General features: G+C 34.5%; 2 protein-coding genes and 1 long non-coding RNA gene across 11 annotated transcripts; 2 read left to right on the top strand and 1 right to left on the bottom strand.

Moving 5' to 3' along the window:
• The first annotated feature begins 478 nt into the window (after positions 1–478).
• On the top strand, positions 479–7,113 carry LOC140815295 (uncharacterized). Its single transcript, XR_012114330.1, has 2 exons — positions 479–597; positions 6,714–7,113. It is a non-coding gene; the product is annotated as an uncharacterized lncRNA (long non-coding RNA).
• Positions 7,114–9,092: 1,979 nt separating this feature from the next.
• LOC140813861 (uncharacterized) lies at positions 9,093–20,422 on the bottom strand. 4 transcript variants are annotated; one of them, XM_073172642.1, is made up of 10 exons: positions 19,922–20,422; positions 17,858–17,958; positions 17,403–17,772; positions 14,982–15,339; positions 14,521–14,870; positions 14,344–14,398; positions 13,970–14,031; positions 13,762–13,868; positions 13,586–13,673; positions 9,093–9,803 (listed from the first exon to the last, which is right to left on the bottom strand). In XM_073172642.1, the coding sequence occupies exons 1-10, from the start codon at positions 20,042–20,044 to the stop codon at positions 9,495–9,497; spliced, it is 1,923 nt and encodes a 640-aa protein (XP_073028743.1). In that variant the 5' UTR covers positions 20,045–20,422; the 3' UTR covers positions 9,093–9,494. The 4 variants fall into 4 exon arrangements, 3 of the variants coding, with proteins under 3 accessions (XP_073028743.1, XP_073028742.1, XP_073028744.1); XM_073172641.1 differs by having other exon boundaries at positions 14,521–15,339; XM_073172643.1 differs by having other exon boundaries at positions 9,568–9,803; positions 13,586–13,668; positions 14,521–15,339.
• A 12,203-nt stretch (positions 20,423–32,625) lies between these two features.
• On the top strand, positions 32,626–40,645 carry LOC140814690 (SURP and G-patch domain-containing protein 1-like protein). 6 transcript variants are annotated; one of them, XM_073173752.1, is made up of 9 exons: positions 32,626–32,760; positions 33,768–34,240; positions 34,848–34,974; positions 37,472–37,629; positions 38,490–38,633; positions 38,957–39,091; positions 39,239–39,418; positions 40,100–40,278; positions 40,410–40,645. In XM_073173752.1, the coding sequence occupies exons 2-9, from the start codon at positions 33,835–33,837 to the stop codon at positions 40,434–40,436; spliced, it is 1,356 nt and encodes a 451-aa protein (XP_073029853.1). In that variant the 5' UTR covers positions 32,626–32,760; positions 33,768–33,834; the 3' UTR covers positions 40,437–40,645. The 6 variants fall into 6 exon arrangements, with proteins under 6 accessions (XP_073029853.1, XP_073029852.1, XP_073029854.1 ...); XM_073173751.1 differs by having other exon boundaries at positions 33,789–34,240; XM_073173753.1 differs by having other exon boundaries at positions 33,792–34,240.
• The last annotated feature ends 31,444 nt before the right edge of the window (positions 40,646–72,089 follow it).

Below are 72,089 nucleotides of genomic sequence, written 5' to 3' on the forward strand. Positions count from 1 at the left end.
ATGCACCACAACTGAATCATACTCAATACACACACCACCAATAATATATAAAATTTCGTCCTCATCTGAAATGGGATGACCACAAGCAGCAAGTACAGTTGTAGTTTGTAATGCATAACTCGAGCCTTTGAGCGCATAGCAAAAATGGTGGATACCCGAGTCGATAAACTGGATAGATGTCTCACATCCAATCATTTGATTCTGGACACTTTCAATCATAGATGCCAAAAAGAAATAAACAAAAGTTGATCTTGAAAGCACCAGGCGATAAATGTCGGATTGACAATCTCCGAAGCTCCATCACCGAAGATGACTTGAGGAGGAACATGGGGGTGAGCTGAAATGAAACTTTCGAGTCCAAGTCCTCGGAGGCCAGCTAAAACCTGTAGATTCCGTAGAAGAAAATTTTCATCGATTAGTTAACAGAGTTGACTAATTGGCCGAATTTACGAGTAAAATGTTTGGATTAGTGATAGAAGCAACATTCGACGATGAGATGGATCCAGGATCAAGAGAGGTGTCAGCCATTTCTTGATGACTATTTGGTTTATATTTGATTGTATTATTGTTGTCAAGAATTGTTGACTTCCTCGATAGGTCCTGTTAGGATTATTTTGTCCGACATATATTAATAAATAATGAGAATATCAGAATATGATGTAAAAAAGAGAATTTGTGTTTTGTCAGAATTAAATGTTGTGCCAGATGTTACAACATCTCGGACAACATCTAAATGCAGCGGAAAATTAACTTTTATAACACAAATTGACTTGAAACAAATAGATGGACACTATTAAATATGCACAAGTATAAATACTTGTGCGGTGCCTTATGACAAAAATTAATCACTAGAAAACTTAACTGTTCACAAAAACCTATCACTAGTGATTTTTACAAAAATCAATTTCCTCAACACTTTGAGAAAATAAAGCTTTCTAAAAACAACCAACAATATTAAAACGTTAACAAGAAAGCAAAACTTGATCCCGAAAAACACCATCAATTTAGATGTAATCTTCAGTCAACATCGTTACGGATGTTGTCTGTAGATGTTGGCAACACTCAAAGTAACACGGGATCAACACTCTTCAAAACGCAGCACGTCTCTTGAATAGGATTTTCTCTGAAATTCTGAACGTGCACAAGTGAGTGAATATTAACCGAGGAAGAGAGAGCACCACGAAAACTTTCCCACGAAAAGACTCCTCCACTAAAACTCTATGAATCTCTCTTAGTCTCTCTCTACAATCTTCTCTCTATTTTCCCACCACCACTTCACGTTGATCACATCATATATATAGCTTTCATATCTCCTAGAGTTTATCTTCCATAAAGAAATCTACAAGATATGGTAAACAAGAATTCTATTAGAAACAAATCAATAATACCATATAATGTAAATCATTATCATAAATATTATATCTAGAAGATATTTATCCCAAAGATAATATCTAGAAAGATAAAACCCAATATTCCACATAATCTTATCAATAGGAAATTAAATTCAAGTAAGAAATCATATCACAATAAAATCTTAACATAATTATCTAGAAAGGCAAAACCATAATTAAATATTATACACAATCAAATCAACAAGTAAAACATAATATTAGGGAAATATATTCAACAAAATATATCAATTAAAATCGGAAATATTATTTCCCTTCAATCTCCCCCTTTTTGCCTTTCTGGACAAAATCAAATCAAACTTAGCTTCTCAGTTAAACTCCAATTAACTCCCCCTTAATATGAGAATTTTTCTCCCCCTGAATAAAATCAAGTTAGTACGGGTGTTGTTCGTCGTGTTGACAACACCTGAGAAAACACCTGCAAAAATCATTAACAGTTCATTAAACAGAATCACATAAGGGAAGCAGAACTTTAACAGAGCAGAATATTAAAAATGAAATCAAGTAAAGATATCAGATCGATGGTATCATGTGATCCTTTCAATTCACAGTCCCTTGAGTTTGAGTCGCATCTTCTCCCCCTTTTTGTCCAGAATGGACATCCACCTCCATAGCCAGACAATAGTCAGAAACTAAGTTCTCATAAGAGACAAAATCAGCTTTAGCGAGTAATCACTATCCAAAATTACTGAATAATTGCGTCAAGAATCATTTCAAAAAATTCCAGAATTGAAGCACACATCGAATTAACACCACCGAACCATAAAAAATCACAAATATTGGATTTCTAGCAAAATCCGGATTTTCATCAAATTTTCTCTATTGAAATACGCATACCCTCTTGACCAACAATATTCACAATGTTATGTTTATGCATGACTTATTTATGCCTAATAACAGAATGTAACAGAATAGAAACATGAAAACAAATATGAGATATGTTCAGAAAAGAAATGTTGGCACAAATGTTGGCAACATCTTCTGACAACACGCACAATTCCAGAAAAACAATTTTGATTTTTTTTTTCTTCACACTTAAAGACTTGTCAACTTTCTGATCATAGAAGTGGTAGCTCCCACACTAGAAGAACGGTCTTCTTTAGGACTCCTCTAGGTAGCTTTTTCCATTTTCTTCTATTTTTGCCCTTTGTATTAAATTCAGAAGAGGTAGCTCTCACACTAAAAGCACAGTCTTCATTGGACTCTTTTAGGTAGCTTTTTCCCATCTTTTCTTCTGATACAGAGCATATGCATAATTGATTTTTCTTTTTATTCAATCTTTTCAAGTCACTTTTCGTATGGGACAATGTCATGGAGTACATGATCATCCTTCAACTATTTTGTGATTTAATCAGATTGTTAAGCATCTTCAAGTGTGCTAAGTTTAGATAGAACAAGAAATTGTAAGTGCACCAGAAGATTTATGCAACATTGTGATAACACATCATATAACAGTATGAATGCAAATGCAGTATGTCTAAGTCCTAGAAATGCACATGCATGTTGGGTGTTGTCCGAGATGTTGTAACATCTGAGACAACATCTATGAATGATCAGGCAGAAAACATGCTGAAAGATTTCCTAAGGTTGGAGAACCCCTTAAAAGTCTAATGCTTTTGTGAATATATTGGTCAATTGGTTATTTGTATCAACAAATTCCATCCGAATCAATCCTTTCTCTACTAGATCTCGAATAAAGTGATGAAGAATGTCAATGTGTTTGGTTCGAGAGTGTTGTACTGGGTTTTTGAAATGTTTATTGCACTAGAATTATCACAGTATACAACTAAAGTTTCACTTGAATGTCCATAGTATTCAATCATTTGATTCATCAACAAAAGATGAGTCCAACCACTTCCTGCTGCCACATATTTGGATTCAGCAGTTGAAAGAGACACAAAAAGATGTCATCATGCATTTGTTTTATTTTTAAATCAAGAAAGAAACTTAATTAACCAACCATGCTCATTTCAAATGTAGATGACATGCACTTATCAGCATGCTTTTGAGATGAGGAACCAAAGATTATATCAACAACACAGACTTGAAAAATAAGAATCTCACCTTTGGACTTTTTGAATAAAAAGAGTTTTGTCTACCTCACCTCGTTTGAAGCCAATTTCCATTAGATATTACTCAATATATCATACCAAACATGTGGTGCTTGCTCTGAGTATATGGAGCTCATGCAAATAAGTCCAGCCATCTTTCGGTAATCCACTTTTTCTTTCTTTCGAGTTTGGACACCTTCATGCATACTTCCAATTATTTGAGATGATGGATGGTTTTTCTGAATTTTACTTGGAATATTATGTCCATCATCTACTGCGTCATCATTGTTATTCGTTTCGTCCTCAGCTTCATTGACTGCGTCAAGTGTTGTGCTAGGTGTTGCAACATCTGGAGCAACATCTGGAGCAACATCTGCATTTTTCAGTATGATTGGAATTTCCAGTAGGTCTTCCACATTATTTGCAGTTGTTTTCTTTTTCAAATCATGGTCAGTCCTTATCTTTCTCACCTTCAATTTATGAATGTTTGTAATCCTTGTGACCAATTTTTTAAAGACATTGAAAGTGTCTGATTTCTCCCTAATAAAACTTATCCATGAAAACTGTGAGAAATCATCAACACAAACAAATGAATACTTCTTACCTCCAAAACTTTCCACTTCCACGGGACCCATAAGATTCATGTGTAGCAATTCGAGGCAACGTGTTGTCCCAAAGTGGGGCAACATGTGATGAGACACGCGAGTTTTCTTACCCTTTTGACAGTCTCCACAAAGATATGGTGTACTAAATGATAGGTTAGGCATACCTCGTACAGCATCGTACTTACTCAAATTCTTCAGGGTTTTGAAACTAGCATGTCCAAGTTTTTGATGCCATAGGTCGAGTTCACTAACTTCTGCATGTTCGCATGAAAGTTCTTCACCTATTTGGTAAAAATTGTCCGAAGACCTTGTACCTGTCATAATGCACAAGTTAGTTTCATCAAAAACTTCACAAGTATGTTTATCAAACTTGACATGCAAATTATCATCACACAATTGGCTTATGCTTATCAAATTTGAATTTAATCCTTCAACATGAAGCACATTGTAGAGCTTTGGTAGTCCTTCAACATTCAAAGTACCCTTTCCAACAATTTTTCCTTTAGCTCCCCCTCCATATGTCACTCTACCACATTTTTGCTCAACATAATCGGTGAGATATTCTCGTAATCCCGTCATGTGGCTTGAGCTTCCACTATCAAAGTACCAATGACCTGCAGTATTAGTTTTCAACGAAGTATAGACAACTTTACAGTGAGTTTTTACCTTTGGTACCCAAATTGTTCTTACTGTAGATCGATGGTGGGAGGTGTTGCAGAAAGTGTTGGACAACATTTGGGGCAACATCTAGCTCGACTTTTGATTCATGCGATCATCCCTGAGTTTAAAACAGTAGGGCCTGATATGACCAAACTTAAAGCAGTAATGACATACATACCTTCGTTTTCTTCTCTTAGGGACATGTGTAGTATGTTGTCTTTTTGATGGAGAGATTTTCATTGAAGGCATAGGCTGTGATGGTGTGAGTGTTTCAGTCTTTCCCTTCACAAAAACAGTGGATTTTGAAGATTCATTAGTTTTATGTACACTGTCTTTGAAGCCTAAGTCTTTTTTGTCATCTCTTCCCATCAAAAGTATGGAATCAAGCTTGGATGTGCTTGAATTGAACTTGGACAAGGTTTCAGTTGCCTTTTGAAGTTCTTCTCTGGTCTTACCAAGTTCAAAATCCTTTTTGCTCAAAATTACCTCAAGTTTGGCAACTACGGCTTTTAGATCAGTGTTCTCCTTCACAAGACTTGAGTTCAACTTGTTTCTTTTGGTCCAATCTTCAAATAACTCTTCATAAAGCGTTTGTACACCCTCAAGAGTGAGTTCTTCATAATCAGCCTCTGATCCATCATCTCCACTCAAATTTCCAGAAGTTGTGGAGTTCAAACGTACTGAATTTTTGCAGATGTTGCGGCCAGGAGTGGCAACACCTAGGGCAACACCTAAAGGATTCACTTGCAACCAGCGTTTTTCTTCATTCATTGGTCGAAACTGTTGTTGGACAGGAGGTTTAGGAGCTGGTGGTCGAAGTGCTCCGTTTGCAAGTGATGTGTCCATTAAATATTTCTGTCAAAACAAAATAAAAACCAGAATCAACACTTAGTATATCAAGAGTTGGCTCTGATACCACTTGTTAGGATTATTTTGTCCGACATATATTAATAAATAATGAGAATATCAGAATATGATGTAAAAAAGAGAATTTGTGTTTTGTCAGAATTAAATGTTGTGCCAGATGTTACAACATCTCGGACAACATCTACATGCAGCGGAAAATTAACTTTTATAACACAAATTGACTTGAAACAAATAGATGGACACTATTAAATATGCACAAGTATAAATACTTGTGCGGTGCCTTATGGCAAAAATTAATCACTAGAAAACTTAACTGTTCACAAAAACATTTCACTAGTGATTTTTACAAAAATCAATTTCCTCAACACTTTGAGAAAATAAAGCTTTCTAAAAACAACCAACAATATTAAAACGTTAACAAGAAAGCAAAACTTGATCCCGAAAAACACGATCAATTTAGATGTAATCTTCAGTCAACATCGTTACGGATGTTGTCTGTAGATGTTGGCAACACTCAAAGTAACACGGGATCAACACTCTTCAAAACGCAGCACGTCTCTTGAATAGGATTTTCTCTGAAATTCTGAACGTGCACAAGTGAGTGAATATTAACCGAGGAAGAGAGAGCACCACGAAAACTTTCCCACGAAAAAACTCCTCCACTAAAACTCTATGAATCTCTCTTAGTCTCTCTCTACAATCTTCTCTCTATTTTCCCACCACCACTTCACGTTGATCACATCATATATATAGCTTTCATATCTCCTAGAGTTTATCTTCCATAAAGAAATCTACAAGATATGGTAAACAAGAATTCTATTAGAAACAAATCAATAATACCATATCATGTAAATCATTATCATAAATATTATATCTAGAAGATATTTATCCCAAAGATAATATCTAGAAAGATAAAACCCAATATTCCACATAATCTTATCAATAGGAAATTAAATTCAAGTAAGAAATCATATCACAATAAAATCTTAACATAATTATCTAGAAAGGCAAAACCATAATTAAATATTATACACAATCAAATCAACAAGGAAAACATAATATTAGGGAAATATATTCAACAAAATATATCAATTAAAATCGGAAATATTATTTCCCTTCAGGTCCTATTTATGGGGAGGTCATACCGTAATTTCGGTATCTCTGGAAGCAAATTTTTAACTCGTTTTTCGCTGTTCACGCTAATTATTCATGATTTCATGCTAATTAAATATTAATCAAGAACGAGCTCTCACATTTGTTGTCACTGTACAATGAGATACGCTCGAATTATTGTCTACAACACTCTAGTTGGACACAAATATTGCGTGTGTGTTTGATTGCCTGTTATTATGTGTATTTGTTTTGCTTTACTTGAATTTTTTGAGTTAGATCTAGCAGTCACTAGTCTTTGATTTTTAGTTCAAGCTAGTACGATCATAATTTACTTATGTGTCAAATGTACTATATTTTTTTCTGTGGTTTGAATTATAGTTTTTTGTAGAATGACACTTGGAGGTGGAGGCAGAAAGGAGAAAGAATTATTACACGAATCACGAGTTCAGAATGATGGCGCTGATGACAGAGTTGTCCGAGGTAGATGTGACTGTCCTGCAAGAGGGGGAGACCACAATGCTAATGTTGAAGTGGAACAATGGATCAATCGATTCAATGACATGGAACTTGTGGTGGCTAGATTCCAGAATCTGAGCCCTCCTATTTCCGTGGCATAGAAGGTAATAAAAAAAATGAGAGTTGGTTAAGGCCCATGAATCATCTGTTTGATTTGGTGGTGTATGATTCATACCGAACAGTGAAAATGATAGTCATCCAACCGAGAGACATTGCTCAGCGTTTATGAGAGTCTACTGCTGGAGCTTTACGGGATGCTAGTACTGCTCTTACTTGGGAATTTTTTTGTATTAAATTCAAGCATGAGTACTCTTCACTCTCTTATTATGCAGCCAACGTATCAAAATTCAATAACTTGGTTCAGGGTAATTTAGATGTGACAAAGTATGCTCGGTAGTTGTCTTTTTTGTTTACTTATGCACCACATGTGGCTGGGAGAGAGGATGCAAAACTTGGCAAATTTATGGAAGGATTGGGTTCTCGATTGTATTCCTTGGTGTTGATTAATAATCATACTGACTACACCGATGCAGTGGACAACGAAATAAGGCAAGAGGAAGGAATGCGAAGGGATGTACCACAATATACTCTGCATACACCCACTGAAGGTGCACAGTTTCCTATGAAAACACACTCTTACATACCTCAACAATCTTTCAAGCAACCAAAACAGAAGAGTTTCAAGCTCAGGGGAAAGCGGTTTAAGTAGAAGTCCTATAGAAATTCTGCAGCTCTCGTGGTTCGTCCGAGAGTCATGTTATAAGTGTGGGGGCAGGCATTCATCTGCTCAGTGTACATGAGTTCAGGGTACTTGTCCTACGTGTGGTCAGCAGAGACATTATGTCAGAGTTTGTCCTAATGCGGGAGACAACAGTTCCAGTCACCTCGGTTTAGTCTGTTTCCCCGGGCTTAAATTGCTAGACCATTTACTCCTCATTACACACCACAACCAAGTTTCCCGCACAGAATCCTAGCAGACCAAAGTTCATGTAGTGACTCAAGACCATGCTCACGAGGCACTTGAAGGGGTTATTGCAGGTTCGCATGCATATTAATAAAAAAAAGAGCATCTCATTCATTTATATATGTTGTTGTTTAGTACGAGATAGAGATTACCTTGTTGATTGACACAATGTTGTGTCAACCCTTGTTGGTGTGTTTTTTAGGTCTCGTGAAATAGATTTGAATTGCGCGATCTACTTCGGTAAAAGTATCATGATAACCAATTTCATTAAATTGTCTATGTCTGAATTTGACAGCAATTATCAGAATGGATATTTTGACAAATAATCGAGCTATCGTCGACTGTTTCCATGAATTTGTGAGATTCCAACCATGTTTTGGCAATAAATAAAATTTTTATGACAATGATTCACAATCTTGCATTCCGTTAATATCAGAAATGCAGATGTTTCGATTGTTATTAACAAATAATCAAGATATTTGATTTATTCGATTGATGCCACTCAAGAAAAGGGATAATTTGTTTCTGACATTCCAGTGGTTGAGGAATTTCTAGATCTTTCTTTTAAAAAGTTGTTCATGAACCGATCACCATTAGTTTCACTACATTCATAATGTGTAACAAATTAATTTTGATTGCCAAAACAGGGTAATTCAAATCATCGATCGAACTTCCTCTCAACAGCACTCGGCATAGAACAAAATGAATCAAACTTAAATTCAAACACACAAAATCACATTTTTTTACTTCGAATCGAGCTCCGAGCCTGCTTAAAAAATTAAACTCGAATTCAAATACGAATCGCTCTCTATCATCAACCTTATTCAGTTGGTGATCATCCCTATGGTAAATTGGGTGCGCACAACTATTTCAGGAGGTACAAAGCACATAACCAGTAACCACTTGATGTCTTTTAATCTTCCTTTTTTTTTTTTACATCTTTTCACATAGATAAGAAAAAAAAAAGTTGTAAAAAAATAGCGCCTGGGTTGATTCCATCTCGTATTCACAGAGTAAAATCTAGGCAACAATTGTTTTAATTAATGCTACTGCATAAAAGACTAAATTGTACCGCATGTTAACCCTTCAAGATCATGCAGATCACCTGGAAAACTTTACTAAACAGAGCAAAAATTATGGAAAACCACCCCCATCATCTCTGAGCGTGGCCATGTATCCATCCCATGATTCCAGGTGCAGCCTTTTATCTCACGACTGAAGAAAACACGGTACGAAAATAAATCCAGTTCAACATTTATCCTGAAGTTCAAAAATTGCACTTCGTTGAATTGGACGCCCCATCAAAATATTAAGCAGTGCCAGAACTTCCATTTGCCTTAGGTTCTGTTCGAACATACGTTAGGCTACGGGTAGTCGAAGGTGGAACAATACTGTTGGAGGCCTGATTTGAGGTCTCAGTCAAGGTGGCCCCTCTCTTCCACTGAAAACTCCTAGCAACGGGTATACTAGGTATACGAGACCTGTATAAAGCGGGTATACCTCTAGCAAAAGGACCTCTGCTAAATCTTGGAACAGTAAATGGAGATGCTCGAGCAACTCGAGGCCATGTAGTAAGAAAGGCAGCTTTAGGTTGAACAGAAGAACTTTTTCTCACAATCTGTGGATGATCAGACATTATACAGGTTAGATTCATTTAGAACAAATGTTAAATGGGAAGACGAGAAGAAAAGACCATCAGCGCATGTAAAGGGGTAACAAAGTTGTTAACATTCAGTGAAATCAGTTTAACAGATGAATTTTTATAATCCAGTTTTTTGGAAAAACATTTCAATAAATGTTTTGCTTCCAATCTGGCATTTGGAATAAACAATTTTTAAAAACTTCTATAAAAGTTAAGATCTTCTCTTTCAAAATCTGGATTCAACATAATATTTCAATTTTAATTTTAATTCATCACACTTTCAGTCTTAGATGAACACTCCATTCTTAGAGATGATATGAATTCAAGAACTGGCTGGTGATCATTGCCTGAGGTTCATATGACCATCTTTCTATATTTTTGCACCTTAGCTTAGCTGATTGCCGTCCATGGAGTTGCACAAAATTTCTGTATCTGACTTAATGCAGTAGTCCTACTAGGTTAGGGTACCTTTTCTTGATTCTGGATTTCCAATTTCAACTAAACAATTAGGAAAATGATTGATCCAGGTGAACAAAATAAAGCTCCATACCTACTACAGCCTACGGTTCAGATTCCTTAATTTCCCGCCGCATATTATGAGAGAGCAATTCGGGACTCCAAATCCGATTTTTTTATAGGAAACGATATTATATTAGTAGAAGCTATTAATAACAAAAAAAGGGACAAGTGGTCCATGTTAACAACAAATAAGACTACAATCCCGAAACTTAATATTGTCTCAGTATTCTTCATGCGATTCTTCTAGATTGTCAAAAATAATCATATTATTCCCCAATAAAAACCAACCAACAAATATAATGAACTATCACAATCCAAAAAATTTTACAGCTCGTGTCAAGGTCGCGACTAAGATCTGTTGCAAATAAATCCCTCGTTGATCTCGAAGCTACCCAAACCAGACCCAACTCCTCCAATGCTTTGAAGTAAAGATAGCTCGTAAAAAGACAATGAATAAAAATGTGGTCTGGGGTCTCCACCTCTTGCAGTCATAACACACACCGACTCGAACAAACAGAGTAAGTGGGCCACCTTTTTTGCATCGCAAGTTGGTAATTTTCCTAGCATTGGAATCCAAGAGAACACTTGAACCTTGGATGGGATCGACGCTTTCCAAACGACATGATAAAGAGGAAAATAGGGAAAACAATTGTCTGGAAAAAAAGACTAGTATAAAGATTTAACTGAAAATAGCTTGAGGAATCCCAAACCCATTTTTTCTAATGTTGGCAGCTCCTTCAACCAAACTAACCCTCTCTAAGGACCCTAGCAGTTCACTCAAAATGCTCGTTTCCTCATCCCTCAAATCCCAACGAAAGTGCAAATCCCAAGGAAGGAAGAAATAGATGAAGTGTCAGAATGAATAAAATGGGAAAGTGTCATTATGAGCCTTAGAGATCTGAAATAAATATAGATGGATAAAGATCCTGAAAAGATGAATCTCCCTCCACCAACTATCGTCCTATCCTCCGAAAACCTGATCTTATTGACCCTTTTTTTACCACAGCCCTCACTGACTGATGAAAAACTGGATGAATCCTAGAAACAAACTTCTATGGACTCTGACTCTGACATTCCTCGCTAGGCCCGCATCCCACCCATTATACTGTAAGCCATATTTGCTGGTGATAATCTTCTTCCATAACAGCTCTCTCTCACAAGCAAATCTCCACCATTTTCCTAGATGGGCCATATCTCTCTCACAAGCAAATCTCCACCATTTTCCTAGATGGGCCATATTACTCGGACAAGTTTCCAATACCCAGGCCCCCTCTTTCCTTCGGTGCAAACCTGATCCCAACCGACCAAGTAACAATGTAGATCCCCATCACCTTCATCCCACAAAAAATCCCTAATAATCTTCTCCATGGCCTCCGCTATGCCCCGTAGAATCCTAAAAAGAGATACGAAGTACGCTGACAAAGCATTCAGCACTACTAAGATCAAAGTCAATCTCCCCCCTGTAGAAAAAAACGCTTGCTTCCAACTCGCTAACTTATTGGACATCTTGGAAAAGACAGGCTCCCAAAACGAGACTTTTTAATGGATTTCCACCTAATGGAACCGCCAAATATCTAATGGGCCAAAACTCCCTCCGACACCCAACCTCACTTGCTAACCCTTCCACTTATTCTTCTTCATACTTAAGGCCCAATAAGGCGCTTTTTTCCATATTAATCTTTAATACTAACAAATTACAAAATGAATACAAAATCTCCACCAAAAATCTCAAATGGCCATCATTCTTCACAAAGAACAAAATATCGTCTGCAAATTGAACATGAGAGATCTCTACCTACTTCCAAACCGTGGATGAGGTTCATGGGCTTTGTCTTGTCGATCAATCTGCCCAACGCATCTACTACCAAGTTAAAAAGGAACGGGGAAAACAGATCTCCATTTCTAAATCCTTTTTCTCCCTTAAATTTACCCCCTAGGCCTTTCATTAATAAGTAATGAGGACACAGTTGAAAAGAAACCCTCTATCCATTTTCTCCAACACTCTCCGAAAACTTTTGTGAATAAGACAAAATCCAAAAACTCCGATTCACGTTGTCATAAGCCTTATCGAAATCAACTTTAAAAACCCAACACTTCTTTTTCTTCAGCCTCAGGTCCTCCACCAACTCATTTGCTATGAGACAACAATCTAAAATCTGCCTACCTTCGATGAAAGCAGTTCTTAGTTTCTGCTATTGTAACGGGGTTGCCTTCTTCAATCTCAAAGACAAGACTTTAGCAATAATCTTATAGATGCTGGTTACCAAACTGATAGGCCGAAAATCTCTTATCCGAACAAACTCTTGTTTTCTAGGGATCAAACATATGTAAGTTTCATTGGTGATACCATTGATAATACCTCTAAAATACCTCTAAAAAATACGATATTAGTGAATTTTAGAAAGAAAAGATACAAAGGTAATTTCAGAAGTCACCTCTTAGAATTATTTTTTGATAACAAAACCTACACCGAAAAACTAACCTCGATCTCAGCTTTCTAAAGAAAAGCATGCAAAGGATATTCCCAGAAATCAGCGTATTTCACTAATTAATTCTACTTATAAAGATGAAATTTTTCTTAAAACTAAACTTGCATGGAGCTCCAAATATAAACTTTAAGAAAATAAGTTGACTTGAATAATATGTGAAACTTGAAAAAACAAAGAAGACAGAAACTGTGCTACTATAATAGCAAGTAACTTCTTGCACCGTGTATGTGTATGTCTTCTCTTTTTCAAAATAATACAAATAAAGAAGTATTATTACTATAATTATTTCAGCAACATTTATTTCACGTCTTACATTTAAATATTTATTTCACATCGTTACATTTTACACGGCAAGGGTTTTATTCAATAGTTTTTTTTTAAGAAAAAATAATCTATTGAAAATTCCAACTCATTGGATCAACAAAGAAGTTTTCATTATAAGTTTTAGATGATTAGAGTGCACATGCAACTAATCAAAACATCATCATCAGGCAACAAATGAAATTTCAGCCTCAACAAGTTTCTTTTTTCCCTGTAGGAAAGTAGGAGTAACAGGATTTTCACAAAAACAAACAAATAAGGGAAAAACCCAAAATTAGCCAGTAAAAAAAGGCAACCAAACAAACCTGTGACAGTATAAAGCGAAATAACAGAGACCAAACAAACAATCCATCATGCAGCCACAGAAAACAAAAAAGGCTGGACATTCATCAACTAAATAATTCACATTAGCATCCTTCAATCACTTACCTTGAGAAACCGAGACATAAAAGAGGTACCATCCAAAGACAGAGCATGCTCAGCAGCTTCTTTTCTCATGAATTCTATATAAGCTGATCTGAATAAGCAATACACTTCAGGATCTCCTTTATAAAAATGGGGTAAAAATATTAATAAATGGCAATGATGCATCTAAGAAACCTTACCCTTTCGGTTGCCCAGTGGCAGGATCAGTTAAAATAATTACTTTCAGGACTTCTCCAAACTTGTTGAAATGTCGTGAAAGACTGTCCTTGGTGGCAGCAAAATGAACCTAATGCAGGGGATAATATGTCAATGACAAAGAAAAGCAATAGAAATAAAGAACAGAGTCCTTATAAATCAGAATGTTTAGAATCAGATTCGGGTAATTACATTGCTAAGAAAAATGGTTCGAGAATCAGCATCTTCTGTAGGCCCACTTGTAGAATATAATCCTGCATACGTATGTTCAGATAAAAGGATCAATATCGTAGGATCTTAAAGATCCAATTATTTTACTGGTGGCATGGAGAATCAGTTGTGCATCTTGATTTAAACTTTGAATATCAAACCAGGACGAAAAACCCAAAATGACATAAGTTGGAAGCAACCATCAGTTTTAACAAGTAAAAACATGACTACAATGCCAAAACCACATAAGTTGGAAGCAACCATCAGTTTAAACAAATAAAAAAATTGATGCATATGCTCTCACATCAGTTCTGCAAATTAAAGATGCACTAGGATGGGGAAAAAAGAAGGCTTACCAAGTGGTGCCGGAGCCATTTGTAGTTCATGTTTAGGATCAATACCTGGTTGTGCCTACAGAAGAGCAAGCAAGAAGACATAGGTGAACAAATGCATAATGGCTATAAAACAGCTCATTATGACAAACAAGCAAAGGACACAAAAACATAAGACATTATTTCACTCGGATATCTTACGTGTCCATTGAAACCTACTAAGGAGTCGTTCTCCTTTGTCAACCACACTTCAGATTTAGCAACCAAAGTATCGGTCCCTATGAATTCTTCAAGATTATGCATCTTAGATTCCTCCCTAGCCTCCTGATATTGCGGAAGTCTCAAGGTGTTCATGTTTACAGATGAAGAAATCTTGAAGGATTTACTAGGCATATCCACAAGACGATCTTGTTGTGGCCTATGTGCTCTTCCTTCAGAATTATTAGTTGCACCATACTGAAACTGTAAGGTGTTCTCTGCCAATTTTCCTCTGGATAAGCCTAACGCATTAGTCACTCTTTGCCCCATCACATCATCATAATCATCATAACCTACACCAAAATCCAAAGCCACAACAGGGTTGTCATCAAAGGATGAAGTACTCCCATCTTGTTGCAACATGCCATCACTCTGTGGATAATAAGTAGAACGAAAATCCTCACTTTCATTAACAAAATCAGCTTCATCAACAATATCTCTGAATTCATCTTGATTGATGATGTTTGAAGGAATAGTAGGATGATCAAGCCTATCAAACACATTACGCGATGGTCTATCTTTGCTCAGATCTTTCACCGCATCTGTTACAGCCTTAATAGCAGCTGACATGTCAGCACGCAATCCAGCCACTTGTCTAGTTCTCCGTTGATGTTCTTTCGGGGAAACATCCTCTGTCGAAGTGGAAATAACAGAACGAAGGCGTTTGAGGGAAGGTTCTGCCGGCCTAGAAGTACCAACAGCTTCTCGTACTGCAAACTGCAACAACCTTTTTGGGGCACTGATGGTTTCTGAAATTTTCCTCTGCAAATGTCAAACAAGTGAGAAAAATGGAAATAAACAAGGGACTCCATATCTTTTGGCATATTGAGCAAGGAATATTTGACAGAACTACTGCTACATGAAGCATGAAAAGAAAAAGGAATGAATAGCAGCCACCGATTGAACTTTTTATAGGTCTAGGACAATTTCAATAAACAATAAAGAAAAAAATATGTCAGAGCCCATGTAGAAGTTTTCCATCCGAACTTAAGAAAAGGCATGACATAACTAATGAAATAAATTATAATGAGGTCATACCTCAGGACAATAAAAGATGAAAAAGAACCGTAAACAATACCAATGGAAGTTATATTGCGATGCATAAAGAAGAATCTTGAATGAAGCCAGTTTCGCACATAGGAAAAACATCTATTATGGTGAAGATCTGCACCCAAGCACTTTATTACCAAAAACTCGGACCAACCAATTCAAAGGTACAGTGGAATAAACATTATTATGGATCCATGAAGTAGCATAAAATAAAACAAGAGAATTCATACAATATCACCCCTTCCTAGTACAACGGTTCCAGGTATCCTAATATCAAATGAAGACTATATACTCAATGTGCTATGTTGGTTTCTCATTTCTATCATTGTAAAAATTTTCAAGAAAATTAAAAAGGCGAAAGAAGAAAAGGGACAAACATTTGCACAGGTGTTAATCTATTATGTTTTCAGAGTCAATGTGTTAAGAAAAGATTAATGTTGGGTAATTATTATTTGCAAAAATAAATAGAAAACAGAGTGGTTCAGTAAATATTGAGAGAACGTCAGGGTGGTGGGTCTGATATCAATAATGAAGTGTTCAAAATATTTGGAGGATATTCTTGAAAAAGAATGCTAATTTTTTCCATAAAACAACGGAAGAAGAGTGGAAAGAGGAGAGAATCAGCCATACATTTTTCCACGAGAAAACTTGAACCTTAAATGGGATCGGCACTTTTCAAATTACATGAAAAAGAGAGAAGGAAAACCACTGACAGAAAAACTCATAGAAAGAATTGACAGAAAAAATCCCTCAAGGATCCCAAACCGAAATTCTAGTATCTGCAACCCCTTCAACCAACCTGATATCCTAATGTATTTATTTTATTGGTGTGCCTTTTTTAACTCTGCTTGAAATATCTTTGTATCAAATTAAAAAAAAATTATTCTAGACACTATGGGAACTGAATAGAAGATAAAGAAGTTTCTCAAACAACATGAGATATACTTTATTTCATCTCCAATTAGTCAGTTTTCCAATAGTTAGGTACAAATGATCTCTTTTTACTTATTGCATAATTTACATATGAGCCATACAAAAGATAATGCTGCCACAGGAGGCATAATTTTTTCACTCTACTCCCTATATGAATCAAAATTCCACTTCGTTTAAATACATTCAACTGTTTCACCTACTTCCTGTTTCAATTCTTGATGAATGAATAAACAAAATCTCAGCAAAAAAAAGAGAAAATAACAAGTCATGTCATTTAACTGTCAGGAATCATCTTGTTTCACATTTAAACAATATCAATAGGCCATACAATACGAATCATCAGAATATTTCAAAACATGTAATCATGCCAATTTTGTGCAGACCACCACAGAGTTCGCCAAAGAAACAATGATACCAACAAAAGGAAACAGAACTGAGAACTTGGAGACTATAAATTCATTTCTATATATTGACATCAAGAAAAATGCATTTATTGGCTTCCAAAAAGGATACATCTCTATAACTACCTTCCCACATGGCTCCATCACAGGGCATTTACACACAACCACCATCCACCACATGATAGCAGTTATAAAATTAAGATTTAGCAAATTATCACAGTGAACTCTATAGCTACTAGTCAATTGGTAAAGTGAAACTAGATCACAAAAGGGGGGATGCAACATATGATGGAAACTCTCAGAAAACCCCAGTCCAAAATATCATATATAAAATCCTATTTCTAAACTATATGGAAGAAAGAAAGAAATTCAAGAATTTTCTACTTAAATAGCAAATTGAGAAGGCTTCAAGCAGCATGGAACTCGAGGGAATAAAATCACCTTTCTTGGACGTTTCTCCTCAGTTTGCCTTCTTCTCTTCTGTGTAATTGGCCTAGGTGAACGAGATAGTTTAGTTCGATCAACTCTGTGACGAGGGTTATCCTTGGAATGCACATTCTCAGCCAAAGAGTTTCTAGAAAGGCGGATTACATTTTCATCCTTGTCCCTCTCTAAACCATTCCCTTCCCTATTGTAACGTTTTCCAGATGTTTTATCAGAAGTACTTTTCTCAGCTTCAGGTGAAGCATGCTGCAAGTCTGTTTTTCCAACTTGTTTCCCTGTTGAGGACTTCACACTAGGGGCTCGATCTGGATGAAGTGCCAAGGGTTGCACATATAGACTTAAATGAGATCCTAAATGATCCCATAGCCTGAGCAAAACAACAATATTGATCAGAGAGAGTGGTAAAATGTTTGCTGCCAAGAAAAACATTTAGCATGAAAAAATAATCTTACCAAGATATGAATGTGTCACTGTCGTCTCCCAGAAAGACATTTAACTCACCCTTTGCTTCATCTTTCCGCCTACCATTTTTTAGCAAGACTATAACATATTCCTATAGCCAAATAACAGAAGATCAATGATAAGTGGAAAAAATTTGGTAGATTGGCATTATAATACATGATAGATGAATTGAGATTCAATAAAAAATCAGTGAATGTCAAATTTTTACATAGTAAAATACAGTTAGGCACATGAACTGCTAATGCAAAAACCAATTTTCAGTAAACGATACTGGATTGAGCAAAAATATAATCAAAGCCAAGGAAACTAGAAGTGATCCGGATATATTAAATATATATAAACAAAAAAGGCATTCATGAAAGAGAAGTGCCCCTAGGAGAAACCAAATAGTAACTATCTCAACATAAACCAATTCTTAAGGTATCTAACCATCGCTGTGCTGCAAAGCATGGGGAATGTGGGAACGACTGGAATATAGATGTATAGAACAATATAGCAGGAAAAAACAAATAACGAAAGGAAATGGCTAAGCTTAATAGTTCTACCAAGAGTATTAAGTAGGTCCACCACAAAAACAACAAAGGAATATGAAATATCAAATGATCAAAAATATCAAAGTTGAGTGATCAAAATTGAACAGATCATGAAGACGTGAAAGAACTCAAATATTTACGATACAGCAGTAAAATCACTAAGAATGTGTAATAGATTTAAAAAATCTGTTTCCAAGTTAGATCAGCGTATGCTGCATTCACGTAAGTTGATCGAAGATTTATAAACTAGAGACACAATCATTCCATTTGAACATCTGCTTCAAATTTAGAGGGATCAGTTCATGTCATGACCTCTTCCCACAAGCAAAAGATGTGCACGCAAAAAAGTAAAAACTCTTCCAAATGAGCCTCACCATTTTTGCTCATCTAGCAATAAGATGGCGAAAAGAAATGAAATCAAAAGAAAGAAAATGTGGGCACTAAAAACCACAACTACAAAGAAAAGGATGTGCATGTATGCAGTTCTTGGTTATTCATCCGTTAATTTTTCAGAAACTTGCAAGAAAATATGCATAATGTAAAGCAGATCAATCTACCGCAATTGTCAATCAACCAACAACTGATTTCATCAAAGAACTCAAAAGAACGGGCTGTGTGACACAGTTCAACAATAAGAAAATGAATCGAAGAAAGACATAAAAAATCAATAATTGCATCATTTCAAAGTCTCATACCATATGCAATGTTGCATAACTAGTCATTAATTCAATTCACAACATGACAGTTTTCATTTGTTTTTAATTGCATAGTACATTGTACTCCTTGAATGGTATAATGGAATGACTATCTTTAGCGAAGAAGAGTTTTCATTACTGTTCATATAATTTAATCGACCACATGTTACTATATTAATCAAGTACCAGAACTAATTCATACACCAAAACCTCACTATAGCTACCTGGGTTGAGAAACCTTCATATTTTGGCAGCATTAATAAATACAAATTCCCCTGCAGATTCAGTCACCTATTTATATCTGACATAGATAGATCCAATAATTTGCCTTTGTCCATACTACACCAGGAGTGTCACTCCCGGTGTAGTTTTATACAAGACGTTCGTATGAACATCTCACATAAACACAAATAATGTGGCTCCAAGAGTACTTTTTTGCTTTCGATTCAGATGTCAATATGAACATCTTTGTGTAAATTACACCGGGAGTGTTATAGACAGCCATAAAAACTCAAATGTAAAAAAATAACATATTGGATAGGTGGCTCTCAAACTTACGTACGAGTCACACTCCAAATGACTGGGGAGCAAACTTGGGATCACAACAATTAATGAGGTGACACATTCCACATTTGTTCTATCAAACATTTAGCACATCAATGACCTCGAAGACTTATCTATAACCAATTTCCTTTTAAAGGCAAAGCAAGAAATCTCAACAGTGAACCGCACGTGTTACAGGCTTAAAAAGAAAAACAAGAAGAGAGATAATTAGCAAAGAAGGTGAGCCCAAGATTAATGAAAAATAACAGAAGCAACATCATACCACCAGAGTGTCGTCAGTGTAGTCACCCATAAACTCCTTCAGTTTCTCGTTGATTTCCGCTCGAAGCCGTTCAACTCCTGCGTCTGAGAATTCGCCCCCAAATGTCCGCTCATCTCCCACCATGAATCCACTCCACCAAAAAAACCAATGGGGTATTCCTAAAACCCTAATCACAATTGCAATGACGACGCTCCAACAACTTGATTCAGTTCCCAAAAATCCAAAAAACTCAGTCTAAAACAAATGAAATGATACTACAGACAACCGGAAAAGAAAAGGCCGATTAGAAAATTAAGATTGCGCCGAATCGTTCCACAGATATTGATTAGGGCTTTTCATTTAAAAGTAAATCAACAAAAAAGAAAATAATTTGGAACAAAATCAAGTTTAGGGATTTTGGGGAAGAGAATCCAGAAGCCTTTCGCTGAGCGGCAGTGAAAAGGGTCGCAAGGAACCCGACGTCGATTTGTATTTTTTAGTATCTGCTGGCTTAAAAATGATACAAAGGTTATATAGCACAAAGAAAACAAACATTTTTCAAGGTGATTTGGACAATTTTAGAAGGTTATAAAAAACGTGAAGCGTCTCGAAACGTAGACGACGAGCATCAAATTTTTCAAACTTGAGTGAGATTAGCGTGAAAAAGAGTTTTTTATATTTGATGTAATTATAATTATCTCAAACCAATAAATAAATAAAATAATACATAATCATGAAAAATTTAACTCTAATTTATTAATTCTCATATTTATAAAAGCAAATACTTGTGTGAGACGGACTCACGGATCGTATTTGTGAGACGGATCTCTTATTTGGATCATCCATGAAAAAATATTATTTTTTATGCTAACAGTACTACTTTTTATTGTGAATCTGGGTAGTGTTGACCCGTCTCACATATTAGGATCCGTGAGACGGTCTCACATGATACCCACTCATTTATAAAAGCATAAAAATCTCAAAATTACGATCTTTATTTGTTTTTGCAACTAAACCACGTTAAAAATACTAAATATTTGTCAAATCATTATCAGACATGCTTAATCATAATTAAAATAAAAAAATAAAAAATATTATAAACCTAATTTGTTATTTTAAAATAAAAAAACATACCTTCAAAATAAATAAATGTGATTAATTGTACTTAAATACACTTAATTAAATGTTTTAATTACGCTTAATTCGGTCAGACTACAGTTTAACTGTTTTTTTCTGTTTTTCTCCGAAACGGGGACGTTTTTGTCGCGTTTCAAACTTAAGCGCGCTTAAGCATGTTTTTAGAACACTGCTATTTTATAGACTTTCTCTCATATTTTTTTCAAATCAAATAAAATATCGTTTATGAGATAAATAATATGCAGATAAGTAATATTTTTTAATAATAAAATATATGAAAATGATAGTTAATATAATGTTTGATTTGATTGATTATTTGATTAAATTTGAGATAATGTGATATTATAGTTTTGTCTTTTTGGAAATATTGATAAAACATTTATAATATTATTTATTAAGGGTAATATTGTAATTTCAATTCAAATGATTTGATTGATGTGAAATAAATAATTGATGATTTTATTGATGTAAGATAAATAATCGATAAATGGATAAATAATATGATGCATGAAACATTATATTAGATTGGATAAAAATATAGATAAATAATATAACGAACCAAACAGTACTTAATTGTCTAATTATGATTTTTTTATCAATATTATTTCGGACGAGATTATTTATAGAATTTTTTTAATATAATTTATTAGATATTGGGGACAAAGTACAAACAAATGTCTTGTTTTTAAATATTACAAATTCAAAAATATTCCTAAAAAATCAAATTATTATTATTATTATATATACGAAAATGATACCTTACACACCTTTGGTGTACTTCCTTGGGCGTCGCTGAGTTGACGCCCACATGGCCCCCATTTTTTTTCAATTGTCAATACACAAAATCACGATGACTCCTATTTTTTTTTCAATTGTAAATACACAAAATCTGGAAAACAAATCTCTTCTTCTCAAAAAATAAGCGATCGACACTTACTCACCACTTCTAAAAATGGTAGAGTTCAAATTATTTTACGAGACGAGCTTGATTTTATACGGGAAGCTGGTTTTGGGCAAACGAGAGACTTTTAAAGTATCAAAATCAATATTTTTGAAAACTAATTTTTATAAACTTTTATTTTACAATTAAAATAGGTATTATTAGGCCTAATTTGTCTAAGATTAGAAGCCCAATTATCCTTAAACAAAAAGCTCAAAAACCTTAAACCATTATGCATGCAATTTTCGAAAATAATAAAAAAGAAATCCTAGGTTTGTTCTTGAGGAATAGTAGCCGAAACACACACATACTAACACACATATTTTCGAAAAAATCAATAGCAAAAACATGGATTCTTTGTCGCCATTCGTCATTCTTCGCGTCTCACGCCGACTATCGTATATTCGAGTGTCCTAAAATGCAAAGGCACGTTTCTAAATTTTTTGACGCATCATTCAAATCATATTATGTTGGTTTATTTATTTTTGCATGAAGAATATTTATGCACGATTCGTTTAACGATATATTAAATATTTTCAAACTTTTGATGATTTTACGCTTATTGGAAAAACATTATGATTCCTAAGGACACGCTGCCAATAGAAGGTCTTTAAGGGACGAGAAAATAGTCGTTAGGGGACAAAATACATGCTAGAACCGAGCTTGGCAAGGGAGATAACCAACCTAGTGTTTTATAGGGTTTCTTGAGGGAGAAAGGCTACGAAATGGTGCATGGATGCGTGCAGCTGGGCCGGGGCTTGGGCAAGGGCATGTGCTAAAGGTGGTTCAGAGTTGGGAAGAGTCCTGGCATGGCTAGGACTCAAGAGCAGCCAGTAGGGAAGAGTCCTTCACCGCAAGGACCCTTCCCATGCACACATAGGTGCGATTCAGAGGGGACGGTTCGTGGATTGATGGGGGTGGTTTAGGCCGGTCCAGTAAGGTCTAGGGAGGATGGCCTGGGGTCAGGGCTCGGGCTGGGGTGGCTTGGTTCATGGGGGCTCGATGATAGTAGAAGAGAGTTCGCGCGGCTAGGGAGTTGATCGCGCATGGGCTCTTGAGTGGGCTGGGGTTGGGTTTAGGAGGGTTCGATGAGGGTCCAGGAGGGCTAGGGCCAGGTCGGGTCAAGGGTGGCTCGTGGTAGGGGAGTCAAAAATGAACCTGACACGGGACGACACGAAAAATATGGGGTTTGGGTTTATGATTTTCGGGTTCGGATCGAAACAGGTCGGACCCGAATGCAAACCCGTAAATAAATTTTCTGGGTGGGTTCGGGTTGACTGAAACAAATATCAGGTCACCCGATGACCCGAACCCACTCGACCCATTATGTTGTTTTTTCAAAAAAAAAATCCAACAATTTACAAAACTATTATCCAGGGTTTCTCACTTTCTAAACTAAAAATTAAAATAAAGCCCAACCCAAAAATTCTCTAATACATCTAAGTATTAACCCTTGTTGGCTTCTCATTTCTCATCTTGTCCAGGTGTATCCTTCTCCGCTTCTCACTCAAGCGTCCAATTAAAACCCTACTCCGCTTCTCTTCTAGCCGTCTAGGTGAACGAACTGAGTTTTATTAAAGAAATCTTCGTTCAGCATGACAATTGCATACAGACCACAAAATATAGTCTATGTTTCGTGGAAAACATGCTGATGGCATTTATTCAAGTTCTTTCGAGTTAATATGGTTTAATAGAGCAAAAGACAAGGGAGGTTTAGATTGCTGAGATTTTTTCAAGGATTTATATTAACAAATAACAATTCATTTCTATGTTTTCACAGCTTCTGGAAACATCATGGTTATTTATTAAAAAAAGCTTCAATTTGAATCGATCTTCCTGCAAGCATGACGTTTGTGGTCCTTCAAAAAGGGTTTGTATGACTGGGAACTTCATTTTCTTGCCCATTTGGGGAGTGGTAACTTAAACTTCAGGAGGCATGTGAGTGAAGAAAAGATGTGGTCTAAAGATAGTGATGTAATATTTTAATGTTGTCTCTTTTTTACTCGGTAAACAAAATTTAAAGCACACAAAAATGATATGTTTACTTCAATGGCATATTTCAAGTAAGAAATAGGTAAATAAAAATGGATGATGAGATAAAACTATATTTAATGCTATTTTGTTGTTAGATTATAATAAATATGATATGATATTATTCAAAGTAAATGCAATGTTTTTGTATTTTGGAATATTTAACATATAATTTGAAATATGAATATTCTTCAGTATATTTGTTCAGTTCCCATATTTCTGTAATGCTTTGTATCATAAATTAAATATATATTGAACCTAAATTTTAGCAAGAATAGTTTTGACACCATGAGATATATTAAAGTTTCAAAATGTTCAAATGTAAAATCCAATACATACATTTTATTAAAATTGTTTTGCATGGTTTTTTATTGTTTAATGCTATTCAACCGTCCAGGTGAAACTTCTTTTGAGTCTTTGACATATAAATTATAATAAATTCAAGTATACACTTGTTTATTTAATTTTGAAACGATGTCATTTATCTTTATACAATGCCTTGTTTACTTACTCGGGTTGTGACTTGTTTTCAAGGAATTGTCATTTTTTTGCTTGTAGCTAATCCTATTGTTACGTCTTTTAATTGATAGAATGAGTTCAGAACATATTGCTCTTGTTCACAAGGAGGATAGTGTGGAGGGTGTACATGTATTGGATTTAGATATTGATGAAGAAACATGTACTAACTTGCAAGGTAGGGCCTCCGGAAGTGTTAAACGAAAGAGACCATTAAAATCACAATGGTGACAGTATTTTGAGATGCTTCCAGAAGTAGAAGGAAAAGAAAAGCGTTGCAAATGTAAAGCATGTGGGACTACGTACAAAGCAGACAGTAGCATGGGGACAGGTAATCTCCAACGCCATATTCTAAAACAGTGTCCTAGACAGAGAACTCGTGATATTGCTCAGGCTTTGTTAGAACAAGGCAATAAAAGTCATGTCATATGGTCACAATAGTTCAGCCAAAAAAGATTTAGAGAGTAGCTAATATTAGCAATTGTGAGACATGATTTACCGTTTCAATTTTTGGAATATAAGGCAATTAGATCAATTTTTACATATTTGGAACCTCAAGTCAATCATTTCACTAGAAACACCGCAAGGACTGATATTCTCAAGATGGATAAAAATGAATACAATAGACTAGCTCAAGAAATGCATTCATGCCCTGGAAAAATTTGTTTCACTTCCAATTTGTGGACTTCTATTGCCACTGATGGCTATGTATGTTTGACAGCGCATTTCATTGATTCTAATTCGATTTTGCAAAAAAAAGATTATCAACTTCTCTTACATGCCTCCACCTCACTCTGGTATTGCATTGTGCGATAAAATCAATAGCTTATTCAATGCCTGTGGAATTCAGTGAAAGGAAAAATGTTGGAAAATGCCGCTGTAAATGATGTAATTGTTGGCCTTTTAAAGGATAGTTTAAATTGTTCATTAGTGAATGGTGGCGAGTTTTTGCATGTTCGTCGTTGTGCACACATTCTCAATTTAATTGTCCGAGAAGGTTAGAAAATAATTGATCATTCCGTTGACAAGATTCATGAATGTGTAAAGTATGAAAAATGCAGTCAAGTGAGAAAGAAAAGGTTTGTAGAATCTGTTATCCAAACTTCACTGGATCCTAAGAAATCACTTAGGCAAGATGTTCCTACTAGATGGAATTCTACGTATTTGATGCTTTCTAGTGCCACATATTATCGGTGTGCTTTTAATCATTTGAAATTATACTAATTTCACACACTATCCGTTGGTTGAAGAGTGGGGTCAAGCTGAAAAAATATGCAAATTTCTTAAGGTTTTCTATGAGACAACAACTTTGTTTTTTGAGGTGATATATCCTACTGCCAACCTTTATTTTCCTCGTGTCTTTACGGTTGTCAATACTTGCAAAGCTCTGATGATTTCATGATATCAATAGCCAATCGGATGTTTCAGAAATTTGACAAGTATTGGAAATACTATAACTTTTTGTTGTCTATTGCTGTGATAGTTGATCCGAGGTTCAAGATGCAGTTTGTTGAGTTTTTGTGGGGACCCGGACGCTAATCGTGTTCTAAATCATAATTATGACTAATTAATCAATTAGTATAAACAAGGTCTAATTTTTTTTTAAATGCAAAGCAGAAACGTAATGTAATTTACTTCAAATTACATATTAAACATAAACATACAATCATGTGTTATCTACAAGAATTCAACTAGGTTCAACTACATATCAGTGCTGAATCCTACGTTGCTTCGAAGCCCGGATCTCCACGCTATCTAGTCCAGCTTCGTTCTCTTCTTGACCATGATCCTATCTCACCTGTTGCCATGTACACATACAAACAAGACAACAGCCGGATAACTCCGGTGAGAATTACATTCTCAGTATAAATCATGTATACATGCATTTCATATATCAAGTATAAAAGCATGAAATAAACATTCATAACATGTATCAAAATCAACACATAAACCATATCGAGAATACATCCTATTCTCAGCATGTACCCTCATCAGGAACATAAATCAAAACAAATCAATATAAACTGTCAATTAGACTCGTGACTCCACATTTTAGACCAGACTCAATCCTAGCCTAGGGATCCCGGTTTCCAGATGTGGTATTCCTATATCGACCAATAGTAATAGAAAAGACTCCAGTTCTATCCACGTCGATATAACCAAAACACCCAGATGTAAAGATGTTGGTATTCCTATATCGACCAACAGTAATAGAAAAGACTTCAGTTTTATCCACGTCGATATAACCAAAACATCTAGTGTCCTGACCTAACCGTCATGGACTGTAGTCCTATGGCCAATACACTATCTTGTGACATCGTGCAATGTACTTGTGGCTATCCCGCCACTATCAGGTACTTCTGTCACAAGATTACTCGTCTAATGAGTGCTCCTATAACTCCATAGAACATGCATTTAATCAAATCATTAATCACAATGATAAAACATAATAATATCAAATAATATGTGATTTAGGGAAACTCGAGTCAAACCTCACTCGAGTTGTGCAATCCCAACTCAACATTAATTTATACCTTTATCTTCTCGCTCAGAAGAAGAAGAATTCCCGAATCCAACTCTGTTCATCCCCAATCTGGTAATAACAATACCAAACAGACACAATATCAATATATAACTCAATTCAAAACCTGTTCTGATCAATACTCAAATCAAAATACACTCTGATCAATGTTAATCGACATACGGTACCACAATACAATCTAAATCAATACCAAATCTGATCAATATCAATCAACCGATGTTTTGACAGCATAACAATAGAGTCTCAATAATCCCGTCAGTCCCAACATCACAGATATAATACCAGAACTCATAATCGGTATCGATACAACTCATAATCTCAACGATAATACAAATCTGATGTCAAATCTCAATCAAATCGACTCAGAAAATCATAACAATTACATAAACAATCTGTTCTTCATTCTGACTTCAAATATACGATGTCTACTGTATCAGAAACACTATATATGATTTGTATTCAATTCTGATAATATCATATTTTCAAATCGTATCTAAACGTAACAAAACTTACGTCCAGTTGTAGCCTGCGTCGACAGGAACTCCGTACTATACTCAGATTGAAAATCAAACGGACGGATCAAAATAAAAAGGCGTAAGGATTTCTGGTAAACCTCCTCGGCCCTTTTCTCGATTTCTTCTCTCTTTTCTTCTGAAACTTCGTTTGTTGATATGTATGTGTGTGTGTGTGTGTGTGTATATACATACACATCGCATGCAAAGGCAAGTGGCATCTTTCCATTCTGCATGACTCGCGCATATGCGCGCTCAAAGTTCGCGCATATGCGCCGGAAGCTTTATCCGCCTACTGGACTACTCGCGCATATGCGTGCACTGACATCGCGCATATGCGCGAGACCTACTGTCTCGTGCCTCCACTTACTCGCGCATATGCGAGCCTTTCGTCGCGCATGTACGCCGTACTCTCTGCCCTGCTCGCGCATATGCGCCGTCCACGTCGCGCATATGCGCCGAGCACTCCACTAGGCTACTGTACACCTCGCGCATATGCGCGCCCTCACGCCGCGCATATGCGTGGAGTCTTCTGTCAAAACCGCGCATGTGTGCGCACCAACTCGCGCATGTGCACGCATGGCATTTCTTTCGCACATATTTCGCGTCTGTTCTCGTCTTTCCCGGTCCACTCCGTTCCGTCTATAATTACTTCAATTAATCAAGAAATCATCCCAGATTAATCTCAGATTACGGTAAATATACCCAAATCATTTCAGATTACGGTAATCAAATTCTCGGGCATTACAGTTTTGTTGCAATGTGTTATTCAGACATGGTAGTAAAAAATTAAGTCTGGTGAAGTCTAAATTAGTTTTTTTGTTTGTGGAATTCCTTCCAAATCAAGTATTAGCAACACATCTACGAGTTCTCGCAGTGGCATTGACGATAATGCTTCTCTTCCTCTTAATCCAGGCAGTGGTTGCATGGATGTTTGAAGTTATTTATGATAAATTTTTTTCTTTTTCTCACTATTTTTACTTTTCGTTACCAATTCGTTTAATTATGATGTAGGAATTTGACACATTTCAAAGAACATAATTTAATGATAGAGCTCAAAAGAGTCAATTAGATCTTTATTTGGATGAACCGAAAATTGACAGATCTTCAAAATGTGTTGTTCTTGCGTTTTGTAAAGCTTACCAATTTAGGTATCCTGAAGTTGCACAAATGGCCTGAGATATTTTGAGTGTTCCAATTTCTACAGTTGCTTTTGAATCAGCTTTTAGCACCGATGGTAGGATATTTGACCAATATCGTAGTGCAATGAAGCCTGATGTTGTTGAGGCGTTGGCTTGTTGTAGAAATCGGTTAGTTGGACAAAAAGGTTAGTGATTCTTCTTGTTATTTTCATTTTAAAGTTGTCTGTTTTTCTAATATTTTATTTTTGTAGAAACTATTGAGGTGAGGTTGGATGATTTCACTGAAAATATTATGAATTTTTTCATAAATGAGGATGATGGATCAAATAATGCTGCAACGGATGATTGATGATTCTAACAATGCTATGATACCTAGTATTGAAAAGTAAGTGAAAATTTATAAATTCATAATTTTTGAAAACTTTCACCCTTTCATATTTTAATTTTTTTAAAATGTCGTTTAAATGTTTGACTTGTACAAACAAATCTAGAACAATGAAGAAGTCAGAAGACAGACGCGGAGCTTGATTATTGTCACTTGAAAGTTGAAAATTATTCTGTGATGTTTGAAAACTTTTTGACGAGCTTTTGTTATTATGTGTTTGAATTAAATGTTATTATTATTGTTATGTGTTTTTAATATTTATCTAATTATTGTGTTGAAAAATTAATACTACAAATAGACAACTAAAATTCTATTACACACAATTACAGCATTACACATTCTTAATGAGAAACTTGTGAGGATATTATTATAAATGTTAGTTATATGACAATAAAGTTGTATAATAAGTTATAATTATAATAAATAACAAAAAATAGAATTTTACTCACTAAATATGACAAAAATAAGTAGTTTTTGAGGATTTGTAGATTGTTAAGATATATGGATATTGTTGAAATTGAATGAATTATAATATAAATAAATATATGATCAAACTCTCTCCATTTTCATCTTAGTTTTGAGTTTTGTTTCCTAAAGTGTTCATATCTCTTTTTACATTCTTCATACAAAAATATCTTTAATTATATTTGTAAAAGTTAATTAAAAAATTATATAGTTTTAATTAAAAAAAACCATTTTAAAATTTCCTTGCCATCCAATGATATTGTATCTGGTCTGGTTACACGGGTTATTCAGGTTAAGTGGGTTGCTTCGGGTTCAGGTTCTAGTTTGCTATTTTCAGGTTGGTTCGAGTTAAGGTTTTTTAGGTACTAATATGCTTCAACCCAACCCGACCCACCCGAATTGACACCCCTAGCTCGTGGTTTGGGTAAGGTCGAGAGTCCTCGAGAGAGTATTGGGGTTCGGTCTTAGGCTAGGAAGGAAAAAGTTGTTCGAACCATGGTCCCAGGGGGGTCTATTCATGGTTCACGAGAGTAGTTTAGGTATAAAAAGTTGATGTTTAAAGTTTGGGAAGAAAATATTAAAGTTGAGATTAATTTGGGATTTCAACGCTTCACAGTTTAGAAATTAAGGAATTAAATCAAAAAGCTCGATTTTACGTTAATAAAAATATTAGAAGTCAAATTTAAGCTTAAATAAATATTTGGGATAATCTCGAGTCAATAAAAGTAATAAAAAATTAAAATTGAAAATTTTAGGGTCTAAGGGTATAATGTTCATTTTACAACTAGGTAGTATAAAAAAGGTTGGCAGTGTCCAGAAGAATCATAACATATGCTAAATAATATTTTAAAACGTTTATGATGAAAATATAAGATTTTATGATTTATGGTAAAACTTTAAAAATTTTACTGAAAAAAATGTCATTTTACAAATGGGGAAAGGACACGATATTTTATGATTAAGAAGAAAAGAAAAATATTTTAAGGGATGTGAATTGACCGTGATAAAAATGATATGATTTTTTGGGAATATCGCGAGGGAGAAGGCCCTAGACGGAGCCCAACAACCAACGATCGTATTTCCATTTTACTTCGTTGCCTCGTGCCCATCTCCATGCGCAATGGTGAGCTAAGACTGATCAGTCGACCAGAGGATACAACGAGTCACTTTCAAGGATAAAATTTCACTCAAAATGATAAATGAATGAAAGCTTTACGATTTGACGATTTATGATTAAATTATGCTTATAAATTGATGCTAGATTACTTTTAATAAAAATACGATTTTAATGCATGTGTTTGTATATGTTTTATTTGTTACTCATTTTTAGAACGTACTGAATTATTAGACTCACTAGATTTGATAAAAAGGATATGATTTTTTGAGAATATCGCGAGGGAGAAGGCCCTAGACGGAGCCCGTTTACGGGAGAAGGCCCCAGAGGGAGCCCAACAGCCAACGATCGTATTTCCATTTTACTTCGATGTCTCGTGCCCGTCTCCATGCGCAATGGTGAGCTAAGACTGATCAGTCAACCAGAGGATACAGCCAGTCACTTTCAAGGATAAAATTTCACCCAAAATGATAAATGAATGAAAGCTTTACGATTTGACGATTTATGATTAAATTATGCTTATAAATTCATGCTAGATTACTTTTAATAAAAATACGATTTTAATGCATGTGTTTGTATATGTTTTATTTGTTACTCATATTTAGAACGTACTGAATTATTAGACTCACTAGATTTGAATGCTGCAAGTGAGGATGAGGTTAAGGGAGGGGCTGACGCTTAAGCGGATCGAGGCCGGCAGTACATTCCCGAGGGACACTTAATTTCCGCATTAACTTGATAATCAAAGTTTTGAAATAAAGATTTTGATAATGATTTATTAGAGATTTTTATACTTTATTTTGAAGTTAGTTTTGATCATGTTAAAAGGTGGAAGTTGGATTTTTGTTAATAGACGATTTATGGATTTTATGCACTTAAGATTTTAAATGTTAAATTAAGTTTTTGGTTATGAAAATGTTGAGCTAATTTAAATGTAAAAGTTAGAATTTTATGCTTCAAAAACAAAAAAAAAATTAGTAGGATTTTAAAGTTAAGAAGTAGGAGACGTTTCAAAAATATTCACACTCTAAAATCTAGCACAAAAAATAAACACATTTATTAGTATGATATAAATTAACAACGATATTTCATAAAATGAACAATATTTAGTTACTTGTAAAAGATGAATGAATCCACTTTTATGGAAGCTACCGCACCAACTGAAATCTGGATAATTCCCACGGCGTGCGACCAAATTTTCATAGCTTCTAAACTTACTTTCGAGATCTTTTCTAAGTCTATAAAGTACTTACTCGAAAGCTATTCTACCTCATGGATATTTAATAAAACTATCAAAATTATTAACTAATCTAATCCATTCTAAATCTACTGTATAATTTTTATTTTTTCTTTGTGTACCCAATACATCTGCCACGAACAAAATACTGGTCAATTTCAACTTCTCTACGTTCATCTCTTTCTCTAAGTCATTCTCATACTCATCCATTATAACTATGAAATCCCTTAAACCTATATTGTCTCTTCCACCAAAATGCCTCAATCTACATTCATCTTCCTCAAGTATCACATAATAAAATTTTGAACAATTTAGCCTCGTTAGCAAACAATACTCTAACAATAAAAATCATAAATGTCATTTACGATATACCATCCAAAATTCATTACATCCACTGTCATAACTATATCTACTCATAAAAAACCATAATAATTGATTCAAATTTTTATAATCCTTAGCACATATAATTAAATTACCAAATTGTGTATGCTGGAACAAATATAAGTTGAGATGTGAATTGAGTTGAGTTGACTGAAGTTGAATCGTATAAGTTTTTTATTTAATTAAATTATAAATTTTATTATATATAAAATTAAAATAAAAATTTAAATACACTAATAAAAAAATTAAATTTTAAACTAATTTTTTTAAAAAATAAAAAAATAAATTACATTTAACTCTTTTTTTTTTAACAAACACTTCCCACAATCCGGTTTTCCTCGTTTTCCCCTCAACTTTTTGTGTTGCGGCTTTGGGGGAAAAAGACTCGATTAGGGTTCCGATTTTGGTCTTTGCATCAACCTTTTTTCAAGTTATCCATTGATTTCACCGTTCTTCCGGTAACATTACGTTCTTTTTATCAATCAATTGATGTTATTTGTCAAATTTGGGGTTTCGGCACTGTTCGCATTAAAAAATCGTATATTTTTGCAACAGATACAAAGCTTCCAATTATTTTGGAGATTTTGATTTATTATTCGATCGCATTAGTCTGATTTTTCTTTGTTGTTGTTCTTATTGGTAAATTGAAGCGTCCAATTTGGTCTAGCTACGCTTTAAGTGGTTCGTGATCGACTGAAATGATTTTATGATTTGTGAATTTTCCTACAGTTCTTGTATGGGTTGTATGGAATGAAGATTTATTTGTAATTTTCTACCAAGGTTGCTTTTCTGCGCTGCTTGTTTTTCAATAGAAAACAAAGTAACTAAGCTATTTATCTTTCTATGAGTTCATACTTTTTTCTATCTTTTCCCTTTTTTCTTGTTTGTGATCAAAATGGGAAAAAGTTACTGGAACAGGATTGTCGCCGTTTAAATGAAGTGCTGTACCTTTATATTTGCATCTGCCGAGTTTGGGAGTTTCTTTTAGTTGTGCTGCTTTTCTGTGTTGGATGTTATGTTTGAGTTGTATATTGTAATATATCATTCTACTCGATGTAGCAGAAATACTTGGCCTTCTAATCAAGTTGAGTTACATTTAAACAAGTTGGACTTTTGGCCTTGCCATTATTGCATATCCCTTAGGAAATCAACCCTTTGTAATCAGTTACAGTTGCTTCTTCGAGCGATGTAGATCCTAATTTTACGTGCAATGTGAAAGTCATTTCTTCACTGTTATGTTACTGGTAAAGAGGAGTGGCTTAAAGATATTTAACTTAGGTTGACAGTTAAATAAATTTTTCTTTCTGAAGTTTTCATTTATGATCGAATGGTTATTTTCATTTATTCCATGAAAATGACCACTTTCTGGAACTGGAAAATTTTGTCTTAATGTGCATCCACTTAAAGAGATGTGCTTCTGTCAATAGCAAGAGTTATCTGATGGACCACTTCTATGGCTAAATAGCTTGTGAGATTGCTTGTTTAGCAGTGAGTAATTGCAAGCTCTGTGAAAGATAGCTGGCACTTAGGCAATGGACAAAGCAACAGATCGTGGCATTTTTGCTAATGATGGGTCATTCATGGAGAGGTTCAAACAACTTCAACAGGAAAAAGATAAGAAGGATGAAGTACAGAAGAAGTCTTTGTCGGGCTCAAGTACATCTGTGAATTCATACCCTAAAACAGTCAAAAGTAAACCAACTCTGAATTTTAAGGCTAATAACTCTCAGAAAATTATCCAGTCTCCTTCAAGTGGAAAACTTGCCTTCAGTTTGAAACAAAAGTCAAAACTTGTTTCACCCGCTGTTAAATTTGATGAAGATGAGGATGAGAATGAAGATGAAAAGAATCATGGAAATTCCTCAGATGATGCACCTATGAAGCGACCAAAATTGGCCGATCATAGTGCTTCTGACCAGCAGTCTCAAGCTGATGTTGGTAACTACTTTTCCTTTTTTTTTTTAAATTATCTGTGAATTTTAATTGTCGCATAAGTTTGTCATTACTCGATGTCATCCTTGATCCTTCACATTTAGATCAATTCCTTTGGTTTTCTAGGTTGCATGGTTCTATATAGTTCATATGAGGCTGGCTCCTGGATATAATGTTTCCAGTTGATAAATTTGTGCGTTTTTCCCCGTTTCATATCAATCAGATGTTTTTGGTTCATGCTTCCTTTGTATATTTTTAATTTCTTCTCATTTATTTTGATTGGCGCTCCATTAAGTTACAACTTGCATTGGCTGGTAACACTAACACCATCGTATGTTATACTATTTTCTGGAAAATTCACCTGAATTGTAGTTAGTCCATGTCAGAATTTGGCAAAATATCTTTGGATTTTTGCCTGAGCTTGTTGATACGTAGGGTAAGACATTCTTGTGTTACTTCTATCTGATGAATGCAGCTTAAGACTAAAGATTTGGAAAATCTTTGTCAGAGGAAAGGAGATGTCTCAAAATTTGGAGACTTTGGCACGCCTGCTTCAAAGTAATTCACACTTGATAAGTCTCTTGTTACTAATCAGTTTATTAAGTGCATGCAGTACCGCCTTTGCCAAGTGACCTGACAGTGAGGAAAGTAGCAGACAAACTAGCAAGTTTTGTGGCTAAGAATGGAAGGCAGTTTGAGCATGTAACACGACAAAAAAACCCTGGAGACACTCCCTTCAAGTATGTGGTATTCCTTTCTTGTGTATGTTAATAGCCCACTTACTTTCTTATAGAATTGTGTTATCTCTGTGAATTCAACTTTATACCATTATATGATCTTGTAATTCTTTCTGAAAACTGATTTTCTTTGGGTAGTGATGCTCTTTTTTTAGTTTCTTATGTCTGACCTCTGTTTAGCTTTGCTTAATGTTGTCTACTCATTTTTTAGGAAGAAATTCGAGCAACTGAGATACATGTATTTCCTAAAAAGGAAATGAGATTAGGCCATGAGAAGAAGAATGCTATTCAGATTTTAGACGGTATGCCTGTTGATAATTTTTCTAGGAAGAAAGCTGTACATGCGGTCATATGGGTTTAGGTCCATCAACATGTCAGAGTCAAACGGGATTCAACTTTTTCCAGATATATTTCCTACTTACGTCTGAGTAGGTCTGGAATAAGATCTAGGTTATATTTTACTTCCAGACAAAAGTTATAGACAAACCACAATAATGAAAAATTTGATTATGGTAGTGGTGTATAGTGGTGGCACAAAAAAAAAAAGAAAAATCTGAAAAGATTGAATCGGATGCAAACATAAAAGGAGAAGGAAAGTAACTAACTAGAGGAACAAGAAACTGTAGATGAAGAGTAGGAAGTGGAACAGAGACGGGATTGGAATGAGGAGTAGTATGATATTAAGGCTTTTTTGTAAAATGTTTCACGTGTAAATAGATGGAACATCGGCTGTAGTTTTCATTTGGTGTGTTTAAATAGATTTCATTTTGACATTTGACATGAAAAATAAAATGGCAGGCTGCTATACAAATTAGTTCTGTATGATAAAAACATATAGTATCCATATTTATTTAAGGCGCAAGGCACACTAAAGCTCATGGGCGTGATGCCTGATATGCAATGTGCAGGGCGAGGCGCGCGCCTTATCGAAGTAAGGTGCAATAGGCATAAATTTTAGAATTCACATATATAAAGACTAAACTGCATTTTACAAAGATATTACGTAAAAAAAATATGTTTCACAAAAACTAAATAATAGTGCGAAATTGCAAATAAAAATTTAGTAGTAAATATCTAGTGAATTACAGGATCTTGTTATAATTTACTGTGAAAAGGAAAACAAAATTAATAAAGTGTCTACCACAAAGGAGAGAAAGAGCGTAACATTAGAACCCAAATAAATCTGTGCTGTGCATCATTTAGTTAATTAAGTTGGTTAGTATAGTGGGCTTGGGTTGTTGGGCTTCAGTTAATTGTGCCCAGTATAAGCGCATCACTTTTATATTGGAATGACCATTTTGGGCATTGTTTCATTAAGTGCGCACTGACATGACTGAACCACAATCTGTGCTTGGCATAGGCGCGCCTAATGCATGAGGGTTGCCTGGGTGTGCCCTGCGCCCGAGTGCAGCCAGGTGCTCGCATTCACAACTGTTATAATATCTAAAAAAAATTGGATCTTTTATGGAACTTACCAGTAAATTTTGTATTTGCAAATGGGCTCATCCATAAAAAATCCATGAAAGGCCCTAAATTACCGAACCTAACTAACACCAGATTTGGATGAATATTCAAATGTATATTTTATTACTTTAGCTAGAACATGTGCAAATTGTGAATCATCATACAGGATTCGTTGCTTCTCGTCTTTTAATAGAAAACACAGATGTCTACTTAGTAAAATTCTTTTTCTTGTTAATTTGTTTTAATTGAATTAGATATTAGTTTTAATTGGTTAATTTGGTAAAATGCACGATACTACGGTCATTTATGCAGCAAGTGGTTTATGCATGAAATCTGTTATGCCTAAAAAAGAACGATTGGTTTCTAAGTTCTTTCTTTACTCTGTGTGGTTTATGCAACATACGAGATGCTTTTTGAATGAAGTAGGCATAAAGCAGGCTACTAGAAAACATTTAGAATGCTACCTCTGATCCTCAGTTCTCTCTCTCTCTGATCTTATTGATAAAGCTATATTGCTAGCCATTATGCATATTCAGCTTCTTCACCTCCATCGTTTTCTTTACTGGAGGCTGCTTGGAAATTTATTACCAGTTGTTGGCAAGACTGCTTTATATAATTAAAATTGGATATAAATATTCTTAAGACCCAGAATGCAAATACTTTCTTGTGTCTACATCTATATTTTGTGGGGGCACTACATAAATTCATGTATCCTGTATGTAAGTGAAATTTTTAAGTATTGAGGCAATCTAATGATGTGGCTTAGAATGATTTTTGTAAGATGCACTAAAATGTCAAGTAGGAAGATTTGTGATTGATAAGCAGGCTGGATACTGATTTAGTTGGACTTCAAATGGTCATGACAGTCTTTTGTTGTATGATTGGTTTTTCTTTTGCGTTTTATTTCCTTACTTACCATCTAGCCTTTAAATGTTTTGTGAGAATTACAGTTTGTTTATTCTTAAAAATTGTTGTTACTTTTTCTTTAAGCTTAATATAAACATTTCGGATTTCAATTTGATTCCATTCCGTGCAGGTTTTTATTTGATGAAAACTGCTCGGATTACAAGTATTATCTGTATCGACTCAGTGAAGAGCAAAAGGGTTTGGCCCAAAGTAGGGATTCCCAAACATCACAAAATGGTTGGTGTATTGATTCTGTAGTACCTGCTATGAGTTACATTCCAAAGTACTGTTTGAGTGCAATATTTAAGAATGCTGAAATCACCTTATCCAGTATGTTATCAATTCTTGTAACCTTTTTTAGTCGTGTTTGTAACTTGCCATTCATCACTTGGAATCATGTGTTCATCTTCTTTAGACTCCAAATATATGGCTCAATAAATTTATCAACTCCACCAATACGGTTATGCTTATATCATATCATTGTGGTCTCACATAAGCAAATAATGAAAAATTGAGTTCACTGAGTTTTCTCTCTTTTTATTTCTCCTAGTTGATCAACTCTAATTGTGTCACAGACCCTAAAGTATACCCTTCTAATTGTTGAGGAATTTCTCCTCTTTTTGGCTTCTACGCCCTTCCCTGCTGAATTCAAGTGGATTCGTTGAAGCAAAATTTCCCCGTGTGGGCCATGGATACAACACATTAGTTGGTATTATTGTTCCATAAGATGCATCCTTTTCTAAAATAGCCAGGCTCTTTTGGTGTTTGATCTGTCTGTATAATTTCTTAGTTTGTTGCATGCTCAATTGATTGAGGGATGAGTATTTTTTTGATTGGATCACATTGGTGTTTTAGATCAAACTTAAATTTGAGATATTTCACTGTAGCATCTTTTCCCGTTTCTTTGTTGCATGATGAGAGGCTTGTGATTTTATCGTGAAGTTGTTCATTAGTTTGTAATTTGTGGCCTGATAAAGTGATTAGTTTGTATTAGTCCCCTTCTATTCCTTGTTTTCCTTTCTCATGTTTTTCCGTGGCACCACGTGGTTATAGCTGTCACATAAATTTTTGTCCTGTGCATGAAATTTATGATTTTAACTGTTTAGTTTTCAAGTTGTTGCGTTGGTAATTTGGCTCAGTTTGTATAGACACTGCAACCCCCCATTCAGGAAGTAGTTCTCAGAGGCCACATAATCAGCATTCAAAATATCAAACTCCTTCCTCAGCTTTATACGAGTCTACAGAGCATATGGAACATACTCATTTATCCCAAATAACAAGTGGAAAAAATGGTCTCTCTCTCTGCCTGCATTTTTTCTTCAGATCTTTGTTAAGCTTTATTAACTGCATCATCGGGGAAATATATTCTATAATAATGAAAAACTGAGTTGACTTCTGGTTTTCTGTGAGATAAGCTATTGCAGCTGTCAGTACTTTAGTGTTGTATGGAGTAGCAAATTGTTTTGAGGCACTATGAAATGTTTCTTTGTTAATTCCTGGGAGAAATTTGCTGCATGCCAGTGAGTTGCATAATTGTATGTATGATATGGAGTATGGGAAATGGGTACTGGACCTTTTCAATGCTTATTATCCTTATTGTGCCAAATAATGATAGGTGAATCAAGTACCCCAACTGCCACAGACCCTATAGCGATGATGGAATTTTACATGAAGAAGGCTGCACAAGAAGAGAAATTGAGGCCTCCTAAACCATCAAAGGATGAGATGCCGCCTCCTGCTGCTCTCCAAGGTTGATTCGTATTTAGGGTTCTCCAAGTTTTGTATTGTTGTCCTTTTTTTTATCTACAGTGAATTTTTTTTGGATTCCTAGTTTAGTGGTGTATCATTCAAAAGTTTTAATTTTTTGTTGTACTGATGATGTCTTCTCAATGTGCAGCGTCTGCTAAGAAAGGACACCACATGGGTGATTATATTCCTCTAGAAGAACTTGAAAAATTCATGGCTACCTGTAATGATGTTTCTTCTCAGAAAGCTGCAAAAGAATATGCAGATAGAGCAAAAATCCAGGCAGATAATGTTGGTCACAAGCTTTTGTCGAAAATGGGCTGGAAGGAAGGTAAAGGGAAGGGATCACAATAATGGTACCTTGACACATGAATAGTGATCTCACTTTAAATTATGTAATAGATTTCGTCTTTTATGGCCCTTGTCTGTTCAAGTCAATCTATTTTCTGAATTTTTTTCATTTATCGTATTAACATTTATGTAAGCCTCTTTCTCAGAATCACCCTTCTTAATTGTTTCTTTAGCTGCTAATCTATCGAGAGTGAAGATATTCTAGAGCATATCTTATTGTTTAGGGTCATGGCTTTTTCGTTCTGTATATTCTTAATGGATAGTGAACTTATTTCCTGTTTTGGTCGTGTCTTATGGGATACTTGTATTTTGTCTCGACTTCAACCTTAATAACAATCATAAGATACACGTACCAAGATATCTTTGATGTCCATGCTTCCAGGTTGCAGGAAATCACCTCGGTGGATTATTTATTTGAACAGTGATTGACTGATTGTCTATGAAATGTCATTTTTAATACCTGACCATTGTTAATTTGCTTTGGCTGTAAACGTAATGGTTCCGCCAAAACTCTGTCTGCCCTATTATCTCCCGAGGTTGTGGGAAGTTGGTTCATGATCATAACTTGGGATCTCTGTTTGATTGTCTTTGTTTATGGACAGCTGTGAGAGATTGTAGAATGCTACTTGAATTTCTGTCTTGATTTGATTGTGAACTGCAGGCGAGGGCCTGGGGAGCTCCAAAAGTGGAATTGCTGCACCAATTATGGCAGGTGATGTAAAAAAGGATAACCTGGGCATAGGTGCTCATGCTCCAGGTGAGGTTACTGCTGAAGATGACATATATGAGCAGTACAAGAAGCGAATGATGCTCGGTTATCGCCATAGACCTAATCCCTTGGTATAGTGTATAAGTTATTCTTAATTTATTCATATTTAGATACCCAGTTTATTTTCTTCGCCCCGTTGTATTTAGCACACATTGTTCTCGCAAGATTGATCTCATGCATCTCGGTGATTTGCTTATTGCAGAACAATCCACGGAAATCGTATTACTGAAGACAATGTCTCTGGTTCTTGAGGATAATCAGAGGATTCTAAGTTCTTTGGATTGAATCTGTGCTGCTTGCTTGTGTTTCCTCAATGTGCCAAGGTAGTTCCTGATTACCGTCTTCTTGAAGCCGTGCTGCAAATTTTAATTGAGGTTGTATCAAACAACTTTAATTTTTAATATCGCACCAGTGTTGAAATTTACATGTTTATTTTAATTTTTTTTCCTTGTCGATTAAGCACTTGGAATGCGATTCTCCGAATGCAGATAGTGTTCTTGGTTCACAATATAATATATGTTAGATCGATTATTTTCAATGTATTAGAATTGATTGGTAGATGAATTTAAAATCGATGAATTTTGATTATAGTTTGATTGATTACAAGGAAAAAATATATGAAACTCTGAATTCACACGTTATTTATTTAGTAAAATTTATTTTAAAAGATGAACTCGAAATCTAATCGAAAAATTAATATATTAATCAGAATTACATTCAGTCTTGATATTTTAATGATATTCACAAGTCACAATATATCAATTTAGATCATTTTTAAAAGAAATGTAATTCAGGAATTCAGAGACTGACAATAATTAAATTATGGTTGAGGATTCGAACCGTTATCATTAAATATAATATAAATATAAATAATTATTAATAATATTTATGGTTAATTACATATACGATCTTTGTGAAATCATGTTGAAAGTCCTCCGTGATTATTAACTAAGTGGGGTGTATTCAATTCAGAGTTTTTAATGACTTTTTAAAATGATAGACTTTTATGGATTTGATAAATTTTTATTGATTTTTGTGGAATCTCACAGATTTATAAACAGATTTATGTGGATTTATGTAGACTTTTTTGCAAGATTTTTATAAACTTTTGTAGATTTTTTTTTATAGAATTTTATAAATTTTGTACTTAACTATAGCATGTGATTTTTTATTAATTTCTTTGAACCAATAATTAATTGACATATATAAAATATTCAATTTGAAATTATTTTTAATATTTATATTAATAAATAAATGTACTTATTTAAAAGTTAAATCGTTTAATCCTTACATGTATATATATGTGGGTTTATATGCATGTTTGTAAATTTTTTAAAATACATCAATTGATTAACATGTAATCTTATTTTTAAATTGATAATATAAATGTAAAAATAATATTATTTATTATTGTGTGAATATAATTTTGTATAAAAATATCATAGCTTACATATTAATTAAAATACGAAAATGAATTTAAAAAATCATTGTTGTTACGAAACTATTCAATTATGAAGAATTAAACAACATTTTTTGATCATCTTTTATTATTATTGAATATTACATTAATTTGTATAAATCATAAATTAAAAATCACAAAATCAATTCTATAATTCAAAATTTCCCCGTGTTATTAAAATAAAAAATTATTAAATGAACAATCAGCCAAAAAATGAAAAATTTGAAAAAGAAAGATGAAAATATATATAGAGATACACTTCGAAAATTTGAGAGAGTAATAGAAATAGATGAGAGGAGAGAAGATATGAAGATATGTGATGTGAAGCGACAGAGAGAGAGTTAGAAGTTTTAAAAATCCATTCAAATCTTTGGGGTGAACCAAATACAATTTTTTACAATTTGTAGTTGTACCTTAGGCTTTAATATTTGTATGTCAATGAATTCCATGGAGTTATTAAAAGTCCATGGAAAATTTGAATACCTGTAGACTTTTATAGAGTTTATAAAAGTCAATGTTGAATACCACTTGACTTTTTAAAACTCCATGAAAGTGTATTTTGAATACCACAAGACTTCTATAGAGTATGCAAAAGTCTTGATTGAATACCTCTAGATTTTTAAAATCTACAAAAGTCAATAAATTTCCCACGTTGAATACACCCCATGTGTTTTCAACTTTTGAATATACACACCCATAAAAACACACACGGATAATGGTGCGTGTGCTCAAGTTTTGAAAACATGATGATGCATATAGTCAAGAGTTGGAAACACGAAGAGTTAATAGATCATTTTTTTCATGGGAAATATTTAGCAATATCGTGATTTCAGAGGGATAATATATGAAATCAAGTTTTAAAAACATGATGATGCATATAGTCAAGATTTGGAAACACAAGGAGTTAATAGATCATTTTTCTCATGGGAAATTTTTAACAATATCGAGATTTCAGAGGGATAATGTATGAAATTAACCGTAATATATATATTAGGAGTGAGTCTCATGTGAGACCGTCTCACGAATCTTAATCTGTGAGACGGGTCAACCATACCCATATTCTAAATAAGAGATCCGTCTCATAAATATGATCCGTGAGACCGTCTCACACAAGTTTTTGCCATATAGAGTGAGTCTCATGTGAGACCGTCTCACGGATCTTAATCTGTGAGACGGGTCAACCATACTCATATTCTAAATAAGAGATCCGTCTCACAAATATGATCCGTGAGACCGTCTCACACAAGTTTTTGCCATATATTAGAACAGATTTATTAAAACGAGCAATATCCGGATTCCACAGTGTCGGCATTCCAAAATCGCTAATCTAAATGTATCAACATAAGAAGTCCATCAGTTGGTGACTATGAGTGAGTTTCACAAATCAACGTCAGAATATTGAATTGGGATAAAAAGGAAAAAGACATGACAACAAGTCCAGTAAGGTAGAAACACTTGGAAGAATCCCCATTACCAGAACAAGATCCGAGAGTTTCAAGAATGAGAAAAATTGGTGAATAGAGAGGAAAAACTTTAGAATTATATATAGACTTATTTTTGCAAAACTCGTGTATCAATCTTGTGGCAGTAATAAAACAAGTGTGGCTATTATTCTCCCGTGGATGTAGGTCTTCGACTGAACCATTAAATTCGTTTGTGTCTTGCTGTGAATTTTTTTTCCGTTGTGTTTTGACTCCTTGTTACCACTCTCTATTCGAGTTCAATATTCGGTTCGGGATTCTTGTGTTCATCGTTGATAATTAGTCCATGACTAATTCCAAAATTCTTATCAAGAAATCAAAAACTTGATTTAACAAGTAGCACCGTATGTGGGAATCAACGATAATTAGTCCATGACTAATTCCAAAATTCTTATCAAGAAATCAAAAACTTGATTTAACAAGTAGCACCGTATGTGGGAATCGAGCACACGATGGTTTGATATCGAGAAGTTTACTGGAAGAAACAATTTCGGATTATGGAGAGTCAATATGCGAGCAATCTGGATTCAACAAGGTCTCATCAATGCATTAAAGAAAGATGATGGACCATCTGTTTCAAACAAGGATGATGGATCTGACAAATTATTCGAGGGAAAAAGGACAAAGTGCTATCATTCTATTTCTCGAGAATCTATCTGTACATGATCAAGTCCTTGGCAAACAGATTATACATGAAACATCAACTTTATTCATTTAAGATTCTAGAGGAGAAAAGCCTAGTGGATCAGATTGACGAATTTGTCAAGATCTTGAATGATCTTGAGAATATCAAAATTAAATTGGAGGAGGAAGACAAGGTACTAATTTTACTCAGTGCTATCCCAATGCCCTATGAAAATTTCAAAGATTTCATGTTATATGACAGGGAACAAATAATAACCTTGGAATAAGTACAATATGTCATGCAATCAAAGCAGTTGCAAAAGAAAACTAACAACAATGATGAATCACATTGGAAAATTTTGATTGCTCGGTGAAGGACAGAAAAGAGGACCAACAAGGGATTCAAGGGCAGGTCTCGATCAAGAATTCAAGGTGTGTATAAGTGCTTTCATTTTCATAAGGAAGAGCACTTTAAACGGGACTACCCAGACATGAAGAAAAGGCCTCAAGAAAGATTCAAGAATGATAGAGAAACAACTATAGCCTGGGATGGATAGGAGTCAATAGAAGAGCTAGCCATTACAGATCAAGATTCTACTAAAGAATGGATACTAGACACAGGTTTTACATTCCACATGTGCCCGACTAAATCTTGGTTTGAGAAATTGAGGAATCAAATCAAGGGCTCTTTCTTTTGGGGAATGATAAATCTTGTAGCGTCAAATGGATACGCACCATTAGATTGAGGATGCAAGACAAAATAGACAGAATCTTGCAAGGGTGTGTTCCTGAGCTCAAACGTAATCTAGTATTCCTTAGTACTTTACTCTTTTAAATCTGAGATGAGTTGCATCAAAGTAACAAATGGCTCATTGGTTATGATGAAACCAGATAAGATTCAAGGTTTAGAGCCCTATGAGTATTGTCTAATCAGAAAGTCAAAAAGAGTTCAATTTGGTGTGGGAAAACATAATACATCAATACTTTTCGAATACGTCCATACCCAACTATGGGGTCCCTCTAAAGCCACAATACATGGAGGAGGAAGATACTTTATGTCAATAATAGATTATTATTCAAGAATATTGTGAGTCTATATGTTGAAATCAAATGATGAAGCCTATAGTAGGTTCAAGGAATGGCTGGTGTGAATGGAGAATAAGTTGGACAAGAAACTTAAACTTCCGATGGCTGATAATGGGTTAGAGTAATTTTCATAACAATTTAGATAGAAAGGAATTAGAAGACATAGGTCAGTTTCGGGGACACCACAACAAAATGGCTTGGAAGACCGCATGAACTGCACATTACTCGAAAGGGTGAAATCAATGATATTAAAAACTTGTTTAGCAAAGTCTTTCTGGGGTGAGGCAATCACCACAGCCTGTTATTCGATCAACAGGAGCCCATCAAGTGCTTTAAACTTCAGGACTCCTATGGAACTCTGTAAAGGAATTACTACAGACAGCTCCACTTGAGAGCCTTTGAATGCTCGGCCTATGCACATGTAAAATAAGACAAATTGGATGTGAGGGCTCTTAGGTATATTTTTATAGGATATCCAGAGAGCATGAAGGGATAAAAAGTTAGGAATCATGAGCCCACAGGACCTCGATTCTTCAACTCAAGAGACATAAAATTTGATAAATACACTAAAGAAACAACAACTCCTTTACAGAAGAGATAAATGACTTGGATTTACATATCGATGTGGAGAACCATGGAGAGAAAATGAAACAAGGAGTTGGTGAACGTCATGAAGATGAATAGATGATAATGGTCACAATGACATAGAACAAGAAAGATAACCAGAAGAAAAATCCAGTGGTTACATGCTTGATAGAGATCGAGTAAGAAGAGAAATAAGACCACAAAAAAGATTTCTATAACCCGATATAAACTCCTATGCATTCACAATAGTGGGATAGGTGGAGGTTCTTGGAGCCAACTTCATATAAGAACTACATAAAGAACAAGGACAAGGACACATGGCTTGAGAAAATGAATGAAGAAATTAGTTCACTAAAGGAAAACAATACCTGACAGATAATAAATAAACCAAAGGCACAAAGAGTAGTTGGGATTCAAGTTGAACTTTAAGGTAAAATAAGTCCCTTATACTGATGAACCAATGACGTTCAAGCCTAGGCTTGTTGCAAAAAGATTCACACAAGTAGAAGGACTGGATTTTCATGAAATATATTCACTAGTTGTGAGACGCTGCTCGATAAGGATAATGCTGGCACTAGTCAAACAATTGGACCTTGAACTAGAGCAACTTGACGTAAAGACTGCCTTTCTCCATGGTGAACTTGAAGAAACACTTTTATGGAACAACCGGAAGGATACATAAATACTAGAGATGAGAATAAGTATGTTTGCGGAAAAAATCGTTGTTTGGCATCAAGAAAAGTCTCTGGCAGTGTCATAAACGATTTAACAAATTTATGGCTCGAATACTCTTTAAAAGAAATAATTTTGACAGATGTGTTTACATAAAGAATGTGAATGATAGAATGAGAAATCTCTTATTATTATACATAGATGACATGCTAATTTCGAGTGTCAATAAAGAGGAGCTTAAAATCTTAAAGGCACATTACAGTATGGAGATTAAAAGGGACAGAAGATCAAGGGGGTTGTTCTTAACTCAAGGTTCTTTCATAAAGATCGTGTTACAACGTTTTAATATGCATGATTCCAAGGAAATATCGACACCACTAGGGCAACACTTCAAACTTTCATGTGATCAATCACCTGAAAGTGCTGACCAGTAGGAAGTATGAAATATATCCCATATTCTATTGGTGTAGGCAGTGTGATGCGTGGTATGGTGTGCAGCATTCCGGATCTTGCTTATGCCATAAGTGTAGTTTCAAAATTCATAGCTAATCCCGGAAAATTACACTGGGAAGCAACGAAATGGATCTTAATGTACTTGAAGTGATCGTCCGGTTTGGGATTATGGTTTGAAAAACAAGGGGATATAACTCAACCACTCAAGGAATTTGTGGATTCAGACAATGCTGAAAACTTATATACCAAGAAATCATTAACTAGTTTTATCTTCACTCTATCTGGTGCTCCATTCATTAGTAGTTTCCTTGTCTAAAATCGAGGGAGAGTATATAGCTTTCATCGATGCCAGTAAAGAAGCAATGTGGCTGAAGTTCGATAGCTTCAAGGCTCAAGTAATCAAGAATCTAAGCACAATTGAATCACAAGTTCGAGTAGCCACTACTCAATCGAAGATTAAAAGTCAAGACATCACCATAAGCAGAGAATTGGCAGCTCAACATACTCGAGCCCAAGTCAATATGATGTAGAGTTGAAAGTCCAAGCGACTCAAGTTCTATAACATATGGATGAATGTGTTGATACTTTGGGTGACCAGTTGCAAGAAATTCTAGAATATATGCGACATGGTGGTGCCAAATGTCGGTAAAAGAATTTCATTAAATGTGAATGTTGGTCGTTGGTGGTTGGTGCAGACTTCTTTGAATGTGACGGACAAAGAATTATTGTCAAATTTGGCAAAAGTTTGAATACGAGTTTTTAACGCGTATGCACACGGACAAAGGGTTCTATATCTATAATATTTGTGAGGTGTTTGTTCTTCTGTATGAAGAGGGAGTGTTCTCTTTGAAAACACAGTGAGTGAGTTGTACACCACAAAATATTATAGTGGAATTCTTTTCATCTTGCCCGTGGTTTTTTACCTTAATAATTTTTAGGGGGTCTCCACTTAATCTCGGTGTCCAGTTTATTCTTTATTTTCGGGTTTTATTATCTCAAATTCCGCACGTGGGACCAACAAGTGATATCAGAGCCTTGGTTTAAAATTTCTTAAAATTCTGAATATGCTCTGTGGTTGCAGCCTAGAATGATCTTCCACATCAGAAAAGATTTTTTGAGATTTTTTATTAAGGCGAGATTAATTTTTTCCAGTCTACTAAATTGTTATAGACATAATGGCGGGAAGGTACGAGATAACAAAGTTCAACGTGAGCAATTTTATGCTGTGGAAAATAAAGATACAAGTAGTTTTAAGAAAGGATAATTGCTTGGCGGCTATTGGAGATAGACCGGTGGAAACTACGGATGATGGAAAATGGAATGAGATGAATGATAATGTTGTTGCCAATTTACACTTGGCTATAGTGGACGAAGTTTGTCAAGTATCTTTGAGATAAAAACAACCAAAGTTATCTGCGATACTCTGACAAAGATGAACAAGGTCAAGTCGCTACACAACATGATTTTTCTAAAGAGAAGGCTTTATACTCTTCGGATGGCAGAATCTTCATCGATGACCAACCATATCAACACACTAAATACTCTATTTGCCCAAATCACTTCCATGGGGCATAAAATAGGGGAAAATGAACGTACAGAGCTTCTACTTCAAAGTCTACCAGATTCATGATCAACTTATCATCAACATTACCAACAATATTCTTATGGGCTTTCTAAGATTCGACGGTGTCTTAACTGCGGTTCTTGGAGAAGAAATCCGGCGCAAGAATAAGGAAGATAGGTTGGTAACATCAAAGTAGGCAGAGGCGTTACTGATGATTAGAGGAAGATTTATGGACCGTGACTCCAGTGGGAGCCAAAGACGAGGTAGATCAAAGTCGAGAAGTAGGAAGAAAAATATTTACTGCTTTAAATGTGGCGGTAAAGGGCACTTCAAGAAAGAGTGTATAAGTATCTAGAGTTCTCAAGGAAATGTGGCCAGTAGTTTTCAGGCAATGGTGAAATATCATTCAGCGAAGCGACAACAGTTGCAGAAGACAGACACAAATTTTGTGACACATGGATTATGAATTCAGGAGCGACGTTGCACATGACGTCTCGGAGAGAATGGTTTGATCATTGTGAACCAGTCTCAGGAAGATCTGTATTCATGGGAAATGATCATGCCTTGGAAATCGCTGGGGTCAGTACTATCAAAATTAAAATGTTTGATGGCACCATTCGCAACATACATGAGGTACGACATGTGAAAGAACTGACGAAATTTTTTTTGTCCTTGGGGCAATTGGATGACATCGGGTGCAAAACTCGTATCGAGAACGAGATCATGAAAATTGTGAAGGGTGCGCTTGTGGTTATTAAGGCGGAAAAAGTTGCTGCAAATCTGCATGTAATTTTGGGGGAAACACACAAAGAGGCAGAACTAGATGTTGCATCAATATTTTCAGGAGAATAAATAACAGTGTTATGGCATAGAAAGCTTGGGCATATGTCAAAACGAGGGTTGAAAATTCTCTCAGAACAGAAGGTGCTGCCAGAACTTACAAAAGTGTCACTACCCTTTTGTGAACATTGTGTTATCAGTAAACAACACAGATTAAAGTTTGACACTTCTACTGCCAGGAGCAAAGTATATTGGAGCTGATTCATTCGGATGTTTGGCAAGCACTAGTTGTATCCCTAGGAGGAGCGAGATACTTTGTCTCGTTCATTGATGATTTCTCTAGGAGATGTTGGGTGTATCCAATCAAGAAGAAATCAGATGTTTTCCAATTCTTCAAAGATTTCAAAGCGCGGGTTGAACTTGATTTTGAAAAGAAAATCAAGTGTCTGAGGAATGATAATGGAGGAGAATATACCAGTGTCGAATTTGATGCATATTGTCAACATGAAGGCATCAAAAGACAATTCACGACGACTTACACGCCTCAACAAAATGGAGTGGCAGAGCGGATGAATAGAACCTTGTTGGACAAAACAAGAGCTATGTTGATGGCTGCAGGTCTACACAAGTCATTTTGAGCAGAAGCAGTCAAAACCGCTTGTTATATTATCAATCGTTCTCCTTCAGTGACGATTGATCTGAAGACTCTGATGGAGATGTGCACCGGGAAGCCGATAGATTATTCTCATTTGCATACATTTGGAAGTCCGGTTTACGTTCTGTATAATGAACAAGAAAGATCAAAGTTGGATTTGAAACCCAGAAAATGTATCTTCTTGGGTTATGCTGATGGAGTAAAGGGGTTTCGCTTGTGGGATTCTACTGTTCACAAGGCAGGGATGCTATCTTCGAGGAAGATAAAGTAAAGAGAGACAAATGCACACTAAATTGAGAAACTACTATATTTCAGGTGAAAAATAAGACAAACGAAGGCCAAATTTCTTGTGAAGCAGTACCAGAGCACGAAGAACAATAACATTTTGAGTATGAAGTTTCCAATGTGAGGCAGTCAACTCGAGACAGAAGACCACCAGGTTGGCTTTATGTCACTGAAAGCAACATTGCATATTGTCTATTATCAGAGGATGGTGAGCCATCGAGTTTCCACGAGGCTAATCAAAGCTCGGATGTATCTTTGTGGATGATAGCAGTGCAAGAATAATTGGAGGCCTTAGACAGGAATAAAACTTGGGATCTTGTTACACTACCACAAGGAAGGAAAGCCATTGGTAACAGATGGGTCTATAAGATCAAACGTGATGGCAATAACCAAGTGGAGTGGTATCGTACTAGATTGGTGGTAAAAAGGTATGCTCAGAAAGAAAGCGTTGAATTCAATGAGATATTTTCTCCTGTGATTCGGCTTACAACAGTCAGAGTGGTCCTGGCATTGTGTAAGGTGTTTGACCTACATCTATAACGTCTAGATGTGAAAACGACATTTGTGGGGACCCGGACGCTAATCTTTTCTTAATCATCTTTGGGATTTAATTATCAGTTCTGATAAGCAGGGTCTAAAAATTTTTCTTTTTAAAATATAACTGCGGAAGGTAATGGAATCTAAATAATATACATGTCTGTATAAAAACTACATTTCAGAATAAAGGTACAATACTGTACAACTTAAATCTAAGGTTCCGTTACTAAATTCCAGTAATAAACCAAGTCTGCTACAAGTCCGGAATCACCACGCTAACTCGGCTCCTCTCATCGTCATCTCGACCCTGATCCAGCCCCACCTGTTGTCATGCGCACATACAAAACAAGACAACAGCCGGATAACTCCGGTGAGAATAAATCCCAGTATAAAACATGGTAAACATGCATATACACATAATAATTCATGAAACATACTGTCATGACTGAAAGCAATAACAATAGGTTCCATAATCTATGAACCCAATTCATATACGCATGCAGTTCTAATCAAATCATGTCTAGACTTGACTCAACTATAACTCTAGGGATCCCGGTGTGAATAAGACTTCGCTGGCTGTCACCTACCCAACCACTCGGGGTGACTGTACGTCTTATTCCTAGACTTCGGTCTGAGCTGTATCGACGGCTGGCAATAGGAATAATGGCTACTCCTACGCTGAGATACATCGAACATCTAGAGAATTGACAATGACTGTCAAAGACTCTCCTATCTTAGCTGCAATGAATATCAATCTGTAAACAAAGCATAATCATATTCATATCTGAATATGGCAATAATCTCATACTTTTGAATAAAATGCTAAAATCAAAGCATAAACATATCAAAGTATAAAGAACAGTCTAGTATGTGATTTTGTTTGGAAACTCAAATGAAATCTGATTTGAGTTGTATCTTCCCAAATATCACATGAATTATACCTTTGTCGTCCATGTCTGACGAAGACGAAGTCTGGTATTCAACTCTGTCCATATCAAATCTGAAATGACAATATCGAATACGCTGTATCAGTGAATAACTCAATACACAATCTGTTCTGATCAATACTCAACTCAGTACCTAATCTGATCAATATCTGAACAATACACAATCTGATTCATATCAACGCTATCACGATGAAATATAAATCATTACTGAATCTGATCAATCTGAATTAGCTGATGTTTCGACGGTATAATAATACAATCTGAATAACCCCGTCACTCTGAACATCACAAATATAATACTGGAACTCATAATCTGTGTCAACATAATTCATACTCTGAATATTAACACAATTCTGATATAGAATCTCAGTCAATAACTTTCAAAAATCATAACAATTACAGAAACGGTCTGTTCTTTAATCTGACTTCAATTCTATAATGTCTACGGTAGCAGAAACACCATATCTGAATCATATTCAATTCTGACAATATCATAAATTCAAATCTTGTCTAAACTTAACAAAACTTACGTCCAGTTGTAGCCGTCGTCGCTAGAAACACGATACCGAAGTCGGATTTCAATTCAGATAGACGGTTCGTTCATAAATTGAATTATAAACTCACGAACCCAAAAGTTCCTTCCAGCTTCCCATTTCCTTCTGAATAATGTATAAGGGACGAGTTGCAAACATATATATATATATTGCATGCAAATCATACGTGTCATCTCCGAAATTTTCCACCAAACTATTCCCGCATATGCGCGCTCATTCTCGCGCATATGCGCGAGACTCTCGGCCTCGACGCAATCGCCACTGGTCCTCGCGCGCATATGCGCGTTATCTCATCGCGCATGTGCGCCCCTCCTCGCGCATGTGCGCGCCCCACATCGCGCATGTGCGCGAGACTCCCTGCTCGGCACTCATTGGCTGGCGCATATGCGCGACACACCTCCGCGCATATGCGCCCAACCTACTGGACCCTGCGCGCAGGTGCGCGTGCTCGCTTCGCGCATGTGCGCCAACTCTTCGGACGGTTCGCGCATGTGCGTGCATATCGTCGCGCATATGCGCTGATGCTACTGTCCTTGCACACCAATTATCGCACGTCATCTAATTTCGTGTCTCGATTATCCCTTTCATAATCGTCTTGATTAAAAATCTATAATCGTAATTTAACACGATATAACATCTCGGGCCTTACATTTCTCCCCCTCTTAGATTTGAGTTCGTCCTCGAACTCACAAGTAATCAATCCAGATTTATCAGAAAAAATGTATAACAGAGTTTAACATCCAAACTCATCTCACTAATATCATTCTGTGGTGTCTTTCTCTGGTCAATCTCTGATTCTAGTCTGAACTCAAAATTCAAGAATTATAATATCATAATCCTTTTTCAACTCGTTCTAGCCGAATCAATCCCGCATTACTGGATATACAACATCCGTATATGCCAATCTGCAGTCTATAACCAAACAACACCACCTGTAGTTGTTATCCCATCAGTTTATCCCAATCTAGGACATAATCAATCTTCATCTTCCAATACCAAACGTCATCATCCGACATTGGTTTCTTAAATCTGTCCATTCTGAACTATCTCAATAACTATTGTCATACAGTAAGTCACACAATGACAATAATCTATATAAACTAGTACTAACATCCAGTACTAAAGCTCTACAAATATCTGTCAATATCTGGTAATACACTCTGACTACCTGTCAGTCTGTAATAATCTGTACAAGAGAGTTTATGATATAATTTATCACAAGTACAACTCCATCAAAATTACCACCTAATATCATCTAATTCAAAATTCTAGCCAATCTGACTATTTCTTTGACAGTGATCTCCGTCATCTGATTTTGTTTGTACGTAATCTGGTACAAACTGATAGATATAGATTGAGTAATCTGTCAATCATAATCATATCATATCAAAATCTAAAGAAAATGGCGGTAATGTCATTACGAAAGCCATAGAAATGTACTTCCATTTCTATTCAGAAATATACAAATTCTGTAATAATCTTCTGATTTCTATCTTTTTGGCTTCTTCTGTTAGCAATTCAAACTTATCAGTACAATGTCTGCCAACATTTCTGTACAAATTCTGTTATAACCGATCTAATCTGTTTATATTATACCTGTCTGTTCAAATATCATACAGTTCACAATCACCTGAATGAAAACTGAATCCACTACTGTGCCTTTCTGACACTATCTGTGATTTCAAATTTGAACTCTCCTGTATAAACAATCAGTTAATAATATAAAATAAAGAAGAAATACCTACCTGGCATTCGGTTCTGACTATAGATATCAAATTCTGTTATACAATTCTGAAACATTCTGATATCACAAGATAATCAATCTGATACAAACACAAATCACATATCGGTTGCTCTGACCGCAACTCTGTTCTGATTATCGAAATACAATTCTGAGCATTCTGATCATATTTCTGAACTGTTGCCACTCTCAACTGTTTACAATATTCTGTATCAAACATACATGCAAACCACAGTAATATCAATCAGATTCGGAATACAAACAACCTATACAGATCTAGTGAGTTTAAGAAAACTCATAAACAACGATTGCTGGCAATACTGATAATTCTGACTACTGATCAATCTTCGCAGTGCCCAAATCATCTGCCATACCTCATCTGCAATTAGAATATGCTTCCAACCAATATAAGATGTCTCAAATACTGATTTAGAGCAATCACAATACGCAAGCAGATATAACATAATAAGGGAATAAGAGAATAAGAAAATCTGTAAAACTCAGCAATTCTGACTTTCTGACATTCCTGCTAATTCTGATATATCTGTTATCTGTGTCGTTTACGGTCGCTGATTTCTGTCTCAACTGACTAATTTCTGTAGACAATAATCATGGTTCTCTGAATATTCAATAGAATCTTCAAATATTCCATTTAAATAAATCAGATGCTGTTCACATATCAAATATCATAGAGATAACAAGCATAAAATCATCAGAATATCTCTGAACATAAGAGTTAGCAATCTGTACCCTTCTATTAATCTTCAATATCATTCTGTACTGAATTCTAGTATATAACCATTACCTGGTATCGATTAAATTCTGAAATCTACCTTTCTGATATCAAACACATCTTTAAACTTATCTAGGCAAATATCAATCCTTACGTAACTATCAAATCTGTAGTTGCTAAACTCGATTTCAGTAGGTCTACTGAATAAATAAGGATACCATTTGTTCCTTGCTGTAATTATCGAGTCATATACAATATCGATATCAAAGGAATTCTAAATCTAGAATTCTTATCGTGGTGTCTCCACGGATCAGTCATCTCTGGTCTGACTCTTACCATTTCTGGAAAATTTCTACAATATATTTGTACTTGTTCAGCATATATATATATCAATAATGCGTTCAAATCAGAAAACACAAGTATATCATAATCTATTTCTATTTCATGTTCAGCTTACTTCAGTATACAATATATACAGAAATCTCTGATATCAACATTTCCTCAACAAGCAAGGACATCAATACTACCATACATACAAACTCAACAGATACAACATATCTCTATGCAACTCAGTCAAAGATCTTCTTAACAAATGCATTAGTATATATCAATACATATGCAATAGAATCATAAAGAATAGTACCTGTTGTGAATTCTAGATCTGTGTTTCCAATTGAACTCTGTTCCCTACAATCTTCGGGAACGCTTCTGGGGACAGACTTTAGTAAAGTGTCCCGGCTGTCCACAAATATTGCATCTACCAGTCACTCCCTGGCATTGCTCGGTGGAATGTCTCCCTCCGCAAGTCCTGCAATATACTCCAGTATAACTCGGGCTAGAACCACTGGAGCTAGAGGAACCACTTCCCAACTTCTTGAATGCCTTCTTACGAGTTTTCAGCAGATCTTGCTTTCCACTCATGCTGCCACGCTCCATCCGAAGAGGGGACTGCTGTGTCTGGGGTGGCTTCACACACAACCTTGTCAATTGTCTAATCAGACTCGCCTCCGCTCTCTTCGCTCTACTCAGGATGTCAGCAAAATGATAAGGTCGTTGCAAAATCATAAATGCAACTACCTCCGAATTCAATCCTCTGATGAACTGATTCACTATAGCTTCATCATTTCCAGCTATCTGAGGAACAAAATGCAGTAGAGTAGAGAATTTAGCAATATATTCATCAATATTCAATTGACCTTGGCTTAAATTTTCAAACTCTGCTTTCTTGTCCTCTCGGTACGAAGCTGAGAAAAATCTTCGATAGAATTCAGTTCTGAATATTTTCCACGAAATCACTGTACCTCTCTGTGCCCACATTCTTGTATTGGTAATCCACCAACTCTTGGCGGCTTCTCGTAACTGATAAGGCACCATTTTAACCCTCTGCTCATCTGTGCAGTCAAGTAAATCGAACAAGATTTCTATATCATCGAACCAGTTCTGACAATCTTCAGATGTCTCGGTACCATTCAGAACCGGCGGCTGTAATAACTCAAATTCTTTCATCTTTTCTTCTAACTGAGTTTCTGATACATCTCTCTGTTCAGACGAAGTACTGCCCTTTTCTGAAATTCTTCGAGGCGGTATATCTGAATATCAAACAGATTAGTACATAATTTATGCAATCTGTCTCAGCCCTCCTCTGATCATATACCTCTGATTCAGACTCGGTTTTGATCCATGCTTAATAATTACATGCTGCAATCAACTCAGATAACAAACAACATGTAATAGGGAAAGCAATAAATCATGCTAGCACCCATAATGTAATTCAACATTATAATAAATCTCATGCTAGCAATCACATGCAAAGAAGAAAATTCAATCTACCCCGCTCATTCTCTACTATCTCAGTCTAAAAGATCTATCAATTCTGACTATCTCAATCTAAAGGATCTATCGCTCTGATACCACCTGTTGTGGGGACCCGGACGCTAATCTTTTCTTAATCATCTTTGGGATTTAATTATCAGTTCTGATAAGCAGGGTCTAAAAATTTTTCTTTTTAAAATATAACTGCGGAAGGTAATGGAATCTAAATAATATACATGTCTGTATAAAAACTACATTTCAGAATAAAGGTACAATACTGTACAACTTAAATCTAAGGTTCCGTTACTAAATTCCAGTAATAAACCAAGTCTGCTACAAGTCCGGAATCACCACGCTAACTCGGCTCCTCTCATCGTCATCTCGACCCTGATCCAGCCCCACCTGTTGTCATGCACACATACAAAACAAGACAACAGCCGGATAACTCCAGTGAGAATAAATCCCAGTATAAAACATGGTAAACATGCATATACACATAATAATTCATGAAACATACTGTCATGACAGAAAGCAATAACAATAGGTTCCATAATCTATGAACCCAATTCATATACGCATGCAGTTCTAATCAAATCATGTCTAGACTTGACTCAACTATAACTCTAGGGATCCCGGTGTGAATAAGACGTCGCTGGCTGTCACCTACCCAACCACTCGGGGTGACTGTACGTCTTATTCCTAGACTTCGGTCTGAGCTGTATCGACGGCTGGCAATAGGAATAATGGCTACTCCTACGCTGAGATACACCGAACATCTAGAGAATTGACAATGACTGTCAAAGACTCTCCTATCTTAGCTGCAATGAATATCAATCTGTAAACAAAGCATAATCATATTCATATCTGAATATGGCAATAATCTCATACTTTTGAATAAAATGCTAAAATCAAAGCATAAACATATCAAAGTATAAAGAACAGTCTAGTATGTGATTTTGTTGGGAAACTCAAATGAAATCTGATTTGAGTTGTATCTTCCCAAATATCACATGAATTATACCTTTGTCGTCCCTGTCTGACGAAGACGAAGTCTGGTATTCAACTCTGTCCATATCAAATCTGAAATGACAATATCGAATACGCTGTATCAGTGAATAACTCAATACACAATCTGTTCTGATCAATACTCAACTCAGTACCTAATCTGATCAATATCTGAACAATACACAATCTGATTCATATCAACGCTATCACGATGAAATATAAATCATTACTGAATCTGATCAATCTGAATTAGCTGATGTTTCGACGGTATAATAATACAATCTGAATAACCCCGTCACTCTGAACATCACAAATATAATACTGGAACTCATAATCTGTGTCAACATAATTCATACTCTGAATATTAACACAATTCTGATATAGAATCTCAGTCAATAACTTTCAAAAATCATAACAATTACAGAAACAGTCTGTTCTTTAATCTGACTTCAATTCTATAATGTCTACGGTAGCAGAAACACCATATCTGAATCATATTCAATTCTGACAATATCATAAATTCAAATCTTGTCTAAACTTAACAAAACTTACGTCCAGTTGTAGCCGTCGTCGCTAGAAACACGATACCGAAGTCGGATTTCAATTCAGATAGACGGTTCGTTCATAAATTGAATTATAAACTCACGAACCCAAAAGTTCCTTCCAGCTTCCCATTTCCTTCTGAATAATGTATAAGGGACGAGTTGCAAACATATATATATATTGCATGCAAATCATACGTGTCATCTCCGAAATTTTCCACCAAACTACTCGCGCATATGCGCGCTCATTCTCGCGCATATGCGCGAGACTCTCGGCCTCGACGCAATCACCACTGGTCCTCGCGCGCATATGCGCGTTATCTCATCGCGCATGTGCGCCCCTCCTCGCGCATGTGCGCGCCCCACATCGCGCATGTGCGCGAGACTCCCTGCTCGGCACTCATTGGCTGGCGCATATGCGCGACACACCTCCGCGCATATGCGCCCAACCTACTGGACCCTGCGCGCAGGTGCGCGTGCTCGCTTCGCGCATGTGCGCCAACTCTTCGGACGGTTCGCGCATGTGCGTGCATATCATCGCGCATATGCGCTGATGCTACTGTCCTTGCACACCAATTATCGCACGTCATCTAATTTCGTGTCTCGATTATCCCTTTCATAATCGTCTTGATTAAAAATCTATAATCGTAATTTAACACGATATAACATCTCGGGCCTTACAACATTTCTTCATGGAGATCTTGAAGAAGAAATCTATATGCTCCAGCCAGAAGGTTTTGCAGAAAAAGGCAAAGAGAACTTGGTTTGCAGGTTGAACAAATCTCTGTACGGTCTCAAACAGGCACCGAGGTATTGGTACAAGAGATTTGATTCCTACATCATGAGCCTTGGATACAACAGATTGAGTGCAGACCCTTGTACGTATTTCAAGAGGTCCGGTGATGATTATATCATTTTGCTGTTGTATGTGGACGACATGTTGGTAGCAGGCCCCAACAAAGATCAGGTCCAAGGATTGAAGGCACACTTGGCTAGGGAATTTGATATGAAGGGACTTGAGACCAGCAAACAAGATTCTAGGGATGCAAGTTCACCGAGACAGAAGTAACAGAAAGATTTGACTTTCGCAGAAAAATTATTTGTAGAAAGTCTTGCAACATTTCAATATGCAAGATAGTAAGCCAATATCGACCCCTCTTCCTGTTAACTTCAAGTTATCTTCTGAGATGTGTCCTAGCAGTGAAGCAGAGAGGATGGAGATGTCTCGAGTACCATATGCATCAGCAGTGGGTAGTTTGATGTTCGCTATGATATGTGTAAGACCGGACATTGCTCAAGTAGTGGGAGCAGTTAGTCGGTATATGGCGAATCCTGGACGAGAGCATTGGAGCATTGTTAAGAGGATCCTTAGATATATTAAAGGTACCTCGAAAGCTGCATTATGTTATGGAGGATCGGATTTTACACTCAGGGGCTATGTTGATTCAGATTATGCAGGTGATCCTGATAAGAAGAAATCCACTACTAGCTATGTTTTTACACTTGCATGGAGAGCAGTAAGCTGAGTTTCAAAACTACAGACATTTGTGGCGTTATCTACAACAGAGACAGAATACATGGCAGCTGCTCAAGCTTGCAAGGGGGCAATATGGATTAAAAGGTTATTGGAAGAGATCGGGCACAAACAAGAGAATGTTCATTTGTTTTATGACAGTTAGAGTGCCTTGCACATTACAAAGAATCCAGCCTTTTATTCTAGGACTAAACACATTGAAGTCCAATTTCAATTTGTGCAAGAAGTAGTAGAGGAAGGAAGCGTGGATATGCAGAAGATCCATACAAAGGATAACATAGCTGATTTTCTGACCAAGCCAGTGAACACTGATAAGTTTGAGTGGTGTAGATCCTCAAGTGGTTTAGCGGAAACATAAACAGCAGGGAATGACAAGATTGAAAGGATGTGTGAAGATGTGTTTGATTCTCAATCAAATCTCCAAGTGAGAGAAATGTCGGTAAAATAATTGCATTAAATGTGAATGTTGGTGGTTGGTGGCTGGTGGCTAGTGGCTGGTGCAGACTTCTTTGAACGTGACAGACAAAGAATTGCAATTGTCAAATTTAGCGTTTTTAACGCGTATTCACACGGACAAAAGGTTCTATAAATAGAGCTCCCCCCTTCATTATGAAATTATCCCTTCTTCGAGTTTTCTCTCATCTTATAAGCATTTGAGTGCTTAGTTCTATAATATTTGTGAGGTGTTTGTTCTCCTGTATTAAGAGGGAGTGTTCTCTTTGGAAACACAGTGAGTGAGTTGTACACCACAAAATATTATAGTGGAATTCTTTTCATCTTGCCCGTGATTTTTTACCCTAATAATTTTTAGGGCTTTTCCACGTAAATCTCGGTGTCCAGTTTATTCTTTATTTTCGGGTTTTATTACCTCAAATTCCGCACGTGGGACCAACACCAAAAAGAGGGAAGTGGTGGACTACAAAAAGATTGAAGAGCGAAAACGATGAGCTGAGAGAGTCAAATACGAAAAATCTAAGAGAGTTGAAGAAAGAAAAAGGGAAAAAGATAGAAGGAAAAGAAGATGTGGCAGAATCGGTTTGAGTCATAGACGTTGGATTTTATATTTTATTTGTGTGTGTATTAGGACTTACTTTTCTGCACTTGTACAATGAAATTTCATTTCTTTAATGAAATTAATTTTTTTAACTTATTTTTTTATTGTTCTTGTAATCTTTGTATAAAATCGCAACTTGGTTTTGTGATCACCAGAAATGGAGAAATTGTTAGAATATTTCATTTATCCTAATTTTAGTGCATGACAAAATTCGGCATCAAGTTGTTTCATGAAACTAATCACTATATTATATGTATTTCAGATTTCCGGCTGCTTATTCAAATTCCAATCGCTCGAGTATCATTCTTTACAAGTGGCAGATCATCTAATTAGTTCTGACCATATATTAAATGAAGACCGTTACTATCCAACCACCGATAAGAAATGAGCAAATCAATGAGTATATGTTACTTCCAACCATTCTGAATATTACCAGTTTTATGATGAAGCACACTACTTCACCAAATCCTAATGCGACAAAAAAATTTCATAGTGAACTAAGTCAGAATAGTTTTTAGAGGTTATTCGAGCTAAAGCACAAAACAGCCAAGGGGTCATTTAATGGTATCTATTACAGTATACGATGTTGATAAAGACAAGGTCATTCTGTTAGAGACAAGTAGAAGCTATCAGATCATTCAAGGATCTTTCAGTGATAATTTACCAACTCTAGCCATTAGAAGCTAACCGTTGGTTATTTGTTTAGTTGTCTCATGAACCGAGGATTCTTAAAAAGTCATATTTGTAAGGTGATCACTAAGAATTTTAAATTAGGTATTTGGTAACTCCTAGTTGAAGTGAGTCGTTACAAACATTTGTAAAATTAAAGTTTTTTTTATTGAAATACTTCTAAGTGAAGGAATGAGTGATGTATGAGTATTTTTTTGTTATTTACCTTATCATACTCTATCTTTCTAGCTGTTGCTTATTATTCGTTGTCTTATTTGAATATATATTTTATCATTAGCCTAATCAGCCGTTTCTGCCCTTGTTTATTCTTTGGTTGTCTAAAGAAATCATCCGTTCAAGGATATTAGTTTTAACAACTTAAAAACTCTTAAAACATCTCGTCTTAAAAAATATATATTAAAGAATTTATTTACTTCCATCTAAACTATGTACCGATCCCAACAATCTTAAATTCTATCTTTTTATAACATAATTCAAAAAACAAACGTGCAATGTTAAAAAATCGAGTCAAACCTTGAGCTCTACAAAAAAATTATTGAATTAGAATTTAGCTCATGTATTACCTAACTTCTACTTATCCTATCCTTCAAGCAACTCCACCCAATGGGTGTGTATATATATGAATGTGACTTTTAAAATTGGTAATGTAGAATAGAGAATATAGATTTTAATAATCTAACTAGTGAAAAGACAAAAACTTGTGTGAGACGGTCTCACGGATCGTATTTGTGAGATGAATATCTTATTTGGGTCATCCATGAAAAAATATTACTTTTTATGCTAAGAGTATTACTTTTTATTGTAAATATCAGTAGGGTTGACCTGGAGAGAACTACTCTAGTTAAAATCTAGTCTTAGTATATAACTCATTTTTCTAAAAACTCTTTTAGTGGATTTTGGAGTTGTATTGATATGGCGTTCGCATAAATCAATAATATTTAGTATCAAGTCAGTAAAAATCATATCAAACGTATTTTAAAAAAAATTCACATCTATTGCGTTCATTTTTGTAGACCAACTTACAAGATAATTAAATCTATGGAGTTTTCCCAATAAGGTCAAAATTGGGATCATCAACTATTTGTTTAGATTAATTGGATCAGTGGTGTCAAATAAAAAGATTAAATAGATTTTGGCTAATGCTCTGTCCAAGGTAGCAAGTCATTTCCAATTTATGAACTTGAGAACAACGTCTTAAACCCTTTCCTTTCGTGTATACATGTGCATGCAAGTTCAATCTGTTCTTGGAACATTGTCTCAAGTGTGTATCAAACAATCCATATTTTTGAATGACGATGTAACCCACATCCGCTATCCTATGGTTTCACTGGATAAACCTCCGGCTAATATAATAGTCTACAAACTACGGTGACCAGGTAAACTACACAAAGAAAACTCCGTGAATTATATTTATTCTTACAGTCTCAAATTCAATATTTGTTCCTGTTTATATTTTTTTCATATCATTCTTTACGTTTTATGATTGTTTTATGATTGTGCGTATGTAAATCGAATTTAATTCTTCAGTATTTCATATTTCTATCAGAAATATATTCTCATTAACTTTGGTTCAAATCGAACACTTGTTCCTCAATTCAATTTCCACCCCTTACGATTTATATATAATTCAACATAATTTTCATTAACACAAACCCAATCTTCTCATACTTGTGATTCATGAAAATCAAAGTTGTACTTGATACTGACTAGGACAAAAATTATATAAGGATTTGAGAATTTTCAGTCTCAAAACATATTATTACAAGATATTTTTTTTTTTTCTAAAACACACAAAATAGTACCCATTATTATCTTATGCCGGGGTACGATAGTTAACCATGATAAGAGAGCAACTGAAACAGTGTATTTTGAGATGATGTACGATTTAGAAGATTGAAGTTGTACTTGTGTCATTACCATCAACTATGAATTTTGATAAAAAGACAAATGTTCGATCCCATACTTCATTGTTTGAAAAACCTGCTTATAAAAAATCATACAATTTTTTTAATAATTTTGTTAATATTACAACTTTTTAATAATAATATTTCAGATTTCCGGCTACTTATACACAAATTGGGGAATTTAGGTAGATAATACTCAACAACAACCAATTTAAAAAACTAACACTCACTTTTAAAATGTCTATTTTACCCTTATTTTAAATATTTTTTTAAATCTTTTTTTTTTCTTTGAACTTAAACTAACGTTTTCTTCTTCTTCTTTGGGGCAGCTCATTTGTTCTTATTCTTTTAAGTGATACGATAAAAACAAAGCGAACAAATTCGTGTTTTATATCTTATTTACTATATTATGATACGTTTTCATTGATAAAAAACTACTAAATTAAAAATAGTATGTAATGAGACAAAAATGACTGAGGCGACCGAATGGCGACTGAGAGCGACCGAATGAAAATTGAGTTATATAGTAAAAAATAGTGAGTAAGTTCATATTTTATATGCTACTTAATATGTTATGATATATTTTTATGGATAAGAGATTATAAGATGAAAAATAGCGTGAAATAAGCTAAAAGGCGATTGAGGGCGACCGAATGACGATTGAGTGATATGGTAAAAATAAAGTGAGCAAATTCGTATTTTATATCACATTTACTATATTATGGTACGTTTTCATGGATAAGAAATTACGAAATTAAATATAGTGTGAAATAAGACAAAAATGACTGAGGGCGACTGAATGGCGACTGAGAGCGACCGAATAGCGACTGAGTTATATAGTAAAAAATATTGAGCAAGTTCATATTTTATATACTACTTAATATATTATAATACATTTTTATGGATAAGAGATTATAAAATGAAAAATAATGTGAAATAAGCTAAAAAGCGATTGAGGGCGACCGAATGACGATTGAGTGATATGGTAAAAACGAAGTGAGTAAATTCGTGTTTTATATCATATTTACTATATTATGGTATTTTTTCATGTATACGAAATTATGAAATTAAACGTAGTATGAAATAAAGCAAAAATTACTGAGTGCGACTGAATGGCGACTGAGTTATATAGTAAAAAATAGTGAGCAAGTTCATGTTTTATATCCTACTTAATATATTATGACATATTTTTTATAGATGAGAGATTATAAAATGAAAAATAGTGTGAAATAAGCTAAAAAGCGATTGAGTGATATGATAAAAACAAAGTGAGAAAATTCATGTTTTATATCTTATTTACTATATTATGGTATGTTTTCATGTATAAAAAATTACGAAATTCAACATATTGTGAAATAAGGCAAAAATGACTGAGGGCGACTGAATGGCGACTGAGACCGACCGAATGACGAATGAGTTATATATGAAAAAATAGTGACCAAGTTCATGTTTTATATGTTACTTAATATATTATGATATATTTTTATGGATAAGAGATTATAAAATGAAAAATAATATGAAATAAGGTAAAAACAATATTTTCTAGTACATCAAATGGTTCTATTAGATCACTCATATATCACTCAGTCACTTGTATTATGACATTATTTTTATTTTTTACAATATCATTCCATTATCATATACTAAAATATAGTAAATAGACCTCAAACGTGAAGTTGCTCGTATTTTCTATTATAAGAATCATATATCACTCAGTCGCTCTTTGAATTATTTTACGCCACTTTTATATTTTATACTCACACGATTATAATATATTATAATATAGTAAATAATTCACAAAATATTAATTTGATCACCTTTTATACATTAAATAGTACAAAATATCTTCGATTCATTCATTCATACTAAATCATTAATGTTCAATTACATTAAAAAAAAATACATCCAACCATCCACTTTCAAAATAAAATATTTTCTTATTAAAAGTACAAATAAGCAATAAAGATGTCATAAAAATTAAATGATTTAACATATAATCGGATGACATAACATATCAAATTGGGCGACTGAAAACAGAATTGAGCGACTGAGAACATAATTAGGCGACTGAACTTATAATGTTTAGGCGACCGAACAATTAAGAATGAAATATATGAAAAATTATATTTACAATATATACATTGTAATAAAAACCGGTAAAGCGATAAAAAAATTGAGATGACATTAGAACTTACACCCGATTTAAAATCTTTGACAATGTTGAGAAAAATTGAAACTTTTTTTAGGAAAACAAATGACTACAATATTATCTTGCTTAATGTAGAGGAAAAAAAAATTGAAGAGAAGACCAATGAATGAAGGATGGAGAAAAAAAAATCGTTGTGAGAAGGATGAGAAGAATGAAGAGAACAAGAACCCATTTTCTTTCTCCCTTTTTTGTTTTGTATTGTATTTTGTTTTTTAATTAATTAATATTTTTTAAGTGAATGTTATTTATCAAATTTTGAATTCTAAAAGGCTAATATTTAAAATTAAGCTTTACTTAAGGTTATATTTTAAAATGGCCCATACAAATTGCAGTCGCTCGAGTATATCATTCTTTACAAGTGGCAGATCATCTAAGTTCTGACCATATATTAAATGAAGATTGTTACTATCCAACCACCGATAAAAAATAGCAAATCAATGAGTATATATTACTTCCAACCATTCTAAATATTACCAGTTTTATGATGAAGCACACTACTTCACCAAATCCTAATGTGACAAAGAAATTTCAAAGTGACCTAAGTCATAATACCTTTTAGACGTTACTCGAGCTAAAGCAAAAAAAAAAAAAAAAAGCCAAGGGGTCGTTTAAAGGTATTTATTACAGTATACGATGTTGATATAGACAAGGTCATTCGGTTAGAGACAAGTACATATGATCGTAAAAAGCCAAGGGGTCATTTAGTGGTATTTATTACAGTATACGATGTTGATATAGACAAGGTCATTCTATTAGAGATAAGTACATATGATTGTATAAAAGCAAATCTGACCGCTAAAGCTTTTCAACTATATATATATATATATATATATATATATATATATATATATATATAAGGCTAGCAATTAAAGTTTTTTATATTGAAATACTTCTAAGTGAAAAAATGAGTGATGTAGGAGTATTTATCTATGAACTTATATTTTTTTGTTATTTACTTTATCATGCTATATCTTTCTAGCCGTTGCTTATTTTGTTGTCTTATTTGAATATATATTTTATCATTAGCCTAATCGGCCGTTTCTGCACTTGTTTATTTTTTGGTTGTCTAAAGAAATCATCATATTAGTTTTGACAGCTTAAAAACTGTTAAAACATCTCGTCTTTAAGAAAATATATTAAAGAGTTTATTTACTTCCTTCTAAACTATGTTCCGATCCCACCATTCTTAAATTCTATCTTTTTATAACATAATTCAGAAAACAAACGTGCAATGTTAAGAAATCGAGTCAAACCTTGAGCTCTACAAAAAAATCATTGAATTAGAATTTAGCTCATGTATTACCTAGCTTCTACTTATCCTATCCTTCAAGTAACTCCACCCAATGGGTGTATATATATATGAATGTGACTTTTAAAATTGGTAATGTAGAATAGAGAATATAGATTTTAATAATCTAGCTAGTGAAAAGACAAAAACTTGTGCGAGACGGTCTCACGGATCGTATTTTGTGAGACGGATCTCTTATTTGGGTCATCCATGAAAAAATATTACTTTTTATGCTAAGAGTATTAATTTTTATTGTAAATATCAGTAGGGTTGACTCGTCTCACAGATAAATATTCGTGAGACTGTCTCATAAGAGAACTACTCTAGTTAAAATCTAGTCTTAGTATATAACTGATTTCTCTAAAAACTCATTTAGTGGATTTTGGAGTTGTATTGATATGACATCGCATAAATCAATAATATTTAGTATCAAGTCAGTAAAAATCAGATCAAAAGTATTTAAAAAAAATTCACATCTATTGTGTTCATTTTGTAGACCAACTTACAAGATAATCTGTGGAGTTTTCCCAATAAGGTCAAAATTGGGATCATCAACTATTTGTTTAGATTAATTGGATCAGTAGTGAAAACCAAATCCCTATCCTATGGTTTCACTGGATAAACCTCCGGCTAATATAATAGCCTACAAATTACGGTGACCAAGTAAACTATACAAAGAAAACCCCGTGAATTATATTTATTCTTATAGTCTCAAATTCAATATCAATGGCTGGAGGTAATAATTTGTTTTTTTTATATCATTCTTTACGTTTTATGATTGTGCGTTCAGTATTTTATATTTCTATCATAAATAAATTCTCATTAACTTTGGTTCAAATCGAACACTTGTTCCTCATTTCAAGTTCCACCCCTTACGATTTATATATAATTCAACATAATTTTCATTAACACAAACCCAATCTTCTCATACTTGTGATTCATGAAAATCAAAGTTGTACTTGATACTGACTAGGACAAAAATTATATATGGATTTGAGAATTTTCAGTCTCAAAACATATTATTACTAGATATTTTTTTCCAAAATACACAAAATAGTACCCATTATTATCTTATGCCGGGGTACAATAGTTAACCATGATAAGAGAGCAACTGAAACAGTGTATTTTGAGATGATGTACGATTTAGAAGATTGAAGTTGTACTTGTGTCGTTACCATCAACTATGAATTTTGATAAAAAAACAAATTTTCGATCCCATACTTCATTGTTTGAAAAACCTGCTTATAAAAAATCATACAATTTTTTTAAGAATTTTGTTAATATTACAACTTTTTAATAATAATATCAGGGGCGGATTTAGAGTAGGGCGAACGGGGGCCACGGCCCCCCCAAAAAATTTAAAAAAAAATTTTAGTATATAGCGACGGGTTTAACCAAACCGTCGCCGAAAAAAAATTTTAGTATATAGCGACGGGTTTAACCAAACCGTCGCCGATCTAGATCGGCGACGGTTATTGTCAAAACCATCGCTATATTGCGACGGTTATTGTCAAAACCATACGTTGTTAAGAAACGTACGGTTGATGTTTTGTTCATTAATGTTACCCGTAGAATTTTTGTCTTTTCCCTTTTAAATTTTTGTTTGTCTTTTGTAAGCGGCCCCCCAGTGTCGAAATCCTAGATCCGCCCCTGAATAATATCACGTTGACTTTTTGCATGTTACAATTATATCACAAAATTATTAAAAGTGAATGAAGGTTAGCCACGATCACAAAAAAAAATTATTTTATAGAAAAATTTTATCAATATATTGTATAAAAGCCAAAGTCAAGTACCTCTAGAAACTTAAAATAATACGGTAATCACGTGATTTATTCATTAAAAAATTGCAATTAATGGAATCTCGTACATTAATAATAATAGTAGTTTATCCATGCACGAGTTGTATTTTTTTATAATTAATTATTAAAATTAAGTATTGATGTTTGAGAATTTAATAAAATTGATGATATAATATAATTATATATTTAAGTTTTAAATATTATTATAAAAACTTATTATATCAAAAATTCAAAAGTTTTGTCAATAAAAAAATTTGATTAAAAATTTTAATTATTTTTTAGAATATGTTTAAAAATATTTATATTGAAATTCTAATTAAGATACAAAATAATAATAATAATAATAATAATAATAATAATAATAATAATAATAATAATAATAATAATAATAATAATAATAATAATAATAATAAAATGAAAAATATTTTGCAGGATGTAAATTGACTGTGACATAAATGATATGATGATATATGATTTTTGGGAATATCCTGAGAGAGAAGGCCCAGAGGGAGCCCAACGATCGTATTTCCATTTACGTCGATGACTAGTGCCCGTTCTCATGCGCAATGGTGAGCTAAGACTGATCAGCTGACCAGAGAATACAGCTAGCCACTTTCAAGGATCAAACTTCACCCAAAACGATAAATGAAGAAAAGCTTTATGATCTGACGATTTAAGATTAAATTATGCATACAAATTTATACTAGCTTATTTTGAATAAAAGTATGATTTTAATTCATGTGCTTGTATATGTATTATTTGTTAATAATATTTAGAATGTGCTGAGTCGTTAGACTCACTAGGTTTGAATGTTGCAGTTGAGGATGAGATTGAGGGAGGCGCTGATGCTTGGGTAGATCAACTCCGACAGTACACTTCCGAGGGACATTATTTTCCGCATTAGTTTGATAGTCAAAGTTTTAAAGATTTTGTGAATGATTTAATTAGAGATTTTTATGCTTTATTTTGAAGTTAGTTTTGATTATATTAATGGTTGAGGTAGGATTTTTGTTAATTGACGATTTAGAGATTTGATATACTTGAGATTCTAAAGGTTAAATTAGTTTCTGGATTATGGTAATGTTGAGTATTTTAAATTGCAATTTTCGAATTTCAAAAAAAAAACTTGTAGGATTTTAAAGTTAAAAGTAGTGGACATTTCAAAAACACATCACAACGTTCGGAATCCACACACTGGCTTTGATACCAAATGTAACGACACAACCCACTTGCGATATTGTTCACTTTGACCCGCGGCCTCGCGACTTTAGAATGCATTACAACATGTGGAATCCATACATTGTCTCTGATACTAAATATAACAGCCAAACAACTTGTGATATTATTCGTTTTGGCTCGCGGCCTAACGACTTTAAAATGCGCCACAACATGTGATGCCCCCCCTTGACCTAGAAAATACAACTTTTCCCAAAATTAGTTTTCTATTCAGTAGTTTTGGTGGCTGGTCATTTGCATCACCAAGCTGTGAGACATTATCAAAACACTGAAACTCGCAAGATTTTCCGTTTAGCTAAATTCGAGTTCTTGCTTCCAACTTGAGATAACAACTACACACTTAAGTAAATATATTAGAAACACAATAACAATTTTTGTTATTATCAAAATCAAGATTGCTTGTGTTTCTAAACCCAACAATCTCTCCATTTTTTATGATCACAAAACTTGGATAAACAATGATTTTAACTAACATATTTCTTCGTTTTTTTGTGTGAAATCAAAAACATAAATTTAAAAAACACGTTAAGCAAAAAAATTTATCCTCTACAACATTTAAATCAATCTCTTCCGTAAAATCATAACTAGCTCTCCTTTTTTTATTTTTGAAAGTTTGAAATTGATAAAAGTAGATGAATGACTAACCAACATAAATATTTTCAAAATGATGATATTTTCAAAATATGCAATGAACAAATAATAGCAAAAAAAATAAATATTCAACACATGGATACAAGAATCAAACATCTATCTTCAACAAGAATAAGCAACTCAAACTCATAGATTTCAACCAACACAAAATCACGACATGCTTACCAATTTCAGTATTCATAGAAATTAGAACTTTCCCTTATTAGTGATTAAACACAATCGACAAATGCAAGGGAATTGCTAGCCAAACTAGCATAATATAGAATATTTAATTTACATTTTATTCAAGTACCATAGAATAAATAAAACTTGGAGCGAGTGTACATAGTTTTCTTGATGATATGTGACTGAAATTTGAGTTTTTTGCCTTTTCCATTAATGATGGAAATATGCTTGAATTGTTTGACAAAAACTCTAACTTTTCCTTAGCCTATTTTCTTGTGGCAACACACTGGTCTCAATTTAAATCAATAAACTGCTTTTGTTCATGCACAACAAGGCCGCAAATCTTATACCCTGCATTCCTCTATGAGTCTAGTTTGCAAAGAAAAAAACGGTTTGTCATTTGGACACCCGAGCAAAGAATTATGCTATTTTTCCCAAGGTTGCTGCAAGCTGCCAAAAAATTGGATCTTTGCATATATTTGATAAAAAATTTGAAAAAAATTTTAAAACTAAAAATCAATTTCAAATGCGTTTTCAAGAACAATCTTCTATGATACCAATTGATTGGATCGATTGGGGGATAATCGTTGAGCTACAATAGCTTGGTTCTTGAAATATTGAACACCAATATATTAAATCGATTTTGGTTTTCAAACCAAGCTGAAGATACTCAAAATAATCATTCATAGAAATTGAATAAACATTTTGATAAAACATTTAAAAGATATACAAGTTGAATGTGTAAAAAAAATTTTGGTTGAAATATTTTATCAAACACTCGGTATGCAATATTTTGGTATTTGAACTACACATAAAATGCTTTAACAATTTGTCTTAAAAATAATAGCAATATTAAGTAAATACGATAAATAAATAGACACAAATTTGTTTATGGATATTTGGAGATTAACAAGTCTTAAGTAATACGTCACATTTTCTTTCCCTTGGAAAAAATTCACTAGAAGACTTTGATTTATATAACTTCTTGTACAAACACATTTCAACTTAGGACTTATCTCTTACCTAATTGAAATTCCTAGCACACTCTCGACTGTAGACCACAACCTTACAATCTGCACAATATTTAACGCCCCTTATACCAAGACTACAAACACAATCTTTAGTATCTTTGTCTGAAGACTCGCTTATCTAAACTTTGAAGCTCAATCTCATGTGTATATATATATATATGTGTGTGTGTATATATATATATATATATATATATATATATATATATATATATATATATATATATATATGCAACAAGTGATTGTGTGTCTATTACACTGTATGTATCTTGCAAATGTATCCTCACACTTAGGCTTGCTCTCATTCTTGCTAATTTCTTCATGTAGGTTGTCCATGCTTTGAATCCCTTCAAAAGCTTGTATTTGATATTCAATATATTATATTTATGGTCTCCGAGAATGATATATACGTTATACACAAGAATATGACCGTTTGGAATGTTTTTGATATTGAAACTGTCATTTCCACCTTGCTGGTCACTTTTCACGAGCCTAACTAATTTTGATGTTTTGTTCAATTGGGCTCTTCAGCTATACTGATCTTCCATTTTGGCTAGTCTGCTAGACTGGTCATTTAATTTTGCTCGTCTGCTAGACTTATCATTCAGTTTGCTCCTCTACTAAACTGAGTCAAACTGATGTGGTCTGCTAAAATCAGTAGCATTCACAAAACTTGTATCTTCATTGTCATGTATCTACATCTTACATTCTGAGTCTTAATTTGACTTGTGAATATTATTTGCAGATCGTCGTCTTAGCTTCGTAACGCATACTGAATCGTTTCATTTGGAAAACTGAGATGATCA

The sequence above is a fragment of the Primulina eburnea genome, chromosome 15, assembly GCF_022965805.1.
Source record: "Primulina eburnea isolate SZY01 chromosome 15, ASM2296580v1, whole genome shotgun sequence".
Lineage (NCBI taxonomy): Eukaryota > Viridiplantae > Streptophyta > Magnoliopsida > Lamiales > Gesneriaceae > Primulina > Primulina eburnea.

Excerpts from the sequence above, each read along its gene's own strand:
- LOC140813861 (XM_073172641.1), bottom strand. The coding sequence starts at position 20,044 with ATGGTGGGAGATGAGCGGACATTTGGGGGCGAATTCTCAGACGCAGGA. Across the intron at positions 14,399-14,520 it reads TAGTAGGTTTCAATGGACAC|GCACAACCAGGTATTGATCC; the intron begins GTAAGATATCCG and ends GCTCTTCTGTAG. Across the intron at positions 13,674-13,761 it reads GCCACTGGGCAACCGAAAGG|ATCAGCTTATATAGAATTCA; the intron begins GTAAGGTTTCTT and ends TTGCTTATTCAG.
- LOC140814690 (XM_073173750.1), top strand. The coding sequence starts at position 33,835 with ATGGACAAAGCAACAGATCGTGGCATTTTTGCTAATGATGGGTCATTC. Across the intron at positions 38,634-38,956 it reads AATAACAAGTGGAAAAAATG|GTGAATCAAGTACCCCAACT; the intron begins GTCTCTCTCTCT and ends AAATAATGATAG. Across the intron at positions 39,092-39,238 it reads GCCTCCTGCTGCTCTCCAAG|CGTCTGCTAAGAAAGGACAC; the intron begins GTTGATTCGTAT and ends CTCAATGTGCAG.